The sequence below is a fragment of the Syngnathus leptorhynchus genome, chromosome 7, assembly GCF_054491065.1.
Source record: "Syngnathus leptorhynchus isolate UIUO chromosome 7, UIUO_Slep, whole genome shotgun sequence".
NCBI lineage: Eukaryota > Metazoa > Chordata > Actinopteri > Syngnathiformes > Syngnathidae > Syngnathus > Syngnathus leptorhynchus.
This window is the reverse complement of record NC_141201.1, coordinates 7,880,979-7,953,067: the sequence shown is the minus strand read 5'-3', so window position 1 is coordinate 7,953,067 and position 72,089 is coordinate 7,880,979. Positions and strand designations below refer to the sequence as shown.

The following is a 72,089-nucleotide window of genomic DNA, read 5'->3' as shown; positions in this document are numbered from 1 at the left end:
ATCAGCGTCACTTCCTGTCGGTGAGCAAAACGATGCGTCTCAGACAAAAAGCAATTGATGGACAAAAGGTTTTTAGGTGTGCATGTCTATTTCATCAACCTGTGTGGCTGCTCTTGTGGACGTATGCATTATATCTCCATGGGAGGGGGTTCAGGGTACTAAGGTTACCCCCTGATAGAGGCAGTGCAGGGTCATCTCGTTGCGGGACATCTCTCTGGGGTGACCTCGCCGCCCCTCGTGGCCCCATGAACAGACGAGACTTCTGAGGAGAGAGGAGGAATGGAGAGACCCCCAGAGAACAGGACCCCTGGATTGCCCCAGACCCTAGACCCCAGCTCTAACAGGGTCCGACCCAGGCCCAATGTGTTCCCAATCAGGAGAAACACAAACAATTCTTTTATTAAAGAGATCGCTAGTCAACCGCACACACACACACAAAATCACACACAGTACGCAACCTGTGATGCATTAACACTGAAATGAGAACAAAACATTTGAGGTATTTATCAAGAGAAACATAACAAGCGTAAAACAATGCTGGCAAACTACTGTCAAACCACCAATAACGCTGACTACCCCCAAAATTGTGTCTTCCCTTTCCTCTTCTGCCCATTTTCTTTTCAGTTCATCTTGGTCTCTATCTGGGAAAACAAACTGAGGGATTAGGGATTTGAGGAGGAGTAATGAGTGCCAGGTGGAGAAGTATGACTGTGGGGGTCCTCTGCCAGATTAGGGGAGATGGTGGGGTTGGGGGCGTTGGGGATGATCCCCCCCCCCCAATCCCTCACACTCCTTCCTAAAGGCGGCTAATGTTTCTTTTGAAGAAATAATCCTGTTTGGCCATCTAATAGCACTCGGCAATTATGAGCCTTTGCAGGGCATGTATGGTATTACCAGAGGTGGCTACCAGCATGTGCATGGAGGTGGAGTGAACTAGATCAAAAGTCCGGAGAGGGTAAGAAATGTTTTCAAACATGTACCTAAATAGAGCTGTATGTTAATTACATAAAATTACTCACTTTTAAAATCCCTCTTTCTGTGTGATATATATAGTTTACATTTTACTACTGTCGGCTATGCAAAAGGTTGGAAATAGCTGGAATCTTTTTGTTTTATCGGTTTTTGAAACATTACTGTATGTGAAAAAGTGTAATTCATATTATCGAACTTGAAGGTAACAATTAATCTTCTGCCCTGTTAATTTAATCAGTCCAATGTATTGTTGTTATACTCACTATTAAAATTATTTTTTTTTGCAATAACATATATTGAACATTGCATCAACATGTTGAATCAATAACCATCGCATAAACTTCAAACTATCTCATGTGCTGACAGTGTGTAGATTGTGCCAACGGAATATTTATTCCAATTGTTAGTAAATCAGCCCCAGAATGCAAAAATCCATGAATTAAACTGTTACTTTTATTTTCATATCTGTATCTCTATGTAGTGTTGTCCACTCGTAATGATTTCCTTGTATTGTACACCAAAAATTCATAGGCTTTTGTAATTCATTTTATTTAATTTTTAATTTCCTATGTACAGTATTTGTTGTTTGTTACATCACTTAGGTCACAATAATTGTATGCCACAGGTTAGGGTTCAAATGTTGCCCCCTTGTGGATCACTTTAAAGCATAAGATGTGTTATTTACCAACTGTGACTGTCCTTTACTGTTCCATTTGACCACAGAATACAGTACAATACAATAATATCTGTGATGATGAGCAGTTGTTAATGCTAAAAGCTATGATTAATTGTTCTCACTCAGAAAAAATAATGTGTTTATGTGAGAAGGAATAAAAAAACAAAAAACTCTTCCTCTTTCATCTTAAGTGAGATGTATGGAGAGGAAGAATTGGCCTCTATGCAGAACAGGAGGTGAATAAGAAGTCAGACTTTTCACACCCACACTGATCATGTACGCACACACACGCACACACACACAAAAACGCACACATTCTCTATGCCAGCCCAAGCGTGACATCCACCAGACGATGGAGAGGTGCATGTATGTGTGTGTCTTTGGGCGTGAGACTCATGTAACACAGCCTTATCTCCCTCTGTCTATTCTACGTCTAAAACATCAACAGCTGCTGGATGGCATAAACTTAAGCCAAACTAAGAATGGCACTCATTTACTTTTCCGTGTTTCAAAATTAAAATGTCTTCTGTATTTTCTTAAATGCCGGATGAAAGATTGGTAAATACAGTATGTTTCAGTGTCCAATTTGACCTGATTTACAGATAGCGAGTAGCCCAAATTGACTGAGACTATACCTAACCAAAATAGCACGCACATAGCAAAACATCTGAGTAGTCTCTTTGAATTCAAACGTGACATATTGCACCTTGGATACTGAAGACAAGATCTCTACAGCAGTGGTTCGTAAAACTTTTTAAATCAAGCGTTACATAAAAAATAATTAGCCCGCCAAGTATCACCATCATGACCAACATTAAAACACAGGACTGTAGTCGGCCCGTGTTCATCAAAAACACAACATAAAAAAATTATATTGAATATTATATATTATATTTGTATTATTGCTGTTAGTCTGCATCTTTTGAATTAAACTTTGTCATTATAAAACAGATTTTTTTTACAAATAAACATAACTTTTCACTGCTGAAGCTGAGAAATGTAATTTTACAGCATGAGTAAATAACATCAATTATTTTATAAGAATTATTTAAAGTGATTTAAGGTGACTACCAAAGTTTCAAAAGAAGAGAAAGACTAAATATTAAAGTAATATCCTACATTGGAAACTGAGAAGGAAATGTTCCTACTTCTAGCAAAGGCCAGGATTCGTTTTTGAAGGAAGCTTGAGACAAATATTGGTGTGTTATACATCAAAGTCCAACACACGCAAGCGTAGTAACGCCCTAAACGAAAGCCGTGTAAAAAATAAACATTGCCCTTTGTTCTGACAGCTGAGGCCTGTCTCATCCATGATTAGAGAAAGAGCAGTAGAAGAAGAGGATGCGGGTGTGCAAGCGACATAATGATTGGCCATATTAGCAGCGTCTAATTCAGTATAGTGAAACGACCGGAAGTTGTCAGTCAGCGGTGACCCCGTCGCCAGGAAATGTTACTGTGGTGGGGCTATAATGGTGGCACGCCACTGCTAATCACAAATTGCTGATTAGCTCTTCCGCGTATGATTGCCGCTGACGATGGAGTGTAGTTGGTGAGAAGGAGACATTTCTAAAAAAATAAAAATAAAAAAATACTGTACATGGATGGATGTGTAAAATGAATCTCGCTTCATGATCATGAAGTCATTTCCTTTGTGCGTATGTCCAAATTTCCACTCATGCTTGCTAAACCAATTCCCCATTTTAGGCAGGTACGATAAATTAAACAGGGAAAACAGTAAACCACTGAACGTTCATCTTTCACCCCCTCAATAAATTGTAGATTTTCATGCAATGATTTAACATGATTTTTTGGGGGGAATAGGCAAGTCCAAATTTAATTAAACTTTTTTTTTTTTTTTGCAAGTACTAAAGTCAAATCACAATAAAAATTTGGTATAATGGAGAAAATTCTTCTCTGAAAACATTGTTAAGCTTTAAGTATTTGATTTGGGGAGAAAATCAAAACAAAATGAAACAACACCGTAACACCGTGGCCGGGGATATTACATCTGACCGCTGTAAATCAAACACAGGTGGATGAACTCCCTTCTTCCTTTGCCTGACTTCCAGTGTGACCCTTCCTTTCTTCTCCTCTGTCAATCTTTATTCTTCCAGTCACTCTACACAGACACACACGTCACTGAAGAGTGCACCAGAGAAAGAAAACAAAGAAAGACATTATTGTAGAATGAAAACATCCACGTAATCACAAATTTGAGATGTTAATAGGAAACAGGAAGAGTTAGTTCATGTGTGTTTACCGCATCAGATTTGGTATTTTTTTTGCCTCAAAGGCAATCCGATCAGAAGCTAAACATGCAGATAAAATGTAGTATGTGGAACTTATTTATTAAAAAGAAAACAAAAGCCCAGACATACAACATATTTACAACCTACTGAGGGCCTGGTGACGAGTGTGATGAGTGTGACCCTCCCCACCCCTGACCCCATACCTGTGTTGCGGGCAAAGAGATTGAGTTAAAAAAATCTTATAGATTATAATAATAATGATGATATGGTATTCAGAATCGAAATGTGCCAGTTTTTACGCCCAAGTGCGATATGTGTTTCGCTTTCTGTGTTTTTTCACGTTTTATTTCGAATACAGTAGTTACCTGTTTAAAATGACTTTGAGGCTGATTAAATTATGTACATGTAACACATTTATTCAGTCGAGACCACGGGTCCTCTATTTACAGTGTGCCCACATTCGTTGATAGTTGAAAAAAAACCAACCTGAAAATGTGTCTAGAATCTCGCTAATTAACATACACGGAATTATTTATACCCATATCAATCTACTTTATACTCAGCAAAATCAATAAACGCTCAATGCTCATGCACAGCTCAAATATTTGTTCCTCATCACCATGAAGACCTTTCTTCCATTTATGTTATGTAGGCTACAGATGAGTTTTTTTTTTTAAAAGCACAAATATTTTTCAAGCTGTTGTTGCTTCTGAGTTGAGGCTAAACATTCCACATCGAAGGCCATCAGCTCAGACAGTGCCATGTCATGAGTGGTGTACCAATAGGGGGAAGAGATTGTCGCAGACATCAGATATTGAACCAAATGTCCTCCAAACGCTTCTCAAGGCTGAAACCTTGATGATATGTGCCACAGTCTGGGGTTTTAGGTCAATTTTTTTTTTTCAGACATGACACATTTTTATAGGGTATGGTTTGACAGGTGTGTCAAAACCTTTTGACTGTTAATTTATTTATATAACTTAAACTGTGGGCAATATGGTGGAGTAGTACCTCACACTTGAGCAGCCACAGGTTTGAATCTGGATTCAGGCCCTTCTATGAGCATGTGTGGTTTTTTTTCGTGGTACACCAGGTTCCTCACAAATTCCCAAAACATGTCCGTAGGTCAACTGAAGACTTGGTGGACATATACATGTTTATTTATATCGATTTGTGCCGTGTAATTGGTCCAGTCCAGCATGTACCTTGTCTCTCTTGCCCCAAGTCAGCCGGACTCAGCTCTAGGTCATCTGCAAATCAAATGAGGATTATCCATCCATTTATTTTCTGCTGGAGCACACAGGGAGGGCTGGAGGCGGAATTGAACCCGCACCTTCCTAACTGTAAGACAAACGTGCTAACCAGTGCCCCACTGTGCCGCTATCTAATGAGGATTAGTGGTTTAGGAAATGGATAGCAATTTTTTTATGTGTTCATTACAAGCCAATTCTAAGTTTGTGACCTTTGGAAAAAAAAAAAACGTGCAATGGGAGTTGAACAATTTGTGCATGTGATTAAATCACCACATCTACATTTTAACTCAGGCTTGTAACAAGTGCTATGCTGTAGTATTCTTTTTTGTACAACCGTTGAAAGAATAATTTCCTGTGTAATCTTGCCTTTGTATTATGACAGATCCAACACCAATATTTTGACACCCTGGAGTGTTACAAGTTTTTCATTGGTAATGAGGGGGTTGGGCTGGGATCCAGCCAGAAAGTCTATACAAAGATTTGCCATGTCTATTTGTATTAAATAATAATAATAATAATAATAATAATAATAATAACAAAGGAAAGACTTGCTACATAATCTATGTAAATTCAGCCGGCTATGACAGAAGCCTGGCAAGCATATCCCTTATGACACACTCCTCAGCGGCTGCTACACAGAGTGTTATGAAAACATTTCGACTATTTGATGGATTGAGAGGAGTTTGCTTAAACAAACGCACACTGTCAGTAGTCCTTCAGTTCAGCCGTCGGGTCATTTAAGAGCACATTTCTATGTACAAGGACAGAGGGAGGGGGTACGCCTCTTAAATGGGAGTGGGAGTCGAGAATTTAGACGGAAGAAAAAAAAAACATTAATTATCGAAGGACAAAAATACTGTAGATAGTAATACACAATAGCAATGCCGAGCAATATACGGAAATATTCATGCAAAAATTTGCTTAATTGGCGACAAATTGTGCTGGAAATTGACTGAGATCTTACATTAAACTCATCCAGTTAAATGTATTCTTTGTTATAGTTAAAATAAAACACAAAAAATATCAAATGTCTATTTTTTTTAAACAAATTTCATATCAATTTTATTTTAGCTTTAAAGGTATTCATTCATACGACAGACATAATTTGATTAAAATAAGCGTTGTGCCACAGCAGCCAAAGCAGAAGATTTTAATAAGCAAAATTAAATAATAATGGCTATCACTCATCTGTTACATCCTGACCTAATTTTATCTGTCACACTGGAGCTGTTGACACTCACAATGTTCCTGATAATTGGTACAACTAATTCTACAATGCCTCACAATGCCCCCGAGAGTCCTCCTCACTTCTTCCTCGTCGTTGCCGAGGCCATGGGCCTCATGGGAACAGCCTATCTCTACACAGTGCCCTATCAGATTGTTGACACAAACAGATATTCTGGCAATGAAAATATTTTGCTTCCCCTAATGCTGACATTGGTCTACATGCTCCTGCATCTTTCCCTCTGTTGGGATAAACAACTCCCGTGTAGTGTGTATGTGTGTGGGAGGATGTCAATTCTTGTGGGGGTCTGGATTTGCTGACAGGTGCATTAAATACACAGCTCAGCATACTTGATATCACTGAAAGTGAAGAGTTTATAAGTATGTGAGTGTGTGTGAGTCTGTGTGTGTGCTCATGCAGCAACTTGCTTTAAGACCTAAATTTAACAGTGCAAATCTAATGATAAAGGACACATACGATGCATATTATTCAAGTTCCCAAAAGTTATCTGACATGCTTTGGTCAAAATACTCGATGCAGACAAAACAGATATGTTTGTGCATCTGTGTATCAAACGACGCTGCTGGATTTAGAAAACTAAGAAACCCAACTATTTGTATACAAGCAACTAAAAACTCCTTTTTGTACAATAATATGCTGCTGCGTATCTCTCTCTTTCTCTACCCCTGCATGATATGATGCAAGAACAACTAAAGTAGGAGCATTGGGCGATATGCTGCAGATGGAAGCAAACGAGATTAAATACAATTGCCATTGTATATTGTCGTCTAAATAAATAAATAAATAAATAAATAAATAAATAAATACTTTATTTTAACTCTCAGTTTGACATGACAGTAAAACATGAGTAAAGGGATCTTTGGAAAAAAAAATCAGTCCATGCTCAGAAATGTATTAGTTGTCATTAGAGTCACACATTTGATACATTGCAAGCGCTGACAATTACATCACATTCACTGGGTGCAGGTGGATACTCGAAGAATGATAGACGTTGAAAGCTGCATTGTCGTCAGCCCTTAAATGGAATTCAATGCAGGCAGAAACGTCCAATTAAACCATACTGACATACTGGTTTTGCTTATCACCTGTGACACATCAACGAACTTCTTCAACATCAGCGCCATTATGCATGCTTTTCCTTCTGACACTTTCTCTTATTCAACCGATAAGCACAATGTTGGTGGCTAACGTTACTCTTCCTCACTATCGCTGACATCTGACTTCATTTAACTTGGCACAAAAGGATGTTATTTTTGAATATGTAATTAACCATGGTTAGAGTCACAGAAGGCCTGATTCTTGTTTATCGATGAAAGATTAATCCTCTGGTATGGATGCGTTAAGAGTGACAATTATTGCCCCATCTCCTTAAGGTGACGGTTGTGACTAACAATCATAAATAATGAAGCTTTCTTTGCAAATCCCTTTGTGCGCTCAACACTGAGTTTGACTGAATCACCGTCTGTGATTAGGACGTGAAATGGAACGACAATCGATAAAGAAAGGACTTGAAGCACATGCTGGCAGAGCAACTTGTGAGTGTTGAGTGTGTTGTATAATGTGACAAAATAACCGTTTCCTTAGGTGCTTGTATTTCTTCATTCCACTTTCTTCTTTTTATTATTGGTCAGGCTTCATGCCCCGTGGCATCATGCCAGATCAGTCTTATCACGCACCATAAGAGCAATGCGATACATCGTTCTTCCTTGACAAGTGTGAGGAACTCATATTTTCAAAATCAGTTCTGATGATAAAAATAGGTGTACGTGTTGGTCGCTTGAGTAGGAATCGGTGGGCATTCCCCACTATAACCCACAAACCAGAAGTTGCTTCAACTTTGTCTTATACAGTCGATCCAACACTTCCCCTTGGAGAGTCAGCAATAAAAACAAATCTGGACCCAATCGGTCAAATGCATCACTGGGACAACATGATTATTTTTGCCTAACACAGGAAAGAGTCCTCTCATAATAAACGCAGGGCGAGGTGCTGACAGATTGTGTTAACCCCAATCTGAATGAAAGAGGAGGAACCTTAACCATCTCCTCAATGTTCTATTTTGATGTTCTGCAGACTGATGAACGATCATGTTTTTTTTTTTCTTGCAGTATGAATATCTTACGTGCTAAATCACTTGATGAACACATATTTCTCTGTAATGATTAGTTTACCACGTTCTGTAACAACATTAGATGGGCAAGTTGGCATCTTGCATCAGCATGTAGTTGTGAATATTTTTAAACGTCTTCAACATAGTACATGTTGAAGGCCCCTGGGTTTTGTGTATGTTTGCTCAGTCTAATGCTTTACCAGCTACATCAACAGTAATTTTAGTGCAGCAAGTCACTGACAGATGTTACATGTGCAACGGTGGGTCAATCATACCTGATTCCAATAAATAAACAGTGAGCATATGGTCACAGTATGTGTTGATAGAGAATCTGGTGTGATAACCTTACAAGGCAGGTTATGGCTTTTCTCACTCTTACTCACTCGAGGATCAATCAACACCTCACGTTATAGCAAATCCAGAATATTTTTAATCTAGGAGTTATTGATGTAAAAACGTTGGTCAGAGGATGCTTCTGTAGAGATCTGCACTCAATGACTTGGATAGAGTTTTACATTTGATGATATTTTTCCCTTTACATACCACTACAATCAATTTGAAATAACCTGTCCTGACTAAAACCAGTATCGTGGCCCTCCACATATTTGTATTAGCAAAGCCAAAACATACTTTTAAAAAAATGCTGATAAAGTTTCATTATGTGTTGCCTGCAGGGATGGGTGGAAATGTCAAAAAAAAAGAATCCCCGCAAAATTGTAAAATACCCAAAAGTCAATTTTCTGGCCTGGCACCTGGGGGGGCCCAAGCATATTTCAGGGGAAGGGGGCAGTGTCCCCATAGGCCCCTCTAGCTCTGCTAGTACTGGTACTTTGCATAATTCTCAGCATGTCTTGTTGCGTAAATATTTCTAATTTCTTCAGGACTGCAACTTTGTCTGTGCATTCAAGATAGGATGATAAGATATTTCAGCTTGTTTATTTTTAACTTGGCTGTTCTCGCCAACGTTTCCTTTCGGATTTTGAAAAAGACATGACTTAGATTGGGTGAGAGGATGTATTTTATGTTTTCTCAAAAGCTGTCACCCATATGGTAGCCCATAAGTGATTTAAGTCCCCCCACCGACACACACAAAATGCCTGGGGCAACAACACGGCCAAAATGGTAGAGGTTGCTCTAACATTAAACTTTTTATGTTAAGTAGGGGCTACCAAAATATAATGCTACAAGCCATAAATGACCCCTAGTCCCACATTGAGCATACCCACATATAAGATATTTGGTCAAATTAGACAGTTCCAGTTTGGCCATGCAAAAAAATAACCTGAATAATGTGCAATCAACGAAAAATCTATCTAAGAAAAAAAAAAAAGAGGAAACGTCACACTGACGACATTGTGGACTTGGCAGCTGGCCATTGTTCTGATGAGTACCCGTTCGGAAATGGACTGATTCCCTCTCTGAGAGCTTAAACCAATTTCCTGAGGCTTGTCAACTTCTTTGATGAAGGCTGGTAGTGAGAGGTTGCGTGTGCCACTGGGTTGCCAAGGTGACGGGACATCCTGGCAGGATAAACAGGACATGAGGCTGATCAAAGACTGATTAGAAGCCCCTTTGCCCAAGAAGAATGGGTCTGAGTGGCCAGTGGTTGCATTACATTTTCAACTTCATCATTTATGGAGTTTGGAGATGCATTCGTAATGTTAGACTGTGGCCTTGTCAAAATTAACACAAACAACACTGCCTCTATGCACACAATGCATCATTTAGAGATAGAACATAATCATTTAGAGATAGAACATAATGTGAAAGAAAGAAATCAGTGTAATCAAGTTGAGCATGCAAGTATTCTATATTTTGACATGTTTTTTAAAAATCCGAATACTATTAATATTCGGTTTTTCAAAGTGTTATTTACATGTAACCAGTCATTATTTACATTCCCTACGCTAGTCATCAGTGTCTTCTTTTTTTCCTCCCACCCACTCTAGGTCTTTGGAATACCAGTCAGTGATATGTTAAAATGCTGAAGGTCAATGCAAATTCAACTATCTCTAGCCTCTTTATCATCACTCTTGAGCTCTCTACTGAGACCTTGGGCTCATTATCAGACATAACACCTGGCTACATACAAAAAGGACAAGTGCTCAGCAAAATGGAGCTTCCAGAATGAAAACAATTATTTCAGCGTAACATCTCCTCAGAGTACCAACCAAATGAGATTAAGTAACTCCCACGCCACTGTCACACATCTTAACCCCGTGAGTCGTAATTCATAAATTTGGCTCTCCACTAAGGACCTTTATGAATCTATGTAGAAAGAAAATTGTGTTTGGATATTTAAGAAATCTGATACATGGTCTTATGTACTGTACAACGATATTAGGGTGTGTTACAAGCAGGTCTTGTCACGTTACCCAATGATTTATACAGTATGAAATTCTGGGTGCAGTGTCCCCATGGCCAGAATAAGGATGGGGCCTTGCTGTACTTGACAGATTTTCTGCAAATTTGTAGGAGGACCCTACATTTTTTATCTAGATATTGACAATGATACCTGTACCTTCACTGGACTATCCTGATGATATTCTGAAGATGTTTCTTTTCCACCTAACTCTACTTTTGCCACACTCAGCCCTCTCCACCAAAGGTCCCTCAAGATCCGACGACACCTGTAAGAGGAGACAGTGAGGTGGTTGAGTGCTCATCACAACATTGAGCTGCTCATACATGTCCAAGGACAAAGACCCCAACACCTGTGGGTGCAGAGGTCAAGAACTGGGTGGGTGGGTTAACTGACTCTATTTCTATGGGTACATTTCAAGACATCTGAAAGTTAGCAACTGTGTCAATTTTATGGAACCAAGCATGGTGTTTGTAGGTGGTTGATAGGAATTGTGTGTTTGAAGCTTAACTAGATGAAGTAAATGAATGAGAAAGTTTTGAACACTGACACCTCTGGTGTGTGTGTGTGTGTGTGTGTGTGTGTGTGTGTTGGGGGGAGGGTCAGAGGGGATATAACAGCTCTCTGCACATCACTGCCTTTCCATACAGTCCAGGTGTGCATCGGACTCTATTGTCACCCAACTGGACTTATCAGCCCCTCTTCTTCTTGACAGCTACCTGGTCTTTGATGTCTGGGGAGTCTTTCACCCTTTTTCTGTGAGGGTCATAGAAATCTCACACAGACACATGCACACACACACACACACACCTGCACGTGCACACACAGACATGAAGAAGCATGTGCAGAAATTCACACGCACATGCAAACGCTTAGAGGGGAGTGAAGGCAGGAATAACAAGAGAGCAGGAGGGAAGGGAAGTACAAGTAAACACTTGCTCTATCAAAAGCACACGCTTTGAGTCAGCTCGTAGGATAAAGCCTTGTTGGGTGTTCTGGTGGACTGAGGGCGTTTCATTTTAAAAGGCGCACTGCAATAAATCCTGAGAATCCTTGTTGGAATCAATTCATTGGCCACATTATTATCAGTAGTATTATCTTTGATATTATTTTCAAATAACCCCTGGCCGTCACATGACTAAGGGTAGGATGCAGCCGCGGGGTGGTGGTTATCATATACGGACAAGAACCATTGAGTTGAAGGCGAGCTCCAAGTGGCCACTTCACAGCTGTGGTTTGTGATCCGCAAGTGGAGATCTTCTTGATGTTCCTTATCCACCTATGTACACAGCTCGACTGTGCTTTAGACTAGACTTGTGCTGGGCACAAAAATAGAGCTCAAAGATAGTCTCAGAATTAGGAACACACCTCTCAAGTAAATAAGTATGATCTGAGTTTCATTTGAGGTTCAATTCAATTTGAATAAATAATTTCTGATTCAACAATGAATGAATATTTTCTGAAAAACTATCAGTCGAAAGTCAAACTTTGAACTGGCATCATCATTCAAGATCTAAGCATGTTTCACACTAGCTTAGTTCGATTATCGTCATAGGATGTGTGTTTTTGCGTTTACTTTTCTTTTTAACCCACTATATTAATATAAATAATGCTGAAACATGCTTTAGGAAATAATTCTAATTTAATACTTAAGAATTTAACAGCTGTGACTTTCAGTGGAGCATATTGTTGCTTGATCAAATAAAACAGCTGTTGGTCTCATGGCCAATAAGAATACCAAAAAAAGTAACATTTAAATGCGCTTTTAATTGCACACTCAAAGCGACTAATATACTGTATATATCTGTTATGATCCGCCTGTAAACACCATGCTGTTTTGTCTACTTGCCACTCCCCCCTCCTCACACTGAGCTGTGATTATTTTCTTAGTGCTCCTGATGGGCCGTGATGACAGATGACAGACTGTCAAGAGGGTTTCTGATTGCACAAACAGCTTCAGCAGTACACTTTCACTCAGTTAAAATCGCTTTTTCATTCACTGCATAACTGTGTCACCTTGCAATTTCAAAAAGGGCATAACTTCTTTTCTTTTCTAAAAAAAAAATGCATTACTAAGCGTTATTGTTATTAACATTTATTTTGACAGCGACTTTCATTAATAGCAAAATGCCAGGATGCAATTGTTAATTCAAACCCAAAGCTCTTTGTTGGAATACAATATTAAATACATTTACATTACAATAAATATAAATGTGACATGAGTTATCTGACGTTCACTTATTAGAGTGTGAGAGGGGGGGGGTCCTCTGGTTCAATTTCACGATTTGACCTTTGTACTTCATGGTGTTGTTTTACACCTCAGGTTAATTGGTGTCCCTGTCAGTATGTCTGCCGCTATGTACGTGTGTGTGTGTACGTGCCATAATGAGTCTACATCTCTCTCTCTCTCTCTCTCTCTCTCTCTCTCTCTCTCTCTCTCTCTCTCTCTCTCTCTCTCTCTCTCTCTCTCTCTCTCCAACTCGCTCCAACTCTCTCCAACTCTCTCTCCAACTCTCTCTCTCTCCGACTCTCTCTCTCACCAGGTGCATAACAGGAGTAGGGAGCTTTTATCCCAGGCATATCCCTGAGAATTTAGGGAATTTCTCCCAGAGCCTCCTGGTCACACTGCCCTGGCAGCTCCTGCTCACTCACTCACTAACGCACACAAATGCAACACTTACACAACCCCTCCTTCACAACACAATTGATAGACACAGCCCAAAGAGCAGACACCTGGCTGTACGTGCACATCCACCCACACACACCCTGGGGAACCTCAGGGATCAGCAGAAACACTCTAGAGAAACAGGAGAAGACAGAAGGAGCCAGATGCAATATAGCACTCAACAAAACTGACTGAGAAGGGGGCGAAAGGGGGTGTTCAGCGAGGTGTGGGCAAAATTGTGACAGAAACAGACAAATAAAGGCAATTGAAATGTCAGTGTGTCAAAAACGATCATTATGTTTAATTTGAATTATTATTTGGTAAACCAGGATGGCACAAGCACGAAACAAAGTATACAATAGTAAGTTTAGAAACGTCCCACCCTAATAGTCAAGCCATGAAAGTGTTAACAGTTTATCCATGCTTGTCAGCAAGGGTGCAGCCTTACCTGTCATTCCGGAGTTAACACCACCTGAGTGTTCTGTCAGCTTCACTTCCTCTCCTTTCTACTGCTTGCCAATCAAACACCCCACAAAACGCACTTGTATGCATCCAACTACAGAGCATGCTGTGTGTTCCACAACTTTGGATTCTTTGGGAGTGGACGCTAATGTGATGAAAGCCGAGACGGCATCAACCAGTCACCGATGACATTGTTGATTTTTTTCAGTACAGTACTATAATTAAAAAAAAAAAAAAAACAGAAGGAGGGAATCCTTTGCAATAATTAATAGTCACTAAAAACACTACGCTTACGCAGAACATACACATTAGAACAAGTGACTTGGAAATGTGTCCACATTCAGGACCCACCACAGCAGTGGCCTCTGAATTGTTGGAAATTGCTTTCTTTGTGTGGTGGAATCTCCTCTCACTTTAATTCTGTGGGCTGGGAAAAAAAGTGTTGATCTACTGGAGCCTGGCTTTTCCCTTCTTGCTTCACCTTCACTTACCAATGCTGCACAATCAGGAGTAGATGACAATCTAAGTCAATGACGGTGACTCAGGTGTTGCTGGTAGCATCTCTGCCATTCCCTCAAGGACGGCAAAAATATGTGAACAAGAAATGGATAGTTGACATCAAGCTCCAAACGTCATTGAGGAGTAATAAGCTTGTCTAGTTGATTTGCCTGAATAATGGTGGCCATTCTATTTGGATAGAAACCAAAGTATGCAGTGGATTGAGCGAATGCCATCAAGTGCACGCACGCACGCACGCACAAAGACACGCACACACACAAGGTTTACTATCCAAACACTGCGGGCATAGTTCCAGTATGTGCTCTTCTTCATTTCTTTCCAACTGTGTCTGCACCTTTGGGGCCAAGGTAAACACGCCAAGCCCTATCTTCGTAGGTTGGTGCCTGTGTGCTCGGCATAAAAACGGGCGCATCTTCATTTTTGTGTTGCAGCAAGTCTTGCATAGTATGTTTGTGACTTTGGCAGACTGTGCTGCGTGTCATGAGGTGTTCTAGGAACTGATGGCGTTTTCTATTACACTACACTTGGTGCAGCTGCAAATTTGGTTTTAAAAGGTAGATTAAGTTAGTGCATTTTAGACTTAGTAAAACCACGTCTAACTCGTGGCGCAGGAGGTGTAACAGTCGTGCGTGCAAGGTGGTCTCCAAATGTCCATTTCACATGTATTGCTGACTACATTTTCCGCAAGGGGAGATCTTGTATGAATGTACTTAGCTCTAGGACAAACCCCAGCTTCCACTTCCAGGGATAAACTCAAATTTGTGCAGTATATGAGTCTTGTTTGTGATGAAAAGCCCATCATACCTTCAAAGAGAAATAATTTCCCGTGTGTAAAAATAGAAAAATACAGCATATATATTGCTAAATTAAGAACTACAACTCTAGTTATGTGCTATGATTTTGATGGGCTATGCCATGACAAATACTGTTTTTCTAATCTTTGCGCTTCTTTCTGAAATTAATGTAACATTTTGGTCGCGGTAAATGTCCGAATCCAGTCACGTTTGCATGTTTACTGACGCTTTTATGAATTGCTAAAATGTGATGCTGGATGTAAGCTTTCAAAAGAAATAACTAAATCATTGCCTAATGTGACATCTTAAAATAATAATAATAATAATAATGTTAATAATAATGATAATAATAATAGATGAGGAAATACAATGATTGACAAATTAACATTAAGAGAGTGAGGTTTAAAAAAAATACAAGGAGGTCTGCAGCATGTGAGTGACACTGTCGCCACACAGCTGTGTGCTGTCTCCGTCAGTCATCTGGTCTCTGTTTCACAGACAATTCCTCTGTGACTCGCTAATAGACTTACAACCACCCACCCAGCCATCCGTTCAATTCTCAACTGCTATTGGTTCCCTGGGGTTCTGGGTCCTCCTCCACACTTGGTGCACTTAAGGTGGTTGTGCAAAGGTGAAAGATCTAGTCACTGAACGGTGTGTTTAATCATGTGGGAAATGAATTTTGAGTGAGGGGCCATTAATCCAACATTTATCCTTTATTTTGTAATTTTGAAACAAAAATAAAGAAGAAACATCTGAATGAAAATTCTAGCAGTGTTCTGAGGAAGCCCGTCTGTCATGTTTTATGCTGCGGTCTCATCCTGTCGGTATATAAGTGTCTTTAGAAAGCTCAATTTATGAAACAATTATCCATGTTGAATTGTTTTAATCCCTAAAAATGCTGAGTTTCTTTTTGACCTCAGATGGTCCTGTTCAGCTTTTTGATACGATGTAGTTGTATAGATGAAGACGGTAACACAAAAATGGGAGCATCCTCAGGTCACCAATTGGTTGAGGATGCGGGTATACCAAACATTCATCATAATTGAATTTAGCAGTGTCTTCTCCACATTTACAATAAGTAATACATTTCAGGTGAAGGGCTTAGTGAAGTGGAGATTGAAGTGGTTAGCACATCAGCCTCCCTAGTTTTGAGGGTCTGATAGAGTTCAGTGAAACCTCTAAATAAGTTGTCAATGAGTGTGATCACAAGTGGTTGTCTTTACAGTATGTGCTCTGGGATACCTCATGTGCCTAAATTCAGCCGGGATAGATTCCAGCTCACCCGAGACCCACAAGCGGAATCTCAAATGGATGGATGGATGCTTCATAGAGTTCCAGAGGGAACTGGAGAAAGAATGGGTTAGTGGGAGGTTAGGGAGTAACAGACAGCGCTCCATCACAGTGATTTGTCCTGGCAGCACTCCGACAGGAGCTCTCACAACATGAAGAGAGGGGCACAAGAGGAAGTAGGAGTCAGCCATCCTCGATCATCAATCACCATATGTGGTGCTGACAGTAATTGTTCACAGACAAAAGGGAAATTTGCTGGATACCAGCGGCAATAACATTTTGGCTTGGAAACAGAACTATGAAATCTTGGTAACATGATACTGGTTTTTCATTTTATTTATCTCTTCGCTCCCCCCCTTGGTTCCTTCATATCAGATTGGATGGGAAAACTGTCACGTGAAAACTGAAACATACTGAATGAGTGAAGAGTGTAATTCATAGCAGTCAAGATAAATGAAGACGAGTGTCAAGCAGACGAAGAAAAAATAAATAAAGTTCCTCTGTAATCCTTAAACCAGGCCACTATGTTCCTATGTTTGTATTCTTAAATTTATTGTTGCTGGATGATCATCTCAATTGTAATACTATTACTGTAATAAATGTTTCAAAATACTATTGCTCATTATTAACCATGCTAACTCATACACACAGGAAACGTGTTGAATGTATGAGAGGAACTGAGGGGTGAAATTAAAGAAGGGAACTCAAGGACTTTGGCTCCTCACCGAGTGCTTAACAATATCTCCATCATCATCATGTCATCACTCAATTAAAAGGTTAGGCATGTTTATTCTTTCTATTAGCAACATTTCCAAAACATCAACAAGCACCTATTACTGAGTCTCTCTGCCTCCAGGCAGTCCCCGCTAATTGTGGTTCTTATGTAACGGTCTGCGTGAGAGTGTGTTTGCATTCTCTGCGGATTAGACAAATGGTTAGTATTTTAAAAATTATTTGACAAAAAACAGTATATTCAGAGAAATTAAATCTCTTCGTCAGCTAAATCAATCAAAAAAAGGCACAGTTTAGTAGGTGCTGCAAAATGATAACAGTTTTTTCAAACCCACCAACTTAATCCTGAGATAGTCCTATAATCTTCAAATTGTCAACAAAATTAATACCAATCGCCGATACTAATTTTTAAACATTTAGAAAAATATCTGAATGTACATCAACAAATCTGTCTCGATGTATTCATTTGCTGTATTTTGAGCTTTGTTGATTATTCACACTGATTGTTTTTTTTTTTGCCCGTTGCAAAAATGCTGACATTTGATTTTTTTTTACTCGACATAAAAAATTCAAGTATGAGCTAATGATACCAACAACACAGCTACAAACTCACCAAGGATGGCTCTGCATCAGGTCAAAGGAGTGCTAAACCAACGTAAGAAATCTGCGTAGCTCCTGCACTTTATTAAATATTCAAAAATATAATTACAAATTATTTTTAAACCCAGAGGAGAAAAAAGTTTCTCTCACCCACACACATACACACACACGCATACACATGCACATGCACACGCACGAGTATATATAAAATAACCCCCCACCAAAACGAAATTGAAATGTACTATGCTCCTTTCACAGACCAAAGGCCATTCCAGGAAGATCTTGTGGTCGTCCTTCTAACCTTCTAACTATCGTGTTCATGCATGTGTGTCTGCATTCAATGAACAATAGGCACTCCTTCGATTGTTTTGTTATCAGACCCCCCCACACACGCACACACGGGATCTAGTAAAAGTGCCTGTATACTGAAATACTGTCGCTTTCGTTAAAACTTAATATTATACATTCAATTCAATAGATGTCTGTATTGTGTTAAGCAGGAAATGCAGCATGATGTCTGCGATAATGACGCGTGTGCGAACTTGTGGCTTACTTTGCTGCCAGTGTGTGTGAGTGTCTGTATGGTTTAGTCATATGGGGGGGGGGGGGACCGGGTTCAGTGGTAGGACAATCTCAACCATGCTGGTATTCGTGAGAGGCTCCCAAAACCTCTGATGGTATGAGAAGGGAGTGGAGGTGGGATGGTTGTGGCAGGGATGTGATCAAATCTTGGTATTTTATCTCTTTTAGATGAAAGGAAGTCCACTGGTGAAATGCTGTCATGGAATTTTATTTACTTCCACTGAGGGCGACATGTTAATATATAGTACACACCCTTATATTCATATTCATATTTCTCAAACAACACATTGTAGGCATGTGATTGATGTCAGTACTGTATATTATGAGCACATTTCCATTTTTAATGTTTTCATGTCTTTCATTATTTTCATACTATGCAGATCAACAGTTGTTTCATTTATATAAGCAGTGGCGGCTGCCAGCTGAATGAATAGATAGATAGATAGATAGATAGATAGATAGATAGATAGATAGATAGATAGATAGATAGATAGATAGATAGATAGATAGATAGATAGATAGATAGATAGATAGATAGATAGATAGATAGATAGATAGATAGATAGATAGATACTTTATTGATTTTTATCATTAGAATAATGACATTAAACTAATCAGGAATACACTCAATACATTTATACATATATATATTTTTTTACACACAACAAATAAAACAATTATACACGAGGTAACCTATCAGCCATGTACACGTAAATTTGGCACAGGAAGTAAAATAATGAGATTGCTGACAAGAGCCAAAGCATCTTTTTTTCTACTCTCCCTGAAACCAGCCCATCCTCCATGTATTATGTGCTTTGTATGGAAAAATAGTAAATAGCCAAAATTCCAAATATAACTTTATATTTGGAGAAATTTAATCTGTTTTACAATTTTTCATTTCAAAGTTTTCATGCTAAACGAGTCTGTCGAGTAGTGAACATTTGATCATAATAAAAAAGAAATTGAGTATTAATTTCAATTGACATTATATAAATTTATATACACATATAATTTATTTTTGCTTGAGTGTATTTACCATACAATTTGTCTTTTGCGGTGTTATATCCATTTGCTGGAATTTGCCGCTATTCTTTGAAGAAGTTAAAACCGACAAATGAACAGGTTAAAAAAGAAAATAGAAGTGCTTACATTGCATGTAGAAAAAGCAAAGCTGTTTGTCTAAGGCCTTTGTACTCTTCCTTGGGTGAAGTTGGCTACTCGATAAAGACTGCTCGCCTCTTAGATATGAAGAAAAAGAGTGAGGGAGGGATGTCAAAACAAACACCAAAATAAACAGAGGGCATCACCTCATGCGCCTATCTCTCACAAACATTTACTGTACTGTGGCACAACAAATAATAAGGTGACAAGTGAGGAAAAATACAACTTTACACAAAATAGATATAGTATAGGAACTGTTCAAGAAGTCAAATGCAGTTTAAATTTACAATTGAATCATTCCTTTCAGGTATTTTAATTGCCCGACAGTGAATTGGAGAAGGAAGGAAAACATGAATACTAATTTAGTGGGCTACTTTTTAGGCCAGAGAACAGGGTCGGAACATGCAGACAAGGAGAAAATGAGGCAGACATACTGTAGATGTCAAGATAAGAAGCAGCTAGAATGTGGAAAGAGCTTCGGTCGGACAGAAGATGGAGAGATAACTAAGCCAATAAGGTCTTAAGATTGGAAGAAAGAGACTTTTCTCTACAGTTCAGGGTTCAGGTTGTCAACCCAAAACAATCCTTGGGCCAAAGGAAACTTTCTTCAACAAATATAATAAAAATGGAAAAATGTGATGAAGTTTATGTTGAATTTTCATTTAATTCATAGTTACCAACACTGAGCAGTATATATGTGTGTTATATACATAAACAGTAAATTTCTTTTCTATTATGCAAACGCCCAACACTGGCTGAAAGCAATACATCTACAAAATCTTGTTTGTTGTTCCACAATTAAGAATTCAGGGTCTAATCAGCTCTTAATGAGGAATTTTCTCAATCACTTGTGATTGGGAATTAGTCTCCCCTTCAATCCAGTAGTGTCAACCAGCTCAACAAGAACCAGATGGGGTCAGTGATTGCTTCTCATCTCCCCACTACTTGACCCAAGTACCCCAACGGCTCCATCAGCAAAGACGCTCAGTATTGGTAGCATACACACGCACAAACACTCTCTCAAAACAGCATGCCACTTCTGCACTGTTGATGTTATTAATTATATCAAACTCCACTTTAAGTTTTATCATACATGACCATACCTGAGCAGTGTTTAATTTCTTGTTTATTTGTGCCCCAAGGCAAAGAAATTAGAAGAGCTTGGAAGCCAGGAAGTGTCCTTTCAATGGGGAAGCAGCTTTAAAATATAATGACACACTTCATTGCATCGGACTGCAAATGTGTATGACACGAGACCCCGGGATAACCCCACATGACCCTCCGAGCCGTTGAACTGCGGTGCCATCAAAACAAGGCCTCACCGGTCGATGCTCTCCTCTCGCTCCTCTTGTTATTCGTTCAGTGTGTAGAACAAATTTCCCCATGTTGCAGTCATATAGGGATCAGCGCGGCGAACTGTGCCCAACCTCGGTTTACCTTTTGGAGCTTGTTACGATGCCGTAAAGTTCATGCCTGACAGATCCAATAACCCCTTCTCTGTTGTTCTCGAAGAAAATTGCTCGGAGCTATCCTCTTGGAGAAAAAAGAAGAAAAAAAAAACCCCGCTTGCCTCACCCCACGTTAAAGGTTATGATCCTTATCATAATTAATTCAATAAAGAGGTAATGTGCTGCAAACCCGGCACCCCCCCACCTGCTTTGTCCAGTGTGCTGGGCCATATAAGCTTACACGTCCGCGTTCTCTCACTGACTTTAGTGTCAGAAATAATATGGAGCAGACAGCATTTAGACAGCGATAGGTATGTCTGCATTGGTGCGAGTAAAGAGCCCTAATTGAATTTGTTTTAGACTTTAAAAAGATACTTTCAGGGGTTTGTGTTAATAACCTAATAATAATAAGAAATGGAAAGCTGATCCCAGGGCAACGGTGGATGGAGGTCATTTCTAATTGGAAAAACTAGAATGGGCTCTTAATAATTTGCTACCATCCTGTGCGATGCATCATAGTTTGCTACAACATCAAAGGGCCACTTGGACAGGAACCAAAAACTAAATTTAGAAAAGAAAATAATCTGCATAACCAAACAAACGGGATACTCGTAATTACAACATTTTAGTGTAATTGAGGATATGACCTGGCTTTAGTTGAAACTAAATAACTGGTTGTGTATACTGTTTAACAGGAGCCTTTATTATTGCTTCAGCTTTTTAGTAGAGCTGGAGGAGTGATCCCAATTAATTTCTTTTTACAGTAGAAATAAACTAAAGCTATATGGGAGGCAAAATTAACATTTCAGTTTTTATTGCCAGATATCGGCATGGGATAAACAACTTGGAATCATTTGTCCCAAAACATAATGTTTATAGTTGAGCAAAAGTATTGGAACATAAATGATGTTTTAAAATTAAATGTCCACAAATAAGAATATTTACTTGCCAATCGTCTATCTACAATAACTTCTGCAGGCCTGTGGAGCTTTCACACAAACTGTGCTTTAACAGGCTTTTGCAGCAACGTCTTTGAGCGGTGTTAAAGCTTCTACTTCTTGCTGCTGATACTCTGTTTTTATTGCAGTATTATGAATTCATATATGTATATATATATATTTTTTTTGTTTTTTTAAATGACCTATTCCCCCCTTTATCGTAAAACTTATGTTTTGGGTAAAGGTTTCAGATCCAGATGTTCAGTATATATCTTGAAATTTTGAAAATAAAATACTGATCACTCTTCATGTTTCAATGTCACATCTAAATATTTTCGGTCTATAAAAATCATAGTAATAATAATGATATTTATAATCACCGATATTTTTGGGTAGTAAGGATTTATATCTTTCAGTGTGAGTTCTTTTTGTTTTCTTTTAAACCTTTATGAGGAAGTTTTTTTCTCACTGAGTCCTGGTAGTTTGCAATATAAAAAAAATGGAGTCAAACAATTTAAATAAAAATAATTTTAAGAGTAAGATAACAAATTTGGATAGGTAAAGCCCTTGATCAATTAAACAGGGTGATGGAAAAATGTGAAAACATATCTTAACTTTTCAACTGTGATAGCTTCCATTCTTCTTTAGTCTTTGGAATGCGTCTGAGAGAATTTCTGTCCCATTACTTTCGTCCACATGTCATTTAATCCAACATTTAAGATCACCGTTATATCCCATCCCAGTCAAAAGAGAAAACTGGTATAGCCAGAGCGGCATGCGTCCGCTTGAATATGAACTAAAGAACTTGTACTTGCGTGTTTACAGAGTGACAGTGGATGTGGGGTCGACTTACTTCTTAGTCAGATCAGGTTAACTGACCAACGTTTGCACCCTCACACCACTCCAAGCCTTCCCTCACTGCTAAATTGGATCAAGATGACACCAATAATTGGCTCAAGCTGGGGCCGGTGTGCAGAACCAATGATGCATATCTAACTCCTTTTGTTGCAATGGTGTCCCTTTTCCTGTGCCGTACTCCATTTGGAAGGGTTTACCTTGGCTCCCTCACAAGCGTTTTAGCCCAATCCCCCGCTGAACACAACAGCCGACTGACATCATGAGAGCAACGGAAAGGTTACATTTTTCACAGATGTCTGGGAAATTATCGGCATGCTTGGATTTTGATGGTCACACAATGATTCCCTTTTGTTCAATATCTCATGGGGGGGGGCACATGCAGAGAGAGGATGAGGTGTTTTGGTATAAAATGTCCTGCCTTGATATCAATATCTGTGACCTTTTGGGGTGAAAATAGATTCAGAGAGCCACATGGAGAATTCTTCCGAGTGCTGAGTAGCTGTGACTAGACTGTGCCATTCATATAAAATAATTCCAAATGCAAAAATAAACAAGGAATAGTACACTGGGAAGTCCAATAAAATTATATTAACCTAATAATGATTGATAATAACGAAATAAATGCCCCTCCCCAAAAATAAAATAGCTGCAGCCAAGCTCATAAGTAGCTCAATGATTCATTCCTTTCATGAAGCTAATTTATTGTTTTATGGATATGGCAAAGTTAAATGTTTAAAACTGTAATGAATTTTAAGTAAATTGTGAGAAAGTGCGGTGCAGCGAATGTTAGAAAGCTTAATTAATAATAATATACATCTCACATCACCAGCTAGCAACATGTGTTAAATTAAATAGAGATGACATGTTTGTTATGCTTGGACATTCCTGACTACTGGAATCTACTTACAGTCTTCAGGTTGCGAAGTTTCCTGGCCACAGCATCAGCTTGGCCCCCATCTTTTCCTCACTTCTTAAAAGGTTCATGAAGAAAGTCAAATTGTTTGATATTTGATAGCCACATAAGGCCTTTGCAAAAAAAAAAAAAAAGTGACCTTCCAAAGCACATTGGATGATAGCAACTATTTGATGATGGAGCAAATTATCAGTGCACAATCAGTGGTTTGTTTCCCCACCCTTAGCTGATACGTTCAAGTAGGTTGTCTGGAAAAGTATTTCAAGCTTTAGTGGGGCCTATTAGATGTGGTGATGTTTGTGCACAAAAACCCACCTTGTCAAATGTGATTGAAGCAAAGCCTCATGGATCCCATCGCTTGGTTACCACGGATACTAATCAGATTTCCACCTATGAGAGCGCACAAAGGATTTTCTGATCAAACACTATGACTTGACCGCCTCCATTATCTAACATGTTTTCTATGTATGTGGGGGTCAAGCGCAGTGTAAGGCTCACTGAGAAATTCTATACCTGTCTTTGGGGAGCAAGCTGTGGGTAAAGCCACCAGTTGCATAAAAAGGCAAGAAATTGATCTCAAGAGGGTCAAAGGCAGACCTCGGTTCTACTCGCATCAGGGGACAATTGCAAGTAACCCTAAAACATATGACGATCTGTAACAATAGTTCGGAGAGCGAAGAGAGCAATAATGCGGGTTGAGAAGATTCATACCATCATGTAATAATTCCCCGCAATTGGTTGACACCTTGGCAATTACTTATAAAGTACTTGATCAATTCAGGGCTGGTAGTGTGGCTTTAAAAGAGTCAAAGAGGGCTACAGTAATGCTTTGAGTCAGAGTGAAGCCAATCACTTGCTCCTCTGTTTATTGACACACGACTGACCTTTGAGCCCAGCTTGTGCGTGCCAAGATGTACGGTATTAGTCATGGTAACACTGAGTGTGTGTATGTGTGTCCTGGTGAATATAGAGGACATTTGTGTGCAGGGTAAGTTAGCTAAAAAAAACTTGTCAAAGCCAAAACCACACAAATTCCCCATGTGATAGTTTTAAGAGGTGTAAACAAGCAGAAACTAAACTGTTACAAAATTTCAGAAGAAAATCATTTTTCAAACTGCCAACATCCGAAACTCTTGGAATGTTTGGATATGCCTGGCGAGCTACTGTAGATGAGTGGAGTGGTCTAGTTGTGATGAACGTATGAAATAATCATGTTAGAAAATAAAATAGCTCTTAAGGGAAAATACATCAAAAGAATGGGGTTCTCGTATTAACAACAATCGTATTTTCTATTTTAATGACATTTTTAATTACATATTTTAATGGTCCTAAGAATGACTAATTGTGATTTCTTCTCATAATATGAGCACAATTTTGAAATATATATATATATAATAGACCATAGACAACTTTACTGTGTACTGTGTAGATTAAATGTAAGGTAAGTTGTTGGGTTCAATTCAAGTGAGAAAGGAACAAATCTGTTCACCGTCATTTCATAGTAAATAAATATACAATGAAGTTACAGCGATATGATTAATTGATGAAGTAATTGAGTCACCTTGGGCTTTTTTTTTATTGCAAAAATCATTATTTTGCTTTGTTTTTTCAGTGCATTGTGGGATGCTTAACGTCAGATTTTTTTTCACGTGTTTATCAAGGCCTGATTTTCTGGACATATCTACAACTGTTGTGTTAATATTATCATCATCCACCAGAAGGTGCAGCGTGCTGTTTGAAATTGTTGACATTTTGGAACAACTCTATTCATGGAAAGAGAAGTGAGAGAAAGAGGCAGGCAAATTGTTGGGATGGAATAGAAGACAGAAACGCAGAGTGTTGAGTGGTGAGAGTTCGACTGATTCTATTTCACTTAATGTAACCATGGAGTGCTGAGAGCCCGCTCTGGGCTCTTTAATGTAAATAGCCGTCACTGGCCCATCGCTCAGACACATGTGAATGCACCGAAGTCGTGTTATATGACTCTGTCTAACCAAACAGCACTCACGGACACAAAAGTTCTTGCTCCTGCTCGTTTCCCATCACTGACATGGAGAAGGAATGAAGGGAGACAGACGGAGCCAGAATGAGAGAGAGATCATGGCGGTGAGGGAGGAAGCATTTCTTTGGCATGAGGCAAAATACAATTACTAGAGAGACATACTTTTCCAAGACAGGAAAAAAAAAAAATCAATTTATGGAAGCATACAAGGAGACAGAGCTCTCATGAAGTGAAAGGTTCATGATCAGGGTCCCATGTAAAGTTTAGTCCTCCCGCAGGGGCCCGACGAGGGTCCCATGACCTGACTGTCTGCTGGCCTGATCTTGAGACACCTGATTGGCCGTGGCGCATTCCATAATATGACCAACTCACATTTTTATTGCTCTACCCCATTAAAGAATGAGTTTAGGACACGCTAAATTTGTCCGCTCTTCAAGTTCAATAAAATTTGCAAGCAGTTTTTTGCAAGTAACTATGAAGTAAGTCTCTCTCACATAATTGGACTATTTTTTTTACGATCCTGATAAAATCACCCTTCCAGACAGCAGTGAGAAGTTCAACTTTAAGGTTCAGATTGGTTTCCACGCCCACCAGGTCAGCTATACGTCAGTCAGCGTCCTCATCACATGTGTCAAACCATGACGTTTGCCTTTGGTAGCTCTCGCATCCTAACCCTACGAGCTAAAACAATAGCACACATCCTTCCATTGTGCTCTGATGCCAAAGCTTCAGAGCAACTGGGCCCCCAGCAATGTGGGGCATACATGTGGGTGCCCATCCTGTTCGCAGGCATCATGCCTGGCCACACGCGTCTACCGACAGTTAAGGGAAGTGGACATTCACACATGCAAGCATAAGTGGGAATCCATTAAGTTCCATGATAAACAAACTCAAAGCGTGCCGCTTCCTTTTCCTATAGTGGAGAATTTTCATCCACTTTGACCTGAAGGCTGACAGCTCGAGGCCCTGAGCCAGCGCATAGAGTTGAAAGACAGGGCAAAGCCTGCGGGTACAGTGTATAGGTGAGAGGTCAAAGACAATACAAATTATCACGCTTGTTACATAGTGATTGATGTGGCCGAGAGGTGGGTTTCTTCGCTCTGAGGAATTCATTAAACTGGGACTGTGTCAAAAGAGATGCGATGTTCATGTCTTATGTTCAGCTCCGGTAATCGACTATACTTTCTCTTATTCATCCAGTTAGTGAGTTTCCTGACTCACTAACCTCTCCAAAACCTCAAATACCAAACGTTGTCGCTTGTGCTCAACAACTGGCAGAGCACCAAGAGGATCTTTTGGAATGAAGGAAAGCCAACCCCAGAGGTGAATCCATGTAACAAGTTCTACAAAAGAATTACAGATGTGCATCTGAGGTCACGTTGTGTCCGCCTTTGCTGAACAAAAGGTTATTCTTTACTTGACATCATGATAAGAAGCGGAAGAGGTTTTCGTCAAACATCTCCAGCAAATGGAAACAAATGGGAAACTAAAAATATAAAATTCTTTCTACCGCACACTGCAATGACGACGACTTCAACCCACCAATTCAAACATCCCCATCACGCAATGAAGCCCACATCACACAAGTGGATATTATTCATAACAGTAACAGCAGGCTTTGCCTCTGCAGTGCAGTAAACTAAGCAAGAAATTTCCCAAACTTGTATGGATCTTATCTGCACCACATCTCGGCTCATTCAAATTTGAACTTCCACTCTCAGTTTTATGGACACGCCCCTGAAATGGTCAAATGTATCGTAATGAAGATTGCATGTCAGTCGATCAGCCACATTAACACACCATTTAAAACAGATTTCTTTTTTCCACTTTGCACACACACAGTGTGGTTCTAGCGCTGTCTCCATCGTAACTTGAGACGGGAGAGGACTTTTCAAAGGAAAGCAGCTCAAAGCTAAGTGAGAGCAGCTGATGTTGCATCATACTTCAAACATTCTTCAATTTAACAATATGTCAAAGGGTATGGAGAGTTCCTTGGGGTGCAGACACACACACACACACACACACACACACACACACACACACACACAGCAAATCTCAAGGATCTCATTTAAGATTAGGAATAACCACGACACCTCTACAAATAAGTCCACCCTGTGTGTCAAACACATTGATTCCGCTGAATGATCCACATAATACTAGTAACTCTTTCAGTATTATTAACCAATTCTGTTATTACACTGATATGTTCTTAAGCAGCGGGGGGTGAGATTCTCACCAGTGGTGGACATTGCAGATGTTTCTGGAACCTTCTGAAGCCATCTGTTGCAGTGTTTTCCCACCACATGAAGAGGCAAGGCCAACATCAGTATCAACTGACCCACTGTGTCACGTGACCCACTTCATGTGACCAAGGCAGACAGGCCTGTACGATGACCGTCATTGCAGCGGTCATCTCAACCGGGTCGGCCCACGCAGGCCCGGGCCACTGATCTGAAGCGAGGCGGAGAGAGGAGGCAACTGTCAGCAACATCAAACGCATGAAACCTCCCACTCGTGAAGCATTCTGCTGGCCTGCAGATATAGACAGCAATGGTGGACACACTTGAGGTCAGACACACAACTGGACACGCGTACAAGCACATTCTTCAACACATATACGCAGAGAAATATTCTCCACTGCTTTTGACAACGTTAGGCGGGCGATTGATGTTGTTGATACTCAAGTTTTAACTTTGAATTCACACTGCTCTGCCATTTTTGATGAGATTGCACCTTTTTAAACTTTGTACAATTCCTGCCATTAAGCCCAAATTCTGGTTAAAGAACAACATTCCCTGCCTTCAATGCAAATGTCGGCGATTTGATGGAAATCTAGCAAGCCTCTTGTAGATAATTTTCACCCTAAAGAACTGTAAGTTAAATTTAATTCTGTGGTAAGCTTCTCATATTTTCCAAAACTTATCTCCTCCAATACGAGAAATCCGAGGTTCATTTTCGACACTATGCAACATTACTGGTGTGCAACCACCTGCTCTACTAGTATCTCCTGATAAAGACTGGTAGGTTTTTTTTTTTTAGATTGTTTTGTGAACAAAGTTGCTGGTGTCAAGGCTAGGATAACGCCTCCTTCCATATCCTCCCTTCTAAATCTTCCCACACAACAGCCAATCATTGATAATTTCTCTTTTGCCTCCTTACAAGTCTTAACACTTCTCCTGAGTACAACGAAGACTTCTTCTAGTCTATTAGATAGCTCATCTGCAGAAACAAACCCACAATTGAGCATTTCCTCTGCAAATGGCAATAACAACTGTTTTTAGCATCTCGCGTGCAACTCAGTTTCCCTCTCAGCATCAGTACCACTGCATCCTCCTTCTTGTGCGTAATTCAATCGTCACCATCATGACATTTACAAATCACTGTTTCTTCCGTTTTTGGAAGCTTGGGCGCTGAGGCTAAACTTGGAGACCGGCTCACTCAGCGGCCTAATTAAGAGCTATAGAGTGTGTGAGTGCGTGCATGTGAGTGTTGTGTGTGTGTTGTTGTTGTTGTTGTTGTTGAATCCCATGTGTAACAAAGAAAGCTTGATTCTTCTCTTCATTCTTGACAACGCAATGTTAATAAGAAATGTTGACAAGAATGTGTATAGCAAAAATCCTGATTGTGCTCACACAGAACAAGCCATGTCCATGAGCCAACAAAACATTTAAGGATGTGACGCTAAAGTTTTGCTTGCAATCTCTTCCGAAAAAAACATCCTCATCATTACTTAAGTAAGCAAGTGTCCACATGGTTGACTGTGTATGACCAAAATAAAACGGCATATTTTACAAAATATTCAAACAACAACACTTTGGTATCCTAAGTAGAAAAAACTTTTGTCGTTTTTCTCTACCCGAGTCTCACACACAGAGCTAGAATGTGTGTCACCCTTACTGGGAGCAGCAGGAAGCTGGGAGGTGTAACCTGAGTGCGGAAGCAGGGACTGAATGGGGGTCCAGGGAGGGAAGAAGAAAGGCAATGGATTGGTAGGTGGGCAGGCAGGCGAGTAAGCGGTGGTGGTGGTAGCTTGTTTATTTAGTTTTCTTCATGTCGAACAGAGAACAGGTTCAGAGCGGGGTGAAACGGAAAGGTGTCGTGTGCGTGCGAGCGTGTGTGCCTCTGAGAGGCCGCGAGAAAGAAAGACAGAATCCAAGAGACAATGAGAGAGAGAACTTTTGTGTACATTGTGGGAGATGAATTTATGGCGTGTGGGAATAACTAACTCGCTAATTACATGTTGTCGTGGTATAAATGAGCTAGGGGCTACCAAGTAAATTGCAATTGCTTCACAGCGCCACTGATGCGAACGAAGGCATAGCATAGTATGATTTTTGGAATAGATACATTTTTTTTACACCGATTTAGAATCTGCCCTGATTTATTTATTTTGTTTATATCGTTTATTTGAGGGGAAACTCATGCCACATGACAAAATGTGTCATCTGCCTGTTTTAATTAGGCACCTCCAAAAAAATCTGAAAATCTGAAATGGTGACGACTGTGGAGTCTATTTTCGCAGACAGGCGTGCCTGTGTGTGCTTGGCCTAAAAAACTGTCGCGTCTTGATTTTTGTATTGGGGTGAGTCTTGCGTACTGCGTTTGGGAATTTGGCAGACTGAGGTCGTTTTATATTGCACACCCCTGGCGCACATGACAATTTGGTGACAGGATGCAGAGTAGACTTAAGAGCAGGTCAAAGTTGTGGCGCAGGTGGTGTAACATGATTTTGATGGATTTGATTGAGGCAGGGCAGACAGATTGTGAGCTGTGTGTTGGATGTCAATGAATTATTGTTGTTATTTTTAAAAGCACAGTAACAGTTTGCTTTTGTTGTACGCATGATTACGGTGGAAGGCTGAGTACCCAATTTACATTATCTGCAAGATGTGATCTTCTTGCAGTTACTTTGCGGGTGCTGATCTCCTGTACGGACCCAGTGAGTCCGTTATGCTCCATATAGACCGTGCACAAAATTTAAAAGGAGTGAGAAAAGCCGCTTCTATTGGACGGAAAGCAAGCCGGCTGTATTCACTCCCAGAGCGGCACATATGCCTCTTTGCAAATGTGCCCTTCTACAAAAATGACAAAATAAAGAAACGCTAACTACATTTCTTGCTGGATTTGCCCTGGGCAGAAAAAGGTGGCCTTGCAACAAATCAGTACCTTAATGCATTATTCTCTGTTTTTAGGAATTACAGTTTCTTCAAACATGCTTTCTCTGAATTCAATTCTAGCAAAGACAAGCTTTTTATAAAATGAATCCATCACCTTAATGATTTTGTTTAGCTTATGGGGAGCACTCAAATATACAAATACATATATAAATTAGAAGTGTCTCATCAATGAGGATGTGATCACACTGTGGAAACTTGCAACATTTTCTTTTTTCCTATTCATTGAAGTCTTAAGCAGTAAGGCCATAATGCTTTTGACACACATTATTTTATATTATACTGTAGCGAGCGCTGCGTTGTTGAGTGTGTGCGTGTGTGTGTGTGTGGGGGGGGGGGGGGGGGGTCTATGCACCTGCGTGTGAGACGTTGTGGCTTGAGAGTGAGAACTCAAGGTCGGTCGTATTCCCCCTCCTCCTCCCTCATAGAGGAGGAAGAATGAGCATGGGGAGAGTGCAGACTGAAGGCTAGAGGAGGCACAATGATAGGAACAGTAAGTGGGTGGGGGGGGAGTTGGGTGATAGTTTGGGTGGACAAGGGGGCACTGTGACATTACTACATCTGGCCTCCAAAAGATCTCTCTGAAGCCACTTGATAATTAGAATGAGTGTGTGCAGCACATTACCCTTTTTTTCTCATTAAGATACTGAATGACTAACTAGGGGTCCTGGGCAGAGATGTTGGCAGGGCAAGGTGTCAGGAAAAAAAAGCACCAAAGAATTTGGGCAAAATGGAATTATCAAAATGTCAAATTTACAATTGACACACTTGTTTTTATTTGATTCACAGAAATGTCAAAAAAGTTCATTTGTGGAAATCCCATCTTCTATTTAAATCTTACAGTCCTTGTATTTTTCAAATAAAATAGACCTATTTGTGCAAACATCTTTGTTTAAACTAACAAGAACGGTGAAGCAAGACACAACAGTGACATGCTTGTGGATACGCTTATTCATCCAGGGTATTTCATCTTCAGGGCGTTGAATCAATCAAACCAATCAATCAATCAATCAAATGACATTTTGCCTCTTATCTGACTAGGTTTCATCAGTAGATACAACAGGAGTGCACCAGCCATCCAGGATTTACATGTAGATTGAGCCCAGATGAGTGTTTGATTGTTTTTATACATTGTTTAGCAGTTAGATTCTAATGTTGTGTTATATTTGTTAATTAAAGGGCGTTTGAGTGTAAACTCTAAGGGTGCTGTATATGCTGATATAGCAGCTCCGCACAAGCATAAAAACTGGCAGATCCTGATTTTTATGTCAACATCAGCCTCGTTGCTCTTGGGTGGGAATTTGATAGACACGTAGCCAACGTTATGTATATCATCTTCCTTTGGAGATCAGCTTTCCGTTCATAATAAATGTCTCAACCTATTACAGGACAAAAGCAGATCAGTTTATCCTTTCGCCATGACACGGACTGCATGAGAAGCCTGCTGTATTTAAAGAGACGGAAGCAGAATCTTTGATTGGCATTAAATCGATTTGGCTATGTCAATGCCCACAACGGCGCACAATGCCCTTTTTAAAATGTACCATTCTCATCGCACAGGTTTGCGAAAATACCAAAACTCGGTCCAGCCATCCCTTATACATATTTAGGCCACGCTTCACGCCAGACTTTCAATGGGCATGAAAATAGAGTCCGAAGTGGTTAGCTTCATAGTTCTGGGTTTGAATTTCATCTCGTGCTGGTGGCCTTCTTGCGTGGGGTTTGCATGTTCTCCCTATGCTGGGTGCTGCGGCTTCCTCTCACTTTTCTAAAACATGCATATTAGGTTAATTGAAGACTAAATTGTCCATTGGTGTGAAAGTGAATGGTCGCTTGTTTGTAGGTGCTTTCTCATCCCATGTGAAGGTTGGCCAGCATCCCTAAAACAGATTGTGTTAAACTATGGAGTTTTAAATGTGTTCACTTTATTTGGAATAAAATACACTCACACATGCACACACAAACCTGACCTTCTGCTCACCTTACTTCATCAAGTTGAAAGTCAAACCAACCTAGCTACACACACACACACACACACACACACACACACACACACACACACACACACACACACACACACACACACACACACACATCAGAAAGACCTCTGCGTCGCATTTGTTAACTCACGACTGGCTGAGTTCACAGGTTTGCATGCAACACGAGAGGCTGCCTGCCAGCCCAAGGCCCCCGCTCCCTCACTCTCACTTTGTTATTTTTATAATTTAAGATTGCATTGACCAAGGGATGAAGTGACAGGAGGAGCGTGGCACTGATAAGGCAGTTAATACTCTGCTTTCAAGAAGGTTAAAGGTCACCTTTGCTCCGCTGGGGAATGCAATGGTTGTTTTGAGAGACTATGATAATTTGGAGGGATAAAGAAGCTTCTTTCTATCATAAAGGGTAAAAACAAGGTGGAGGGTATTTCAGAGCAGAAGTTTTGTCGTAATAGAGGAAATACAGGGAGATTAGTCGTCGGATGTGGTCAGGCAAGTGCTATTGCTTCAGCATTGCCTTTGCGTTCCATCTGCAGTCCAGATGAAAAAAATAAATAAAAAAAGCTTTTTTCTAAATATGCTGCATCCCTTTATTTTGTCTTTGGTATTGATTAATGTGTGCACTCATTGCCCATAAAGTGAATCATTGCAATAATAAACTCTTGACACGTTTTTCGTTTAAAAAACAGACAGCGTGTATTATTTAGTGCTTTCTAGTGGTGAATTAATAGAATGCAATGTTCGAAATTGATACTGCATTCATTTTGAAGCACAGTGTCGCAGAGAGAACACATGTCGCAAGCCTTCTCAATGTTTTCAGCAGAGGTGGGAGGAAAATGTCATTACATATGACTTCTCGTCATTGCAAATTTGTGATGGGGTGATTTGCCTCCTACGGGTATCCGTAACAGAAAGATGGCGGAGAGACGTGGAATATAATTAGAGGCTGATAATTATACTGCATTATTTATGTTGATGTGTTAGAAGTTTAGACCCTATTCCTGTGTATTACTGAAATTGATCGTGGGTTTTTAAAATGACTGAACAATGATAAATCAAAGCCGTTTACACACTGTACCATTGATTTGAACTTTTATTTGGATTTTAAAGTTTATTAATGCTGTATTTATTAATAATGTAATACGGTCTAGTTTGTGTTCTATAGAGCCGGTCAGGAGTATTTTTTTTTTCTCTGTAAATATTTTCTAACCTAAATTTTATTTTTAATCTGAGCCTGACAGGCTCCACAAGCATGTTTAAAGCGTTCTTGAAAATTTTCATCCAGAAAATGTTACACGTGTGCAGATGACTGCTTGTCACGTTTATTTTGTTTACATATTCATCTGCAATGCAAATATTTAATACACTGAAATAACATCTAAAGACTCCTTCTTGCTGGCCTACAAATTGCAACGTATGGACATTCATATTCACATTAATGCGCAGCTTAAATATTTTTGCACAACACACACACTTGACATGTCCACCTGCATTGCTTCACCACTTATAACTGTACACGTGTTGATCATTCCCTGCTTGATAATTATGTCATGCTCTAGATATGTATGCAATGTAATACTACAGTTCAAAAGTTTGGGTTCCACTACATCCTTTTTTTCTTTTCAGTGATTATTTCTTTTTTCAATGAAGATAGTTAAATTTCCAGCTCCAAAATAGTTGTTTTTTTTATCACATTTTTTTATGTGGTAAAAAAAAACCTAAAAAAGACAGACTGCAAGACTGGCTGAGAGAGACAGACAGATAGTCTGAATGACTGAGTTTAGGTCACATGGTTACTTGTCTTCCTCCATCAGCAGTGTGACAGCTGCATACATCTGGCAGTATAGTTGGGGCCTCTTGCAGTTCAATCAACACATCATTCCACTGGTGTCTGTGCTTCTGGACAAACTGCTGCTAACGATTCACCTCATTACCCACTTAAACCACACCTCCATCTGCCCCAACAATGTATACTTCGGTAGATTAGTGAACTGGTGAGGTAGAGGTGTATCAATTTTAAGGAGAACCTAAATCCTGGAGAATATTTGTTTCGCGTCTGAGTGGCAGAGTATAACCTATAATTTTTGTTACCATCCATAAAAAAAAAAGTAAAAATAATAAAATAAATAAATAGATTACCGATATATTTGCAAGGAATAGAACAATATAATAACTGATAAATCCTAGAAATAGTATTAATCGAGACTGCCTCAGACAAAACTTGGCAACCTTGAGCAAGGCACCATGCCAGTTCATCTCTCAGCTCAAGTGGTGCTGCACAGTTTGCATTCCCCTTTCACTCTGATTTCTCCTCGCATGTCTGGATGTGTGCAGTGTTCAGCACAAATATAGAGCAGAATCTGAGTTTAATCATGACAGTAATTAAGAGTAAATAAGTAAACCCCATGACTGATGGTATTGTGGTAGTACATTTGCTTAACTAGTGTCATTGTGAGTGTGAATAGTTGCCCGTCTTCATCGCATATGTGTCCGACATTTGAATATAGTGACCATGCTCAAGATTCCCATGACCTTAAACATGATGAGCGGCTGAATTACTGCAATTCTTCTTTACTTCTACTGATAAGAGTGATATAGCTGTACTGCTACTGTGAATGAAGAACGTGGTGAGATTGCATAGCATGTGTGAACACAGGAGGTGAAAAGACCTTTGTTGCAGCCTGTGAAATTCTCTAAGGCAGTGATTCCCAACCAAATTGTAACATCTTCTGGTTGTTAAGGATTTTAGATGTTGCACTTTTGGTTGTGTCTAACACAATGAGTTGCCCTGCGTATGAAATGTCCTCCATAAATAATTTGTTAATTGTTTTTTGTCATTGTTGTTATTTTTTTATTGGTTATATTTGGTTGTGGACAAACTCCTGCTCCAGCCCATTTATCAGTAATACAATAAAGATTCAATATACTGCCACCTGTTGCAATTCATACAACAGTCATGGAATATAATGATGCACTAGACCAGCTTCGTGTTCAATTAAACGGACCCTGATTTTGCACTGTAATTTGTGTTAAACGTGTTTGAAAGTGGTAATACGTCAATATATTTTTATTGTGGTATAGATGAAATCACTTTGTGAAGAAACTGAGACAAAATCTAATATTTCTGCATTCAGAATTTTTCTGAACGTGACGCAAAATGAGTAGTGTGAGTAGTGCATTGGCTTAATAAATGTTCTGACATATTAGAGAGGAACGAGTGTGACTATAACGAGTAAAACAGCTTTATTACAGTGCCATCTTGTGGACAGAAACAGACAGAGGATTCATGCTTATAGTGAAACGATTTAATCACCAAGGAAAAAATTTGGAAAGTACATCAGGACTTTAAAAATATTTTCTGCATTTCAGCGGCCGCTCTGTCACAATAATGCGACCAGCGCGGTGCAGTTGCGCGGTCGGCGACGCGCTACAGTTGCGCGTTCGGCGGTGCGCTGCAGTTGCGCGATCGGACAAAAACGCGCAAATGACGGTTTTTTGTTTTTTTTTTTGCTTGGAACGGATTCATTTTTCCCCATTGTTTGTAATGTGAAAACATGATTCGGAATTTAACGATTCACTTCTCGAACAGCCTTCTGGAACGGATTGTGTTTGAAAACCGAGGCTCCACTGTATTAAGAAATAAAAGCATATAACAATTTCAGTTACAAGGGGAATCAAGGTATAAACCAAAATGTATTTTATAAACATTTGACTCGTTAAAATAGCCACTTATGGGGGCCGATCAAACTCATGAAACTGAAAAATAACGTACTGTACAAAAAGGGCAGTCTCCTTAACGGCATTGGGATGTTTCAAAAGAACAGAAGATGGCAGTAATGCAACGGCAGCGACAGTGTGCGTCAGCGTGGCGTAAAAGAAAATGAAACTAACAAAGAAGCAGAAAAATGGCAGCGCTCGGTACAGCACGGTGCTTACACCGAGGCTGCTCTTGGCTGCAAATTGTTCAGAGAAATAAAAACTTGCTCGTAAAATGTAGCACTCGGACTTTATGCATCGATACGCCAGACACCGGTATGTATTTTACACAGTCTGGATCATAACGTGCAATAGCGCAAACCATGTAATTGTAAAGCTGACCTTGTCGTGTGTCACAAATACAAAACATCCACATTTAGATTCGTTGTACAAACGATTAGATTTACAGTTTACCATCACAGCTTCTGCATTCTTTTCTGTTGCCAGCTAGATATTACAATGACATATTTTTACAGCGTTAATATTTGGTTGCTAGACCTTGATTATAATTGCATATTTCTTCTCCATAGTGCAAAACAATGCAAAGCCCCAGTTCACAGATCCAGTTGTGCAGGACATCCTGACCAAGATAACAGGCCTGGACCTGCAAAAGGTGTTCCGATCAGTAAAACAGGAGCTGAAGCCGCCAACGTATAAACTCATGACGGATGAACAGTTGGAGCAGGTTGGTGCCTTGAGTCACACTATCCTTTTCTTGCAGTCTCACACACACACGACTTGTTACTCAGTAGCCACTGTATGCTTTCAGGCGGTGAAGTTGGCCACAGAGAAAGCTCAAAAGATGCTGCAAATGCCACCTGTGTTACCTGAGAGAAAGCCCATCAGTGACATACTGTCTGTCGACAAGATTCTCGATGGCATGGATACAGCCAAATATGTCTTCACAGACATCACCTACAATATTCCAAACAGGGTAAGTATATTCAACTTCATCAGATAAACAAAAAGATAAAAAGAAACATTTTGGATAGACATTACCGCATCCGTTACCAGTGCAGAACTTCACTGAAAGCCAGTAAATAAAGTATCAGAAATGTCTCTCGGAATGATGTACAATAAGCAGTTCCATTTAAAGTTCAGCAACTATTTGTATCTCCTTTCCTGTTGTTAAATAAACATGCATTTTCTGCATATCTCTGAATCTATTTCGGAAATGTACAAAAATGATCATCACCTCTGTTTTGTAATAATTATTTTTTGCACCTTGTGTTGATGCATGGTTCATTTGTGCGTTTGTTTTGCCCTCAGGAAAGGTTCATTGTTGTGAGGGAGACCGACGGCACATTAAGAAAAGCCACCTGGGAGGAAAGAGACCGACTCATTCAGGTCTACTTTCCAAGAGATGGACGCAAAATCACTACGCCATTGCTCTTTAGTGAGAAAAACCTAAAGGTAAAAAAAATAGCCCATCAAAGCTGCTTTTTTCTTTCAAATGCTGCTGTGACTGTCACGACTATCAAACAACCAAATATAATGATGCTAAGAGTAATGACAGTTAAAACTCACAACCAGTTCCTTCTTTTTATTTCTTCTTTTGCTTGCATACTTTCTTTTCTACTAGATGGTGTTCGCTCAGGACCGCCACGAGGATGTGTTGGACCTGTGTCTGGTCCAGTTTGAACCTGACTCATCACAGTACATCAAGGTAAGCTGAGTGCCTCGCCATAGCAACCGAACTACAAACTTGACATCCATTTGTGTCAGGTGCACGCCGCCACCTATGAAGATCTGGACAAACATGGGAAATATGAGCTTCTTCGTTCTACTCGGCACTTTGGAGGTATGGCCTGGTACCTGCTCAACGCTCGCAGGATTGATGGCCTCATTGTGGACATGCTGAAGAAAGAATTGTGAGTTTAATAGATGGCTTTCTTCTATTGCACGTTGCTCTTCGACAGATTTTTTTTGGGTGTTTACAGTGTTTGGTTCAGGCAGAATTGTTTTTTTCTGATTCAGACTGCAGGACGCAGTAAGGCTCGTGTCTCTCTTCCACCTGGTCCACCCTCACAGCGAGTCGGCACTGGAAGCTTCCAGACTTCAGGCTGCAGACATTGACCTTGTCAAGGTGAGAACACTAGCCGTCATGAGCTTTTAAGATTAGGTTGATATCTTCTACTCCTACTGAGGCAGTTCTTTTTAACATTTCTATTTCTCATAGCCTTTTTTGTTTTCTTTTTATTGTCATGTGAACATTTAACAACAAGTACTGCGACTTGTTAGTATGCATTTCAGCAAGCACCAGTCTCATCAGTTTCAAATTATTTCAATGATGAGTGTGGGTTTCTAAAACATTTGACTGTGCTGTGTCTATAGACCAACAAATATCTTTTAAGACGCTTCTGTTGTACTCCAAAAACAAAACAATGCCTGATTTTCATTGTTTAATTGTTGGTTTTAGTTGGAGCCCGATGATTATAGCTCTTTTCAACATTGGCCCACATTTGACCAATTATTCTATTAGTCTCTCATAAAACAGTACTCACCTGCTGAAGGGTGTCCTTACACTATTTGTCCACTAGATAGGGCTGTGACTTCATTTACCCCTCAAGTCTTCTCAGTGACAACTACAGCCATAAATCATGTGTCTGTCTGACAAGGCATGATTTGTTTTTGTTTTTTTTACCTTACATTGCAAAAGTCTTTAAGTTGTTCCACCTGTACAATAACCTCCCTCCAATGTGCAGCAACAATTATGTGTTTGTGTTTGCATGACAGTAATAAACAAATCTATATTGCTGTCTCAACAGATCTATGCCAAAAAGGAATCCCAGAGGTCTGGCTACATTGACTTGGCCTTGCAGGCATATGAACAGTCGCAGTCAAACAGCGCTGCTGTCTAATTGACCCATTCTCATTTGGAATTCTGCAATTTATGGAAACAAATACATGTCAGTTGTTCTAAGAGTTTCTATCCTAACCACATTGTGTACGTAAGTGAACAAACTGAAAGTCACTCAATAAAACAAATGTCTTTGTATCTCTGGGTAATTGGAATATGTCCAGGTCTGCCAAAAGTGAAAAACAATTGACAATCTTATTACGTAACACAAACATAAACACAAAAAATATGCCAGTGATGCTTGCCTGTATAATTATGAATGCACATATGCAGGACTTTAGGATGATGTCCATCCTCCATCTTGACAATGACGGTAGTTCTAACTGAAGCAAAATAATCCTCCCTCTAAAGCATGACGCTATTGCAAAATTCTGAAACCTAGACTGAATCTTTGGGTCGTAATCCTGAGGTATATTTGGCAAAACTGATCAAACACTAAGGCCACATCCTCAGTCAAGGCAACATTTGTTTTCATTTTTTTTATAATGTCACAAAAACCTGGCAATTGTTCAAAAGTGTGTTGACTTTTTATCTTCACTTTAAATACATGACTGCATTTAGCTTTATATATATTTTTTGCTTGCAAATATACAGACACTCGTCCTCAAAAATCCCAATGTCAGTCATTATTATCGGGTCGCTGTCGTCTGAACTCAAATAAACATTGAACATTTGGACCTTGCACCTTAAGTTAATGATGTAACGATTGAGCCAAATCACTTGACACGTTTCTCTCACTAAACTATTAAACCCACATTTGAGTTACTATATGTATGCCATATCCACCCCAAGATCCTCCCAAACGTTGTCGGCCCCGAGCTACAATAAAATAAATAATACAATAACAGTGTAAATATGAGAGCAACAATAAATCTAAATAATGCACATTTGTGCGTGTGGCCTGTTTTCGCTCTGGTTTAAATAATGAACGCGATCCAAACAAAATCTTGTGTTTTGGTAATAAAGGCTTGGAGGGAAAAAAAAGTTCACTGTGTTGTCAGTTTATTACTTTCAATGTTATAAATAGATTGTATCGTGCAATTTCGGAGACTTAAGCACATCTTACTGGGCCTTCTTAAAAACTTGGAGACAGACTTTGTCCAGTACGTGGATCTCCTAAAAGAGAGGACACACACCTTTAGACCAACACTGGCAAGAAATCTTGTGTCTTATGTCACCTGTCAGATCTTTTATCTCGAATCTTCTGATAATACAGAATCGTTTTATTGTTATTGCCTCAAACCGTGTTCGGAAAGATTCTATCGAGGGAATATGTTTTACGTGTCTTGCTGTCACTTTCTTGTTTCTCAGGGTAATTAAGTTGGTCGAAATAACATTTTGTTTTGTTTTCCTTTGAATTTCTGCATGATGACATTTCTCTTTTCGTACCAGATGTAGCAGATCTCCCTCGATCCAGTGTTTCCAACCACGGTTTTCCTTTTCCCCCTTCTGAACACACACCAGTTTGTCCCCATCCCAGGTGACCAGGGTCTGTGACGTGGCAAAAATAAGCATCCATTAATCTGTGAGTACATGTTCACGAGTTTCTTTAGAAAAGCAGTATTGGGGCAACCAATCGTCCTTACCATGACTTTTCGGTTGTCAAGACCCTTTGTCTGCTCTTCGAACTCCACCCCTACAGTAAAGTTAACCTCATAGTTTCTGAAGGTGCTCAACGTCTTTGTTTCAAACTTGTCTCCGTTCTGAACTATGATTTTTGTCTGGTGCAGCTTGGAAGCGATTGTTCTGGTGGCAAAGTCGAGGTCTGGATACAAGAATGAAGGAAAACTGCATGTTGGTAGTGAACACACTGTGATTCCTATCTGCATACTCTGAAAACATAATCAAAATGTTCAAATGTCTTTTGTTAAACTATTTACCAATCCAAAAGAGTTTGAGCTCATTTCAATGATAGTGATATTTGTTAGAGTTATAAAGCCATGAACTTAACCATGTGAAAAATTGGACACATCATCAGAATTGATGATTAGAAAAAGAACCGTGGGGTAAGAAATAACATTAACCTTTTCTCGTTTAATAAGCGGGCAAGCATGCAAATTAATATTTGTTTGTGTCCGTCCTGTTAATAAAAAGGCACACTTTAGAGAAATCATATCCCCGTGGCTAAAATAATTTTGTAAGATGGGTTCTAAAAATCATTTGAAAATGTAAAAACTAGCAGAGATTTTTAAAATGACATTTTCCCATATGTATCTGTCTTTATTATTATATTTTTAGTTCACGGCATCGTCTTTACCGTTCACTGCATTGAGGGAATAAGATGATATATTTGAATGGCAACTTACCGAGGGCTTTCATGACATCATCAAAGTTTTTATTGCTCACCATCTCCCACTTTCCATTGTAATCTGCAGGCATGTTGAATGTGCGTGTGTGTCGAAGTAGTGGTTACTTCTCAAGTTGGTTGTCACGGCGAGAAAGAATTATGCAGTCCAAATCTTTTTGTAGACACTGTGCGTGCGCGTGCATGTGGGTGGGTGTGTTTGTCAAAGGACAGGGTCCGCCTGATAATTGCCTTGAGCCAGTACATATAGTAGGTACTTTGAGATATCTGAAAGGTCAGGTGCTCGCTCCATGAACATTCTACTGTGAGTGCATGTACATCACTTCTCATCTTGGTGAATGTACGTGTGTGTGAGTGTGTGTGTATACTTGCATGGACATGCTGGTGAAAATTCCAATTCCTACTCCATCCCAATGGCCTGGCAGAAAAATTTAACTCGCTTGTATTGACTTTCAAGTGTCACATGTAATGCAATATGGTTTTACTTTGAAGCATATTCACAACATTATAGAAATTAGAGTAAGATATCTGGTCGACGAAATGCCATGTAGATGTTCAGATGTCATGCACGCAGAAACAAGTGGCAATTGTTTCCTTTACAATATTTTTACAGACAAAAATATTGCTGTAGACAATTTTTTGGGGTCGTGATAGGAGATTGATTTTTGACCTGCCTCGTGTAACGTGTTGTCAGACATGATAAGATAAGTGACGACGACACAGTGATAACAACTGTGAGAAAATAAAAATGACCTAATTTCCCCTTGGGAACGACAAAGGTCATTGGACACAATATGTGAAAGAAGACCACAAAAATGCAATTGCTGCTCAGATTTGCTTTTTTTTTTTTTTTCTTTCCATCTGTCTTTCTATCCCAGTCCTCTTTCTATTAGTTTTGGCAGCAGGAGACAATTACTCGTAAAGTATTCTCACTAAATGGATGAAAACGTACAGTAAATTTGTTAGCCAGTTGAAAGAACAAAGTTGAACACTTACAGACCGTATCAATGAAAAAATCAATTAATTTTGTCTTTTTTTTCTTTTTAAGTAGAGTACAGATTCGCTATTGAATTTAAATTACCCTTCATTTTTTTCTTTTAATAATAACATTCTATTTATGTAATGCATAATTAATTCCCTTGTCTGTGGATAAGGCTTATTGCCTTACTATTTTTGTGGTATTTCAGTTTGATGCTTTAATACATTAATAATGACTATTACGAGATGAATCCATTCATATTAATTTGTTTCTACTTACTTTTCATGAGTTTTTGCCGTGTCCCTCAGCTCTTTCCCACATTCCAAAAAACACCAACTGGCTGGCGAACAGTCCAGGAAACAGAGTATACACTGCTTCCTACCCAAAGTTTGCTGGGAAGGGCTCCAGCTCACCCGCACTCCTAATGAGGACAAGCAGTATAGAAAATGGTTGGATGGATGAGTCACTTTGGCATCATAATGGCACAACCCGTCTGTTGTTCATCCTCCGTGATCCAGGTGAGCAGATGGACAAACAAATGTAAATTAAGCTGCTCAGTGCTTTCCCCCCTTTATTAGCTGTCTGACATTGGAGGAGGGGACGTGATTAATAATATAAAAAATAAGAGCAAATAAAAGGTAGCAAATGAATTTTGGCCAGCCACATCTTGAGTGATAGTGAAATTGGTGCAACTATATTATCATCATTTTTTTCCTGTAAAATGTTTTGACTCAAATTAAAAAAATAGTTACGATTAGAAATTATTATTTTCTGCATGCATAGAATTCTAATGTTTATAATGTTCACTTGACCCCCTCACGTTCAAGTGTTTTTTCACATTTTGACCACACGAGGACAATGTTGCTACACAGGAGCCAAGTCCGCAAGCTTTTGTGCATATGGATAGTCCACTTGAGAGTGAAACAGCACCACATGTTATCCTGTGATCAATGTTCAGATGACACAAAACCATCTGCCAACCAAGGGCCAGCAAGGCCGAAATCTGTTCACTGTGGTGTGTAGTGTGAACGGGTTGAGTGAAGCTGCTTTCTTATGATAACTTCTCCTGTGAGGTGAAAACACATTTTTGATTTACAAATGAAAACCCGGATGCATAAATAAATAATCATCTAATGTTCAATGTTTTCAAACACATACCAGACTGTAAATGTAACTGATTGGTACAAATTTTCACATGCATGCGAGGATCTATACTTAGATGTTTGCACCAGGGCATCCTAAATTTGTGCAACTGCAATTTGGGAGTATTTTTAATAATGAAGTAGTTTCATATTAAATTCTGCCAAACAGACTCCTAATGGCACATCCTGCACTTCATAACCTTGCAAAGCGCGCGCGCACACACACACACACACACACACACACACACACACACACACACACACACACACACACACACACACACACACACACACACACACACACACACACACACACACACACACATGCTTGTGTTCCATATTGCAGTCCCCTGAGTGTTGATCTTTTTAGCCCTCGATCTCAATGTAATCATTCAGCAGAGATGCAACGCGGCACACCTTTAATGTTTTGTGCGACTGGATAAAATTGACTTCATTAACGTGGAGCTCAGTGCTACATGTTTGCATCCACTATCAACTCCACCACTGGCCTTGTCATCTCTTCTATGTCTCTATGTCATTCTTGTTTCAAAGGATCACAAGGTTTCATGAATCAGTGTCCTCCGAGAAGACAAATGACTGAGAGGTCTGCTCTTTGTTATGAAAGGTATACTTGTGTATTCTCAGCAGTGACGCAATAGCTATAAATTTGTCATGAATTTTCATCCCACTCATGGACAAGACTGATGCACGACTTGGATTTTGCTGTGTACTTTGATGTACCGCCACAACAACAAAGAAGCCCAGCACATTTTAATGGCTATGCCTTTTATCTTCCTTATTGAAGCTATTTTTTTTGAAGGGTGGGGGAAATTCCTAACAATAATACAGTGTTATATGCATCAGTGCTACCTGAAAAGTAGTAATAGCATGTCTGCTGCATGCAATCACAGAAAATAACTACCACTTTTATTTCAGACAGAAAACAAATGTGACAAGGTTTGAGTGATTTTTGTTCGTGTTGTTTTCACCGAGCAGTGGAAAAAAGGTTCACTTAGGTAGTTAAGTGAAGTTTGAGTTTGCATTTGTTCAACTTGTTCAACTTGTGGTTGGTGATAGTCACTGACAATTAATGATGCTCAGTCCAAGTTGAGACAATCTTCATATGGTTGAGGATCAAGAATTAAGGAGTGAGGAGGTGTAATCAACAATGATTTTTACTAGCTTGTGATTTCAAAATTAGTTATTCATTATTTGTGTTTATGTCATATGAGGCGACCATAAATTTCTTTCGGCTCACAGTTATAGCAACGATCCCCTTTTGCTGAATGTTATATGGCTATGAATTACAATGTATGGTAAAATCTCTATCGCACATAGTTTTATGGGTGAAATTGCAAAATAAAAATGAAATTATCTCACAAATCTGAGATGCTAGGGGGGAAAACATGACCTTTTTAAAATCAGTGACAAAAGTTCATTTAGGGACACAAAAAGCCATTTCAGATTCCAATTTGCTGTTGACTGTTGTTATAGTTGTCCTTAGGCTGCATCTACCATTTCCAAAGTTAAAGCATTACATTTATGGTTATCGCCTGAATAGATTAACCTCAATGACTACATGAATCATTTATCGGAATTTCAACCAAGTCTCTGTTTGATTCAACTTGTTCAAATGTAAATTCAACACACCAGTCTTGGTTTTCCATTTCAAGCAGTTTACGTCATGAGAAATCTTTCTTACATTCCAACCACAGCAGCAGAGAAGGCAAAGCCAATCAGGATGATTGTGAATATTATACTTTTTATGCCACCCTGCAAGAAGAAAACTATTCATTCAAACCATTTACCCTCTTTTTAAATTGCCCTGCCTTTCTTTACTCGTGGTTCCATTGGAGAATGCTTTGGCTCTTTCCACCTAGAAGAAAACACATGATTATTGCAAAGTGATAGTGAATTATTGTTTCTGCATGTTGATTTTCTTGGTCACTGGTCATAGCTTAGAAGATATGTCCACAATGTATCTTGCCATAAATATTTATGCATGTTCCATGCACTCTTGCCTGTGGTTGTTTATCAGTTATGGATGTTAAATGGCTGAGCCTGCCTGACCACCATCTCTCAGTAACATGCTTGCTTTGATCAATTGCTCACCAGGCTCCATCTGAGGCCTACTTATAAGCAGCACAAATCAATCCTATGTTCCACCTCTACCAGTGCCATCCTGTTCCCTCGGGATAAATGTTGCCTTTTAACCTCCACCAATGCATGTAATGTGCCCTCTTCTGCACCATCACTAGAAAGCAACAGCATCCTCATAACCATGTTGAGAAAATCCCATTCAAGCACTGTCACGTGTGTGTGTCATACACAAGTTTTTGGGGAAGTTTGGGATGGCATGTTCAGTGGGAATTGATGCTAAATTTTTCATGTTTTCTCAATAATTCTATTGGGTTGCAAAGAGGCCTCGCCTCGTTTCCCACAGAAACCATGGGACTGATTGCAGGAACCTGGAAAGAGTTTCTCTATTTTTTGCTTCTCTGCTCTGAAATTGGCCCGGATAGTGATGCATTATGTATTTGGTTTCCTATGTGGAGCAGAAAAGGGCTGCGGGTCCTAAGGGATCAGCGGAGGACAGGGTTCCCAGATTCACATTCTGCTGCATGCATGGGGCCACGCACGTCAAAGGAAAAAAAAAATGGATGAGAGATTATTTTATTGTACTGTCATGTTTTGCTGTTAGAGGGCAACTGAATGGAATGCGATTCTGGTATTCATTTTAAAGGTGAAATGTGGAAAATGTGATGACATTTTGTCTTTAGATCCATCTATCCATCCATCCATCCAGATATTGTACACATGAATTTTTGCATTGGTTCTGAAGATTCCAACGTGCAAACAATTTGAATACATGCTCAAAGACAACTAGACGGAAGTCAACATGAGAGGAAGATAAAATGCAGAAAGAGAAGAAAGAAGCAGGGAGAAAAATAAACCCAAGGAACGGCAGACTTATTGTATATTCCTCCGTAAGGCATGTGAACATCATCAGCACCGCTGATGCGTGGCGTGGGAGTTGAATGAGGAAACTCTGGTCTGGGTTCACGTCTAATTTTTCTTACTTATTTGGCCTTTCCGCTTGCGAAGCTTTCAATCTCACAGGCCTTTAGGGGGTCCAGATTATCTCTTTCGTTTGGAGGAAAATGAGCTGAGCTGAAAGCTACATTACCCCAGCCTTATGTGAGCTCATTTTTCCCACACCGCCATTAGCTCACTAAAGCCATTTGGAGATGCACAGTGAAGTGTCTACATGTTCATCAGAGAGTGCCTGGCATTCCTTCAGTCAATTACCGTCCAAATGGTCTCTGGGTGATTATTCATTCCCCGGGCTTTTGTGTCTGCACCACAGCAACAAATATGTGGATGAGAGTTTTGAGTCCATTTTACTTTGACTTTTTATCAAGTCATTTCTTTCACACATTAAAAGATGCCTGCATTGTGTTTCCTATGTGGAGTGAGAGTTGTAGATCCATGTTGTAGTTTAAGTAAAAAAAAAAAAAAAACTCCAGCCATAATCCCCTGATCTCAATCCGATCGAGAACCTGTGAGTGATCTTTGAAGGAAAGATCAGAGGGTGACCGGCAGCATAGCCTGTGGAATGAAATTCTTGCATATCATTATAGGGCTTTTTCTTACAATGCGGTGTTTGGCTCTCAAATGGGAAGTCGAGTGCGGTTGGGAAAGATACTTGGCCAAGTGTACTCCTACTTTGTGTCTTGGGGTGAACTTTTTTACACGAGGCATATTTTATTCAGCAATTCCAGAATATAGCTCACGCAAAGGTGGTGTCTCACTTAGCAGTGGCGAATGCTTCAGAGTGTTTGCAATTTTTTTTTCAAGGTTTAAAAAGGTTGCAAAGTATCTTTAATTCATAACGTCCGTTTCAAAATCGTAACGCAATTAAATTTTGGTGCGTACATCAATTATTTATTTCTACTTTGTCGTCAATCCATCTTGCACTCTGACATTAGTACTTTGCCTTGCTATCGTGGATTTGTAATAACAATGCTGTTCTCCTTGAGGTAAGCAGAAAATGCTGTGCACATGGCTTTGTCTTGCCTTGATTATGTTCATATCGATTTCCATTAAACTCAGCCAATATCTCACTACGCTTCTTTATGTTGCTCTTTTAAAGGCGGTCCAAACACTATTCGGTGATTATCTGTTTTATCCCGTAGTTTTAGCCTTTTAAATCTGCTTCTGTCTTTTCCGGTTGTCCCTGGCCCAGGCTGCACTGTCTCGGCTAACGTTTATTGCCAGTTATGGACTCTATGAATAATTGATCCTGAATCTATTTAAGAACCTGACTAGGACAAATGGTACAGGGCAGCTCTGGCCAATAATCTCTCCCTCCACTGCACAAATAGGGGTCTTCTCCACCAGCATGTCTGCAGTCATTTTTCTTGCCTTTTATATACTATCATAAGCTTTTCTTTCCAATCCTTTCCTATTTTTCTCTTGCACCCTAACTTATTCCACTTACCCAACAAAAAGTGAAAGCATTACAAAGAGCATGTCAACCTTTTTGAAGATGTTGTCACGCCTACACCTTTCACGTCACTGCTGTTTCCTTGCGGTCTCCTAGTGAACTGGTCCTTTTGAGTCACAGCCAAGTGAGCATTTAAAAACTGCCTTTTAGTAATTCCAAAATAGTGTGTACTGTATTCCTAGTATGTTGCACAAAGTCCGGCCATAAATGCTTGTTCCCTTATAACGATGTTATGATTTACATAACCAAGTTGTATTCAGTGTGACATAATTATAAAAAAATAGAAACTACCTCTGAAACAACTGTAAGCAACAATGCGATGATGCCTTAACTACTTAGCGATTCTCTTCATCAATACCACTCGATATAAAAAATGAGTTAAGTCACATATAAAATGAGTACTGTTTAATAAAAGTGATAGCGTACACAAATGAAACGGATTTGTTCTGTGCTCTGCTTTGCCAATGACATTTTTGGAGGATAAGCCATCTTTTGTGCCGCCTAACCACCCAAATGAACAGAAAGGCAGGCATCTCTTACAATAAATTCAACATTCAAACTCAGACCAAAATAATCAGTCAAAGACCACAAGGGTTCCAAATAAATTCTGGCATGATTCATTTTTGGTGACAACATCTTTGCTGTTATATTCAGCCAATTCTGGTTTCTGATCCCAGCCAATTGTTGAGTGTCAGAAAACTAAGCCATTAAGCCATTGAGCTTGAGGTACAAGAAAAGAAGAACATTATGATATTTTATTTTATTTTGATATTAGCGTCTATGCTATTTATATATAATGTATATTGTACATAGAGTGCATAATATAAATAGTCCGGTAATGTGGTAACATTATAGCAATGGTACATCTTTTATCTTTGGTTATTTGTATTATTTTGATGAAGAGACTGATCAAGAATTGTTCATATCCAGGCATGTACGTTTCCTACAAAAGACTAAACTGGAGCCGATCCCAACTGACTTTAACCAAGAGGCGGGATACACCTCAATTTCAATCGTGAAATTGCAGACGAGCTTGAGACAAACTGTATGCTTTCCATTCCTTTTATTTATTTATTTATTTGGTTGTTTATACAATGTGACATTTGTTTTTGGTGTTGGTAGTTAATTCCATGGATTTTCATCTTCCCTTATCCATTGTTCTGGTTTTATGGGGCTTCATGGAAATTCTTGCCTGGGGGCACCAAAGCGTTTGGACGAGTCCCTACAAATAGCCGTCAGTTTTAGATAGTGTGTTAAAAAAAAAGAAAAAAAAAAAAAACCATCTATAAGTTGCAGCATTCACTTAAAAATGGTATGGTATAACATCTGCTCCGATAGTCAGCATCCGGAACACACCTGTGTGCATTCATTTGCAAAAAAGGCCTGCAGATAGCATCTTTGTCACATTCACTGTCATTAGTGGTTAGTGAACATGTTGAAGTGACGTCTCCGAGATGAGCGTTGATCAATAGAGTTCTGTGATAATACCCCAGAGAGACAAAGACAAAGCAGCTTGATTTGCATCCTAAGTGTTACACAGTAATGCATTCCACCTTCAGGTTCTTTGCATTGAACATGTTTTTTTTAGATTCCCGATTTAATTGGAAAGATCGTATTGTACCATGTGTCCGCATGACCGGTAACCTGGATAGCGTATCTCTCCTGCTCCCGGTGGCCTTAACAACATTTCCACACCTGCTCTCAGCTCGTGAACCGCGCTATATAAACCCCCGCACACCCAGCCTTTTCTGTTAGTTCGTCCACGCTGCTTCCCTGTCTTGTCTGTTGGCTCCCTTCCCTAAACTGACTCCCGTTGCTGACCTTGCCCGTTTACCTGTTGCTTGACTCAAGTATGACTTCTGCCTGGCCTGACCCTTTGCCCGTTATTTGACCATGAGTTCTGCCGACGCTCTACCTGCTTCTGTGCTTGTCTCTGCTTCGTTCTCTGCTCAGGTCTTCTTTCAAAATAGAATCAAGAGTAACTTGTCATTCTGCTACAAGAAAAAAATTGACTAGTAATCCTGTTTCTGATGGTATGTCAGAGTGTGCGTGCGTGAGAGAGAGAGAGAGAGAGAGAGAGAGAGAGAGAGAGAGAGAGAGAGAGAGAGAGAGAGAGAGAGAGAGAGAGAGAGAGAGAGAGAGAGAGAGAGAGAGAGAGAGAGAGAGAGAGAGAGAGAGAGAGAGAGAGAGAGAGAGAGAGAGAGAGAGAGAGAATGAATGAGAGTGTTTCATCTTTCTCTGAGTTCCTAACAATTGGTTTATTTATTGAGCCATCTGTGTCGACATACTGCTACTACAATGTTCTGCAGCACAACTTTTAGATCCCCTTGTTTCAACTTTGCTGGATTCAAAATTATCAGAATAATTTGGGTTCAGTTATGACAAACGTCTGCTTTCCATTCATTGTGAGATTGTGTGCACGTGTGTATACATGAGTACATGTGTAACCGTGATGAAAAAAATGTTTATCATAAGTGATCGCTCGTCTTTTATTTAGGTTTTGTTTTATGCTGTTGTGTTGTGCTGTATCTCTGTTCTGCTTTTGCATTTGAAGTGATCAGGTTAGTATGTCGAGATACCCTGAGTGTTCAGTGTTCTACGGTTCTTTACATTTTCATCACTCATGACTACAAATCCTCTTACTCCCTGTTGCCTGTTTACTCAATCACATCCAGACTGGCTCTGTTGATGAAATGTCAGCATGTCTACTCTTTTTTTGGGCCTAACAAGCTAAGAACCATTTGGCCGTTCCATGAATTACTTTTTGTATGATTCTGTTCTACAGTGGCTATACACCACTGCTCAAATGTTTTTTCTTATATACATAAAAAAAGAGATACATAAATTCAAAACTTCTTGCAAGAGTAATGTGACCTATATACCCCTTGCTCCCCTATAGAATATTTTGTAACCTTTTTGAGAGGGGCATATAAAAAAAAACCACAATAATAAATAAATAAATAAATAAATAAATAAATAAATAAAAAATACATGATTTTTGTTTTAGCTGTACAACTGTGCACCCCTCGTGCAACTGTGATGTGGGTATATTTAGAATCAAATAATAACATTTAAACTCATGTTAAATGGGAATCAGCACACGTGCCACCATTTAAAGTGCCTCAGATCAATTTAACCTTCAGATATTCTCGTTGTTTCTTCTGGACATTTGCTATCTAGCAGAAGCCAGAATGTTATGTGCTAAGAATGACATTTAGCATAACGTATTTTCCCCTTATTTAGATCCAGGTTGCATAAATCCATGCCCTTAGTCTTCATTACGTCAACAAATTGTTTAGCTTTAGTGTGCACAGGGTTGGACTGACACTGAAAATCAGTGTCCGGTATATTAAACCTCCAGCGACCAGTACAGTTGAACAGAGAGAGCAATAACACCAAATTTAATGGACCTACTCCCAATTCCCACTTAAGATCTTGTAACACTAACAAGTGACATGGCTCCAGGGAGAGAAGGTAATTGGGCCCATTTTTGACATTTTTCCTTGGTGTTGTACTCATTTGGGTAGCCAGTGGTTTAGCCAATAATGGCTGTCTTGAGTCAATTTTAGGGGACATTAAATTTCCACTATGCAAGCTGTACACAGACTACTTACTAATTGAGTACTAAAGTGTCATTTCGTCAATGTTAATAAAATATTTACAAAAATACACTATTTAAATATACAGTATATTGGGGTAGTTTTAATTTACTTAAAATAATTAGTTGCTATTTTGCATTATAGACATATGTACCCATTATACATATTTGCATTGCAACTATTTATCAAGGCCTTGAGACATAGGTTTGCATTACATTTGATGTATGACCCTGCCTCGACAGGTGAAAATGCAAATGACAGTTTTAAAGGCTGTAAGAGCATTAGGTACTTATCTTCAAAAACAAGGTGTAAATATTGAATTGACATTGAATTTTGCATATGGTAAATGTCGGCGTATCCTGATTTTTGTGCAGGTGGAATCAAGGCTTACGCTGACTGTTTGCCAATTTGGCAGATAGCTCTGCTCCATGCTAGGATTTCCTGCATAGTGAGGGCGAGTCCTTCAAGAAACGGCCAGTGGTAGAAAGTCGATTGAAAGTGCGCTTGAACCACGTCGAAACAGTAGCGGAGACAATTTAATGAGATTTTGGTGAATTTGTTTGGGGCACAGGCAAAGCCTTGCTGACATGTCTGTGGATTTTATTGTATTTTATTCATAAATACGACAAGAATGTGAATCAAAGGGCCAACACAAATGTTTCAATTCAAAAAATAATGGCTACATTGTGCTGTTCCAGCATTAAATGTCCCTGGATTCTTCTATATCTTTGTTTGACCAAGCAGGATAAATCCATTGTTTCTGTTGACAGGTTTATCATAAATTTTCACTCATTTGCATAAGTAGCTAAGCTCAGCGGTTCAAAACTTGTTCAGATTTAAGATGGCAGTAACTAATTAAAGGGAATGCAAAACACAGTGCTATTTGAGGTGGGAGAGAATAACTTGATTTGTTTTTCTGCAAGCTTATCAAAATATGAGCAGATTCATTATCTTGGCCTAGCTGTTAATAGCGAAGATGTCTCATAAGATCAAATGTACATATTCAAGTTCAAGTTCCGTAACTAGTGACTTCCATTTGTGTTCCCTGGTGGCTTCAAGGAAAAAATACAAATAGTGAGACGTTTTCTTTAGGAAGTGAGAATGACAGTTGTTCACTGTGCTTTCAACACAGATACCTGCCCAAATGAATAGGCAGCAGGAGAGAAAATAATGTATTTGTCCAAATTCATAACAATTTGTGCTCATCATGACTTCCTGCTAGATGCTCATCCATAAACACCTTTGTGCAGGTCACTCTTAATTGATTTTCACACACTACATTGTGCCACCGCATGTGTCAGGGAACACAGCTCTCTGAGACACCTGCTGGTTAACAAAGGGGGGTGTTAATGAAGTAAGCACAGTATTGCTACCCTTCCTGGAGCAACAGAATGAAACTTTAGACACACTACTCCAAAATGGACCAGTTGTTTCTTTCAAAATGGAAACTAATATACCAGTAAAGTTCTCCAGGGTTTCTTCAGTCCATAGATAAAGTGTATAAAACCTCATTTGAACTCATGTCCACTGGTTTAGCTTTTTTTTTTTTTTACTTGTTAACAAACAAACCTTCCATATAAGTCTCTTTATTTATATTTGCTATCTATATAATTTAATATTAGCATCATGTGAGCGACATATATATCAAGAGTCAGATATGAGGTGTTTTAATGGACCTAATTTGGTCACTTTTCCAAAAAAAAGATATTTTTCAACCTTGGCTGGAAAATAAAATGAAAGTTGTTTCATTTGTGTGGCAGAGATGATGTGGACAAGTTAAGTTAACTTTAGCACATAGGTGTCAAACACAAGGCCCGGGGGCAAGATACGGCCCGCTATATCGTTTTATGTGGCCTGCAAAGACAAATTGTCCATCAACTTCATGTGTCAATACTAAAATAAAAAAAATCTATTCGCCAATATTTACTACCATTCATCTTTTTATAATATTTGAACAGTTTTTATGCATCTCTGATTTCAAAACTAGTTATTCATCAATTTGTTGTGTTGCCTATACTCTATATAGAAGACGCTGACAGTCATAACAATGACAACGATGCGGCCCGCAATAAAAATAAGTTTGACATCCCTGCTTTAGCATATGTGTTTATATATATTTTATTTCTGTCATGTTTTCCTTCTTAACACATTTTATTCTTAACACTGTACTTGAAGGACCTCAAGCCATTTTACCAGTAACTCTTCCATCTTCTGAGGTCGTATTAGAGACATGTGGCGTAGTAAATAACACCCAAGACTCACTGCCGCTTCCATGCTGACATTGGCATGCATGTAAATATCTTAAGAGTATTCAAATATCTACATGTTAGATATCATGCAATGTTCGTTTGCCTCGGGTAGACTCCAGCAGACCCGCGACCTTGAATGCCACAGAAGAGAAATGGATATGTGGAGTATAGCCTCTCTTTGGTATGCAGCCCTCTCATAAAAAATGTCTACATTAGTGCATATAAAACTGTCACAAGTGAGAAATTGCCTGCAGTTGACACCTTCATGATGCAGTTAATTAAACATTTTTTTGCGTTTCATATTTAAACATCTTGGTGGGAGAAAAAAATTACTTCTGCGTGATTAATCTTGGAAACAAATTTCCTGCTTTGTAAATTATCGTTCAAGAATATTGTTCCAGATGTTTCTGAGGTCATAGAAATTAATCTTTTTGTTATATCTTCTTGAAGCTGGTAGCACTGCCAACCAGTAAATGCATTTTGCGTATTTCTGGTTTTATATCAATGGCATAATTTTTATCAGTGTGTATGCAATATTCTGTTGGATATTTGTATTTTTCTAAAAGCATTGTTAATAGAAACCTAATCACAGTATGTCCCTTTCCCTATCAGCAAGTAATTAATGAACAGTCACAGTGTCCAACTGGTCTGATTTGCTCTGAAGTCTAATGGTATTCAAATTGCAGATATCTGTGTAGACCAGATGCACAGAGCTTCTTACATTTTACAAACAAACCAATTTGGACAGAATAAAGGTTCTGTATCTGTAATGACAGTATTCTCCTCTCTCGCTAGTTCAAGATAAGTGGGGCTGTCTTTATGTCAGCATGTTGGCTTAACACTACTTGAAGCCAGACTCAGAGGAGGGATAGCAGTAAACCCTCTGAAGCAGATGTTTATTTTTCTACTTTATTTCTGTGGTGGTTGGAATATAATTCCTCTCTCTCTGTGCATGTGTGTGTGTGTGTGTGTTCTGTGTCATTGATGCACAAAGCTGAACAAACTTCTGGTTCAGTCACTGAAGGAGGGTCTCATCTGACAGATATCCTCTTGTGTGTGTCTAGACTGCAGCGCTGGATATAGAGGACTCTGGAGTGATTGTGGAACATTTTCCACTTAGACAGCAGGGGGTGGAACTGGTTGTCTTGGATGGGCTTTGGACACTCAGGGCCCTATTTTTGTGAGTATTTCAAGTCGGTATGCAAGGTCTGGTCTGGTTTATGCACGTTTTCTCCAAGATAAGGGCTAACTTTATTGGATGAAGGGATGTGCCGTTATGCAACAATGGGGAGATTATGCTTCTCTTTGGGTAATCTTGATTTTATAACACTTATAGTAATTTTTAAATAAGGTGTATGCATATATACGCCTAAATATTGTTATCCAATATATCTACTGCAATTTCGCATTGGATTGCTGGTTTGAAATTTACTTTTAATATTATTATTTAATATTTATTAATATTATTTGTGAGTCCCTCCTAAAGCTGCTGCCCCCGCGACCCGACCCCGGATAAGCGGAAGAAGATGAAGGATGAAGGTAATATTATTTGTGCCCTGCGATTGGCTTGCAACCGGTTCAGGGTGTTCCCCGCCTACCCGATGACGGCTGGGATAGGCTCCAGCACACCCGCGACCCCCGTGGGGACCAAGCGATACAGAAAATGGATGGATGGATGATTATCATTTTTATTATTATTGTTATTTTTAAATAAAAATTTATGTTAAAACTTGTCTGGTGTTTTATTCCTTGTTTTTATATTTGCCAATTAAAATATAAAAATCTGACATTTGGTTTACTGCTTTATATGACAATATGTGTTTTACGTTGTTATATGAGTTGGTGTCCCCCCAAAATAACATACTTTCATTTAAGCTTTGACCATGATTTTTCCCTAATGAAGTGGCCTGTGATTAGGTCCACCTCGTGGACACTTCAATTTTTACACGAGGTAAAAAAATAAATTAATAAATAAGAAAGTGTAGCGAACGATTCGGTGCTTTTGAATGCACATCACTAGTACAAAAGAGTGCGGATGGCTGAAAGTTCTCTGGTAGAAATAGCCGACTGGTTAGTGACACGGTCTCTCGCTCAGTAAGTACCTAGTTCGATCCCGGGTGTGTGCACGTGCTTTTAGAGTTGGAACCCTGCTTTGTATGGGTACGCATATGCAAAAAACAAATGCAAGTATTTATGTGTAAATACATAAGGTAGCCCCGCCCCCGATTTGGCCGAATAAAACCAATGGATCACGCCCACTACCTCGGGGGCCGGGTGAAATCCAATAATGTAGGGGCGAAAAGAGGTAGGGTTTCAAAGTAGAGGTTAAAGCAAGGATTAGGGTAAGGTTGGGGTTAAGGTTAGTGCTAGGGTTAAGGTTAGGGTTAGGGTTAGTTAGGGTTTCAAAGTAGTGGGTTAGGGTTTAGGGTTACCTAATCACAGGCCACTTCATTAGGGAAAAATCATGGTCAAAGCTTAAATGAAAGTGAAAAGTGCCACACCCGCCCTCACCCCCACTTTCTGATTGGCTGTTTGATCTGTGACGTCATTCGGACACTCCATTAGGTACACCGCCATTTTCAGGTGTTCCTAATCACAGGCCACTTCATTAGGGAAAAATCATGGTCAAAATTTAAATGAAAGTGAAAAGTGCCACACCCAAACAACCCCCCACTTTCTGATTGGCTGGTTGATCTGTGACGTCACAAGGACACTCCATTAGGTACGCCGCCATTTTCAGGTGTACCTAATCACAGGCCACTTCATTAGGGAAAAATCATGGTCAAAATTTAAATGAAAGTGAAAAGTGCCACACCCAAACAACCCCCCACTTTCTGATTGGCTGTTTGATCTGTGACGTCACAAGGTCACTCCATTAGGTACGCCGCCATTTTCAGGTGTACCTAATCACAGGCCACTTCATTAGGGAAAAATCATGGTCAAAATTTAAATGAAAGTGAAAAGTGCCACACCCAAACAACCCCCCACTTTCTGATTGGCTGGTTGATCTGTGACGTCACAAGGACACTCCATTAGGTACACCGGCATTTTCAGGTGTACCTAATCACAGGCCACTTCATTAGGGAAAAATCATGGTCAAAATTTAAATGAAAGTGAAAAGTGCCACACCCAAACAACCCCCCACTTTCTGATTGGCTGGTTGATCTGTGACGTCACAAGGACACTCCATTAGGTACGCCGCCATTTTCAGGTGTACCTAATCACAGGCCACTTCATTAGGGAAAAATCATGGTCAAAATTTAAATGAAAGTGAAAAGTGCCACACCCAAACAACCCCCCACTTTCTGATTGGCTGTTTGATCTGTGACGTCACAAGGACACTCCATTAGGTACACCGCCATTTTCAGGTGTACCTAATCACAGGCCACTTCATTAGGGAAAAATCCTGGTCAAAATATAAATGAAAGTGAAAAGTGCCACACCCAAACAACCCCCCACTTTCTGATTGGCTGGTTGATCTGTGACGTCACAAGGACACTCCATTAGGTACACCGCCATTTTCAGGTGTACCTAATCACAGGCCACTTCATTAGGGAAAAATCATGGTCAAAATTTAAATGAAAGTGAAAAGTGCCACACCCAAACAACCCCCCACTTTCTGATTGGCTGTTTGATCTGTGACGTCACAAGGACACTCCATTAGGTACACCGCCATTTTCAGGTGTACCTAATCACAGGCCACTTCATTAGGGAAAAATCCTGGTCAAAATATAAATGAAAGTGAAAAGTGCCACACCCAAACAACCCCCCACTTTCTGATTGGCTGGTTGATCTGTGACGTCACAAGGACACTCCATTAGGTACACCGCCATTTTCAGGTGTACCTAATCACAGGCCACTTCATTAGGGAAAAATCATGGTCAAAATTTAAATGAAAGTGAAAAGTGCCACACCCAAACAACCCCCCACTTTCTGATTGGCTGTTTGATCTGTGACGTCACAAGGACACTCCATTAGGTACACCGCCATTTTCAGGTGTACCTAATCACAGGCCACTTCATTAGGGAAAAATCATGGTCAAAATTTAAATGAAAGTGAAAAGTGCCACACCCAAACAACCCCCCACTTTCTGATTGGCTGGTTGATCTGTGACGTCACAAGGACACTCCATTAGGTACACCGCCATTTTCAGGTGTACCTAATCACAGGCCACTTCATTAGGGAAAAATCATGGTCAAAATTTAAATGAAAGTGAAAAGTGCCACACCCAAACAACCCCCCACTTTCTGATTGGCTGGTTGATCTGTGACGTCACAAGGACACTCCATTAGGTACGCCGCCATTTTCAGGTGTACCTAATCACAGGCCACTTCATTAGGGAAAAATCCTGGTCAAAATTTAAATGAAAGTGAAAAGTGCCACACCCGCCCTCACCCCCACTTTCTGATTGGCTGTTTGATCTGTGACGTCATTCGGACACTCTATTAGGTACACCGCCATTTTCAGGTGTAGCTAATCACAGGCCACTTCATTAGGGAAAAATCATGGTCAAAGCTTAAATGAAAGTTTGTTATTTTGGGGGGACACCAACTCATATATTAACATAAAACACATATTGTTATATAAAGCAGTTAACCAAATGTCAGATTTTTATATTTTAATTGGCGAATATAAAAACAAGGAATAAAACATCAGACACGTTTTAACATAAATGTTTATTTAAAAATAACAATAATAACAATAATGATAATAATCCATCCATCCATCCATCCATCCATCCATCCATCCATCCATCCATCCATCCATCCATCCATCCATCCATCCATCCATCCATCCATCCATCCATCCATCCATCCATCCATCCATCCATTAGGTTGCATCATTGCCTCCCCAGTCATGAACCTCACTGCACATCATTGGTGTAGATTTTGTGCATTTGGTACTTTATTTAATCTCCACCTGGTTGGAAGAAAATGTCAAAGCTCCAATCCGTATCTTGAATAATCAACCCATTCAAGCATACATTGGATTTTGTCACAGAAGTAAACCATGTACACGAGACATCACCACACAAGTCGTTACAATCCCTGAAGAAACTAAGAAAAGAGGATTCGACTTTTTGCCCGGCCTCCCACCACATGCCACTTTCAACATCTCGGTGAATTCTTTAAAGCTAACCTTCCAATGTTGGACCAACTGCTGGTCATCTCTTCTATCTTATCATGTTCTGCTTTTCCACCTTTCCCCTGAGAAACATGGTATCTTGATTTCAATGCACCTTGATACAGCTCCACCTTTGGCTGCCTCTGCCTATGAGTGGCTGCCAATGACAAGAAATCTCTCAACAGATGCTGTGCTCATTGGGCTGTGTGTGTAGTGAACGTCCCAGAGAGTGTGGCCTTTTCAAGATATCGCACCAGCTTCAATACACCAACCTGCTTTGAATTTCATGCGCTGGAAATGCATCAATCGGCAGTAGTTTATTCTGAGCATGCATTAGTGTTGACTCAGCTGGCAGTCAATGTGGCGTCCACTTCTTCGGGTTCACAGACTCGATGAAAAGAACTGAGGGACACCTCAAGGACTTACAACAAGGTTCATGCTTTGACATTGATTTGCAAATGTTCACAGCACTTTTCTTTCGAATGTCATTGGCTGTTTTATCAAAATATGGAATTTTAAACTTCTCGTATGCCTTGTACCTGCCAACCTTTGGCAAGATTCTGTTGATGACTTTTGGTTACATTTGCTGCAGGTACTTGCAGTCAGTGGAGGCATGTAGAGTAGGCTTTTTAGTCCTAATGCAAAACAGCAGTATACTAAAATTAGTATGTGTATGATTATGAAAGAGCAAATATTCATTTCAATTGTAATCAAGATGCAGATTTCCATTGTGTACATTTCTTGATCTACTGTAATTATCCTAAAGGTCAACCCAATGGATGAATACGCATGATTAACCGTAACAAGTAAACTGGGTGAAGGTGGGTACACCTTTACTTGTTTATATGAATTATGCTGTATATTAAAACATCTCGACTAAAGAAGGAAGAAAATGACTATTCAACTTTTTTAGTTGTGCCCTTTGGTGGATAAGATAACTGCAATATGAGAACTACCCATGTGACAAAAAGCCCCATCTGCCCGAAAGGGTTTTTAGATTTCTGCATGATGTAGGCAGCACCACCTACATTTCCTCTGGAAAAGCTTGGGGGCAAACACCAATGTCTTTACCTCACCCTCCCTCCTTCCATCCAACCTCTCTCACTACAGCCTGCGCCAGCTGTCAGTGGGAGTATCCTAAGTCACTGCACTTTGTCACACACTGACTAGAATGGAGGCTTGTGGAGGTGCTGATAGAGACATGTGGATGCATTGACAATGGAGTGATTAGGTCATGTGTCGACTAACGGAAAAGGCCGAGACATTGGAGCAGAGTGGCTGCAAAAAGAGATATGGGAAGATAGATGGAACACAGAAATGGTGACTGGGTAACACTGGAAAAGCAGGAGCTCTCTGTTCAGGGTTTAATAAGGGGAAGAGGAAGGTGCTAGAGATGGAAGACAAGGGTTGAGAAGAACAAGTTGACAAGAGGAACAATTTGAGCAATAATAGCACATAGATATATGACTCTGACATGTCAAGCAAACTCAACTTGACTTAAATTCCTGGCATTTCACAGAATGGGGGCAAAAGACTTGCCGCACACTGAGTCATGCAAACAAAAATGAATAAATTGTCATGTAGTGAGTTCCGAAACTAGTTTTCATAAGTGGCTGAACAAATTGAACAGCTTTGGAAGAGTGCCGCAACATTCCAAATGGAACAGCCAATGCGCATGAGCTTTCTCCCATATGTAAAACAGTACATACATATATATATATATATATATATACATATATATATATATATATGTATATATATATATATATATATATATATATATATATATATATATATATATATATATATATATATATATATATATATATATATATATATATATATATATATATATATATATATATACACATATGAAGTGTTTTATCATGTAGAATATCCGTGTTTTCTCTTAGATTGCCCCAGCACACCTGACTATTTAGTAACAGAAAGTAGAATAGACATTAGATCAGGTAAAACCAGGTTTAAGTTGTGGCGCTATTGTGCATTCAGGACAGCACACAGAATGACTTGAGAAATTTGAACCAGGAACTGGTTATGTAAATCAGAGTAACCAAGCAGCAAGCACCACAACTTTTATGCTTATCTGTGTATTCCCAAAAATATATTTATTGTAAATATATCTGAAGATTAAAGTTTAAATGTTGATATCTTGTCTCATATTCAACTTCTGCTGTCAACGCCTACTGCAATAGCAAAGGAATTGATCTCGCTGTTCCCATAACTTACTTGTGGAGGACATGTATACAGATAAATAAAATGTCGAAATTTGACAATAAACCACCATCAAAAGCCGAACAAAAGTGATTCCTGGGATCAGCGCCCTGGAGCCAGAAAACACAGCCCAGACTCTGATATCTGTTCAAAGCGTAAAGAGACTACTCCTAGAATTTGTCCTCCGAGATCAGTAAAGTGTAATAAATAGATTCATACTGCTGTGTTTACTATAACTCATAAATCTCTGCAAAGCACCTAAAATATGTACTGTGCTGCAGCAGCAGACTACAAAATGACTCATGTAAAGTATCACCCAATGACTCACTAGTCTAGAACCTTTGTGTTTTGCAGGTGTTTATTATAAACTCAGGTCAAATTTAAGTAATTTGACTCTACACCATAACCAAGAGGGTACTGTACTATTCTTTTGTATGATACTATATAAGAGCAAATATCGCAAATAAATTTCACAGTGAACTAATTCAATCAATGCTTGAAGCATATTACAATGGTGTTTCACTCATTAAACTGCTTTTAGGTTATGTTGCAATATAATGTTGCCCGGTCGGAAAAAAATATCACTCTCGATATGTATATGTTTTTTAATATAAATCCATGCAGTTCTTCTCTTCCGCTTTAAACAAGTTTGGAAAACTCTGGAAAAACCTACCAAACAATTCTTAACCTGCAGGTAACCTAAGAGAAAAAGCTTATTGCTTATTTGGTACTCTTGAAAGCTGAGAAATGTAATGTACTATATTATTAATCTTTCTATGTGGGGGTGGGAGGTGCTGACACTCTCATATGCATGCCAATAGAAGCCCACGCACACATTTAATGTTGAAAAACGACATTATTTATTCATTTGATTGCATATTTCAGAAAGCAATGACATGGTCTAAACATAGAGAGCTTTTTAAAGGCTCACTCCATTATATAACTAGCTGATACTAAGATGTGTGCACAACATGCAGTCATGTCAATAATGATAGTTTTCTCATTTTCCTTTGAAAGCCTCAGTCAATGCTTTTTGAGATAACACATTATTTTAAATGTCTATATGTAATGCATTTCTTCCATCCATCTGTTTATTGATACACTTTTCCTAATTTGGGTCTTGGGTGAAGAAGGGAGGATTGCAGTGGAGTGTATAGATGCATTTAATAATGTGAATTAGCTGAGTGTATTTTCCTTTACATGAATATCCACCTTCATTACCTAAATACATGGTGTACAGCATGACCATCTGTGCATTTGATGATTATTCATTGCAGTGGGTGGGTCACATTTTTTTCTTGGCCAAGCATCCCAGGGACCGCATTTCCAACCCAGGTGACAAAAATGCTAAGATGCTTAAATAAGGACAAAATTAATGCATGTCTGTTTCATTTCTGACTGTACAGAACTGAACCACCTATATTGACGGTTCCAAGTATGTCGTCCTGGCATTCTGTAATTTTTACCGTGCTGGTCTCTGCTTTTTCTTTTTAGCAGGTTAGTTTGGCAACAATAGGGTTTGTTTGACGTAAACACGGGGATCGATACATTGTTATATAACAAGTCAGGTAGTTAAGGGTATTTCTATGCCATGTATTGCCACACACTGTAACCCTCACGACGGTTATCTCCGTGTTGCTGCGCCGTGGCTTCTATGGTCCATCAAAATATGTCCTTTCACCAAAGTGGTCCATGGTGCAGAAGAGTCACCTTTCTTATATATTATTATTTCTCATTTTCCTAAAAATGTCTACCCATATTATCAATACACCTTGCCAAGGTGTAAGACTGGGCCCTATATATATGTTCACTACCGTTGGGGGTATTTAGTATTTTCCATGGTAACTAATATCATTGCACAGGTTTTCAAAGGTTTTCTAATCACCCATTATCCTTCTAACACAATTAGCGAACACAATGGAGGTATGGTTGCTGGGAATGCGCCTTTATGAACCTATGCAGATATTGAACTAAAAACCAGACGTTTGCAGCTAGATTTTACCACATTAACAATGTATGGAGGGTATTCCTGATTAGTTTAATGTCATTATTATAATGTCATTGAAAAATCTATCTATCTATCTATCTATCTATCTATCTATCTATCTATCTATCTATCTATCTATCTATCTATCTATCTATCTATCTATCTATCTATCTATCTATCTATCTATCTATCTATCTATCTATCTATCTATCTATCTATCTATCTATCTATCTATCTATCTATCTATCTATCTATCTATCTATCTATCTATCTATCTATCTATCTATCTATCTATCTATCTATCTATCTATCTATCTATCTATCTATCTATCTATCTATCTATCTATCTATCTATCTATCTATCTATCTATCTATCTATCTATCTATCTATCTATCTATCTATCTATCTATCTATCTATCTATCTATCTATCTATCTATCTATCTATCTATCTATCTATCTATCTATCTATCTATCTATCTATCTATCTATCTGTCTGTCTGTCTGTCTGTCTGTCTGTCTGTCTGTCTGTCTGTCTGTCTGTCTGTCTGTCTATCTGTCTATCTATCTATCTATCTATCTATTTACCTGTATGTATAAAAACTAACGTTTACTGTCACATTTTTTTCTGTTCATTATCAATGTGCAAAATGATGTTTTTTAAAAATAAACAGTGACACAGTAGTGTGTACGCACACACTTAACTTTGCGTTTTGATTGAAATACATGTATTTCAATATACCATGCATGATATGTCTGTGTGTAAAGTTTTGAATGATACCCGTCTATAGACTATAACATGCAAAGTAGCAAAAGTTGGCGAGTATAGTAATTGTTTCACCAGATGTGCAAGCAAAATGCAATAAGCAATAAACAACAGCGGCAGCAATATGAGTTTTTCTCAGCGGATCCTGCTTATAAACGTGTGAGCGTGTGAGTACATCGGATGGGAGGCGGGAGAAAAAATAAGGAGGGAGGGCTTTTGCAAGAAGAATGGGGGGAAAAAATGCACGTCTCTCCTCCCTGTGACGTTTGCACCGGTCCAGTCCCGGGCTACTGCCGGCTTCTCGTCCCGCTCAAGCAGAAAGCTCTCCACTTGCTCCCAATCCACCGACGCGCACGGTGCACCGGGTTTGCGTCTTTCACAACGCGCTTCCAGCCTTGTCCCACATCTAGCCAGCGACGTGTCCTTGCTTTACTCGGACCGAGTGAGGAGTGAACAACAGCAAGAGTGCGAAAGAGATAAATCCATAAAGGAAAGAAGAAAAGGAAAGAGGTCTCCACCGAGAAGATGCTGACAGCAGCCGGTGTATTGGCTGTGGTCGCTCTGGGATTGAGCGCAGCTCACTCCAATGGTAGGAAAGACTATTACTGTAAGTCATAGTGCTCGTACTGCATGTGAAGAGCAACATCACTGTACTGCGTGGTGGGATGCTAAGCCGATGGGGCGTATGTCGATACAGAGATGCCCCTGTGATGCAGATAACTCATAATTGCTGAGATTTGATCTTGCCTCTGTCATTTCACCTCACTCATCCTCTCACTTGATAAGGAATTGCACCCGATGGGACACATGCACAATAGAATAATACAAAAGCTTTATTTCATCAACATCATCATCAATTATTATTATTATTATTGTTAATTGAGAACAGTTTCTGATATTTTGGCACTCCGTAAAACAAGATCAAAATATATGATTCTGTATAATTCAACATGAATGCAAAGTTAGAATCACAATTTTATTATTAATTTTAATAGTGTGGATCATGTTAAAAGCTGAGCATTGCCATCTCTGCAGCACTGTATATACAACTCTTGATTTGAATTTCTTTACAAATTGTGCAGGTGCATCGTAGAAAGTGTTTGCTGAGAGTACAAGTACATGGTGCTTTATAGCACTTAAGGGGATCATTTTTATTTACGACATCAAAACAGTAGTTAGTTCCTCATATCTTTATTGTAGCCCATTTCTCAGACTGATCTTGGCGTGCATCATTTTCTTTTTTACTGAAGGTTTAAAGTAACTTGTTAGTGCATTTTAAGTCTTTTTTCCCCACCTCCCACAAGGTGTTGCATAGATATAGTAATTATTTAAACATTTATTGTCGTATACCTAATGCAACCCCTGCTATTTAATATTTATCATATCCCATTACTGACTACAACATACTATTGTGGTCAATTTTAATGTGTTTGCAATCAAAACAATTACACGTAGACAATAGCGCACTACACAATGATGACACAAGATGGCATATATTTTCATATTATTTGAAGGAGAAAGAAACAATGCAAATATTGTTTGCGGTAATTTCTGGACCCATTGAATTATGATTTGTGGTTGAATCAGCAGTGTTACTGAAAGAAACGGAAAGCTGCAATTGTTTGTATTGTTTGTGGTCACAAAAATCCATTACCAGCACAATAACAGTAAGCGACAATGTTCTCCCCTGTTTCAATCCAGACTTCCTTTAATTTATGTTTAATTAAGTCAGCATATGTATTATGTACCCTGCACATAAATGAAGCATTGACGGGATTTATCTAGACACTAATTCAATATACAGCTGTAATTAACTCATTAGAATTCCAAAACACCCAAAGCCATAGATATGTGATAATGACATCGAGATCTCATAAATATGTGCCATACTGTTGGCAGTCTCGCCTCATTGCTGAGCTAATTTTAGGTCTACCAGTGTCCCCAATGCAGCATGTCTGCTCAATTCTCTCATGAGTTTGGCATTGTGCCGTGGGTAAATGTGGCAACAGGTTCTTGCTAATCAACTCCCTGCAGACTGAGCTTGGCTTTGGCTCAGGAGAATAACAAGGTGACACCTGTCAATTTGCTCCGGCTGTCCTGAGACACTATGAGTGTGTAAAGACGTCACCATTGCTGCCTTTAAACACAGGTAAGAGTCTCCCTGGGTGCTTGGCCAGCTGCAGTGAAAACACATGCAGGCCTTGACCTGGCCCCCACGTTTAAGCTTTAACCTCGCATCTTGTGAACAAGCAACTTGAGAGTGTTGTGTGTCTTCTGACTTGCTTTATGTGTACATTTATCAGGGATTAAATGACCTTGGTTGTAGGAAGGAAAATTACTGATCTATATTGAAGAAATATTACATAGTGACATTCATTTTAGGTGAGAGAAGTTTAAAACATGACGGGAAAAGCCGTATATTAACAAAGGATTTTAAATATGAGCATTGTGAAAACTGGCTGAAAGTTGAACATAGCAGCAAAAGTTGTGGTATCGGGATGGCTGAGCGTCTGCCAATTCTGTTAGGATTGAAAATCCTGCTGATTTTGTCAATCTTTGAAAAATTCTTGTGTGAAACATTTCATTTGATAATTTTACTTTTCAGCTGGGTTTATTCTTTTCTGTATTATGTATACCAATTTTCCTCAAGCATACATTTAAAGGTCAGGGAGCAAAAACTGAAAATATTTCTTGATACCTCTAGAACCCCTTTACATAGGTGTCATAAAAAAGCGATTAGATCATCGCAGTTCAAATATGAAATACAATCAGAATGTATCATCTGCAGTTTGAATCTCACGCCCTCTCGTCTTTGGGTATTTCCGAAGCCAAACAAATAAGTGGCAACTGTCCGAAGTTTTTAATGTGCATATGTCAAGCGTAAAATTTTCATGCATGGAAAAGGCAGCTCAAGAATGTTACCGTCTTTAAACATTTCATGCATTATTTAACACAATCGACTGTTTATGTCTCTAAAGCTGTTGTGCTACCGAGTTGAAGTTACTCGAGCAAATATAAATAATAAATACAGTTGATACCGTGGCGTACACAAATAATACCAGAGTCTGTATTTCCAATTGACTCTGTATGGTGTTGTGTCGACTATTCTCCAGACTCCTCCGTGGCTTTGTCACAGTCACTGCTTTTGTACTTCCATTTTCTCTTCTAGTGACCGGCTCTGGCTTCCTGACTTCAAACAAGTAGGGTTAAAAGCACCCACCTCTGTCTGCTCCTGTGTGTCAAAATACTTGAATTTTTCCTTTACTTTTTACTTTAATATTTCATTTGTTCAGTTATCTCTATGGTGTAGCGTGCTGGTGCTCTTCGAAAACGTTACTTATGGTAAAATACCACAATTACTGTAATTTCCAGACTGCAAATCCTTACTTTTTGCACAAGCTTTGAAAACCCCGCGGCTTGTAGTCCGGTTTGTCTTATCTATGGATCTTTCATGATTTTATGATATTGTAAGAGGATTTTTTTGGGGGGTAATGCAGGTAATAGAAATAAGAACATTTCATTTAAAACACCTCCGGTTTATAGTCTGGTGCGTCTTATATATGAACAAAACAGGATTTAAAGAACCAGCAAGAAACAATCTCCAAATATCGTATTTTCTGGACTATAAGGCGCACCGAACTATAAGGTGCACCTTCTATGAATGGCACATATTTAAAACTTTGTCCTCATATAAGGCGCACTGTCGGCTTTTGTGAAAATTTTGGGTTTTTAGGTGCGCCTTATAGTCCGGAAAATACGATAGCTGCAAACCTAACACCTATTACAATTGATCAAATTAAAACCGTTCTTTCATGTCATATGTGGTAAAGGATCCGCTATTGTAGCGCTCGTATGCAATGCTGTTTTCCAGATAACTTTGAAGAGCCGCTGCCGCTGTCATTTTCTGTTTAGCCACCGTTTCGTTCCAGGGAAGCGTGGACGTGCAGCCTCCTTTAACCGCTGTCACCCTCCAGTCATCCTTTTAAAGTCGGCGCGTGTGTCTAAATGTGTGTGTATCCACTTAGTATGTGCTTCAGAGTTGTCAGCATAAAGAGCTAACATCCTGTGCTGTGCATATGGATGCATTTGGGTGTGTTTGGCCAAGCACATGTGGGAGAGTGACAGATTGCAGCCAACATTTTGACAGCCACCAAGTATGCAAAAAAGATGTTGGTATCACCTAAAATATTGCCCCGCAGATACATTCCGCGGCTTTCGCCAGGACCGACCCTGTCGCTGCTCAACAGGGAAAATCATCAGGCAGCCATGCAGAAAAAGCTGCAGAATTTGTGCCAGTGCTGCCTGGAACCACGCTTTTGTGTAATTCCGAGCAATATAAACTCTGAATTTAGATAGCTCATTATCGACACAGTGTACTTTAATTCAGCTTCCCACTGCTTCTCTTTGTTGCTGGGACATTTTTGCAGCTTCATTATGTCCATTTCTACTACCAGATCTACATGTAAGAAACAACAACCAGGTTTTAACAAGCTTTAGGTTTCATTGACATAGTGTTGTCTAGGGATATGACGTTTAATTGACGCGGGTTCCATAGTTTGAAACACAAGGGTTCTGCTCGTGTGCGTGGATGTGTATCTGTGTGTTGTGTTTATGCAACATCTGAAATGGGGGTAGGAAGAAAATCCAATGCACATTCATCTTTGCTTATTGGAGAGAGAGAGTCCGTGGCCATGCATTACAGGGCATGCTATAAATCCTCCGCTAAGGCTTTGAAACAAGATGTGGGCCAAATCCAAGCTGGGCCATTGCAGTCAGGCGGGCAAGGCTCAGCAATATGGAGGAACATGACAGATAGCGAATAATGCTGCTTTGCTCTGCGCTTGCATGCTGTAGCCATTTTCATTTGGGGTTGCAGATGGTTGCTTTGATGGGAGGTGGCGGGGCACTGCGCTCAGGCAAGTTCAACTGCTGTCCTGGGCAAACAATAGGAGACAAATGTGACTATTATGGACAAATGTTCATTCACCAAATGATTGTTTAGAAGTCTCTTGATTGTGGGCAACTGATTGTGTATTAATCAGCTCTTGAAGCATCCATCTATTTGCTTTACTGCTATTAGTCAGGGGGGGTCATAGCGTTAGAAGCCTTTTACCGGACTGGTTGCCTTCCGAACAAAAAGCACAACTATGCAACCATTTACACTGCACAGGCTGAAGTCAGCTGGGGCAGACGCTTACCCTGAACAGGCAAAGACGTATAGAAAACGCGTGGATGTCTTTATGTCCATGATTGCCCTTTTACTATATACTAATGATAAATACAATGGAATTCAAAGTTCTGCTCTTGCTTGATGCATACATAAAATAAATACCCTACTCAATAATATATGTTACGCACGCACACACACAAAAACATTTCGATAGCACCATTGGAAAATACTGTACTATTTGCTTTCTCCTTACAATCATAATCTCTTCATTCCACAAACTGCACTTGAGAACATTATAAAAGAAAACATTTAGTTGAATCACATTTAGTCAATGCTATTTAGTAAAACAGCGATTAAGTCAAATGAATTTACTGAATTTTATGGCTTTCTATTTGCAATGATTATTGCTTGAAGGTAAAAGCTGTTTATTAATCTTGAAGTGCTTGTGTTAATGGAGTTAAAACAACTAGCCAACTTTCAACATTAAAGCTCCAGTCTTCTAATACTGCACTGTCCTTGACCAAAGGATAAATAATACCTTCTTCACACACACCACCAGTCCTTCTTTTCCCATACAAAATTGTACTGTCTGCGTGTATTTGATCACAAACCCTAATTTTCTCTTCCACCACATTCAGACAATCCGCCGCCGAAATAAACTTAAACATCATCGAGGTCAGGTGTGTTGGAATTTCTGTTTGGTGAATAAAAAGAAACTAAATATTTGGACTACATTTGATATCTAATTCAATATAAAAAATATTTGGGCTGCGTGGTGAAGTAGCATTCCCAGTGTCTGTCTTACTGTCAAGAGCTTCTAGGTTTAAATTTTGGCTCAGGCCCTTCTTGGTGACGTTCACACTTTCTCAAGCATGCCTGTGTTTTTCCAACCCAGGCTTCTTCCCACATTCCAAATATATGCATAATAGGTTCATTGAATAGCACAAGTTACCTTGTCACTGGAAAGGTATTCAGAGCTTCACAAGACAAAAAGAGACCAAACAAAAATATTCTTTGACTACTCATTACGTGGTTGGTACTGCACAATTTCTTTTCACATAGAAATATTACAGATGATTTTGTTATTTTTCAGCGGCTGAGACCGCACCCCCGCTCCCCATTTTCACCTTCCTTTGTTGTTTAAAATGTCAAATTGGGGTCCTTTGTAATATGTGTGTGCAAGCGCATTGTTCAGTTGCCAAGAGTCCTGGATGCACTGCATAAGTGACTGTCTCCTCATCATATTTTATTTGTCCAGTCTTGGCAGTAGATAGTCACTCAGACAGCCAAGACTAATTGATTTGCCCCACAAATTGGAAAAATTGGAAGAAGGACCCACACTTAATGCTGGCCTCACTGGTGCAGATTTAAAACAAATGACTATGTTGACAATCAATCAGTCAGTTCATTTTAGGATTATTAAAATGTCTTTAAACTTATTTTAATATATTCTAGATATTTTATCTGCATTTGGCCAGCTATCAGTTCATGTTAAACCCCAAAGACTGCTGGGAAAGGCTACAGCATGCCCACAACCCTTGTGAAGATAAGCGGTTATATTTTATGTTATTATAAAATTACGCCTGTATCTAGTTTTAAATTATGGTACAATATTAAATGAATGCTCTCAGCAGTATGTCCTAATAAATCCTTATAAAATGTATGCACACATACATTATTCATTATCACAAAGCGACAATGATGTGAACCACCGGAACCCTTTTCGACTACATTAAGTGCCGGATTATTGTCTCATCATATATTGATCTCTTGCAAAAAAAAATACATTATGTGACAAAGATTGAGCGTAATGTCTTTTCATTATTAAGGCCAACAAAATAGAAATATATCAACCTTTCCAGAATATTGGATGCCCATCTCCTTTGGTCTTAATTGGCAGTCAACACACGCAGCCCAAACAAAAACCATTATCGTTGTGTATTTGCTGATGTTTTGCAGGTTGATGATTATCCACAGGTAGTGGCAGCCTGCACAAACATATTAATCAGGTGTTCATTGTTTCCTTCTTGTTGCACATTCCCACATGGCGTGAGCTTATCCACACGAGCTTGTGACCCTATCACGATTAATCCTTGATGTTAAATGCTCACACATTGTATATCCTTTTTCCTCTCTGTTTGAACTAATCCATCAATTTTTTTGCATTAAAGTGTTTGTTGTCATGACACATGTTCGCTATTGACAAGCTGAAGTGGGCCTGGCAGATATGTTCTACTGTACTTGTGCATATCATCTCAAGTGTTTGCGCAACGACACATCCTCACGCAAACATATTTTACATAAGCCATAAATTATCTGTACGGTGTTGCTCAGCAGTTAAAATTCAGCCTGCACGTATGCATTAAATGATAAGAACTTTATTTAGTCACGATGGGTGTGTATCTTAT

At 39.3% G+C, this 72,089-nt stretch overlaps 2 protein-coding genes across 2 annotated transcripts; one reads left to right on the top strand and one right to left on the bottom strand.

Annotated features, from left to right (window-relative positions):
* The first annotated feature begins 36,890 nt into the window (after positions 1 to 36,890).
* On the top strand, positions 36,891 to 39,760 carry mrps22 (mitochondrial ribosomal protein S22). The gene is made up of 8 exons (XM_085915821.1): positions 36,891 to 37,038; positions 37,293 to 37,447; positions 37,532 to 37,696; positions 38,032 to 38,175; positions 38,345 to 38,428; positions 38,488 to 38,633; positions 38,740 to 38,848; positions 39,531 to 39,760. Exons 1-8 carry the CDS (start codon positions 36,912 to 36,914, stop codon positions 39,621 to 39,623), a joined length of 1,023 nt encoding a protein of 340 aa, XP_085771947.1. The 5' UTR covers positions 36,891 to 36,911; the 3' UTR covers positions 39,624 to 39,760.
* Positions 39,761 to 40,607: 847 nt separating this feature from the next.
* rbp2a (retinol binding protein 2a, cellular) lies at positions 40,608 to 42,075 on the bottom strand. The gene is made up of 4 exons (XM_085915823.1): positions 41,929 to 42,075; positions 41,209 to 41,387; positions 41,012 to 41,113; positions 40,608 to 40,738 (listed from the first exon to the last, which is right to left on the bottom strand). The coding sequence occupies exons 1-4, from the start codon at positions 41,999 to 42,001 to the stop codon at positions 40,685 to 40,687; spliced, it is 408 nt and encodes a 135-aa protein (XP_085771949.1). The 5' UTR covers positions 42,002 to 42,075; the 3' UTR covers positions 40,608 to 40,684.
* Between the last annotated feature and the right edge of the window lie 30,014 nt (positions 42,076 to 72,089).

Coding starts and splice junctions, on each gene's coding strand:
- mrps22 (XM_085915821.1), top strand. CDS start 36,912: ATGGCAGCGCTCGGTACAGCACGGTGCTTACACCGAGGCTGCTCTTGG. Junction 38,176..38,344: donor TTAGTGAGAAAAACCTAAAG/GTAAAAAAAATA, acceptor CTTTTCTACTAG/ATGGTGTTCGCTCAGGACCG. Junction 38,634..38,739: donor GACATGCTGAAGAAAGAATT/GTGAGTTTAATA, acceptor TTTCTGATTCAG/ACTGCAGGACGCAGTAAGGC.
- rbp2a (XM_085915823.1), bottom strand. CDS start 42,001: ATGCCTGCAGATTACAATGGAAAGTGGGAGATGGTGAGCAATAAAAAC. Junction 41,388..41,928: donor TGATGTCATGAAAGCCCTCG/GTAAGTTGCCAT, acceptor TCTTGTATCCAG/ACCTCGACTTTGCCACCAGA. Junction 40,739..41,011: donor AGGGAGATCTGCTACATCTG/GTACGAAAAGAG, acceptor CCTCTCTTTTAG/GAGATCCACGTACTGGACAA.